This window comes from Thermobia domestica, chromosome 7, assembly GCF_964235325.1.
Source record: "Thermobia domestica chromosome 7, izTheDome1.hap1.1, whole genome shotgun sequence".
Classification (NCBI taxonomy): domain Eukaryota; kingdom Metazoa; phylum Arthropoda; class Insecta; order Zygentoma; family Lepismatidae; genus Thermobia; species Thermobia domestica.
This window is the reverse complement of record NC_137460.1, coordinates 263,213,902-263,285,990: the sequence shown is the minus strand read 5'-3', so window position 1 is coordinate 263,285,990 and position 72,089 is coordinate 263,213,902. Positions and strand designations below refer to the sequence as shown.

Below are 72,089 nucleotides of genomic sequence, written 5' to 3'. Positions count from 1 at the left end.
ACTTGTACATTTGACCCCATTTGTTACGGACTATTTAAATTCTCAAGTGGAAATTACATTTATAAAATCTCTTGGTCGAAAAAACGAACTGGTGGTGCGAAAACTAATGGGTGAAAAATTAGTGATGTTAGAGAAGAAAGGAACACTTCATGCTCCTCGAAACACTGTGTACTTAACTTCAAGTGATTGGCTTTATTTCTTGGAAATATTATCTTGTATTGAACATGCTGTGAAAAACAGTAAAGTTTGTAGTGTTGTGCTACGTGAATATTTTGACCTGTGTACAGATACTATTCGTAATCATGTACAATCGCAGTGTCTTACATGCAGAGGACTTGCCGGAATCCATACCTGTGTAGATGAACAGAGTATTATTAATGGTATGAACATCAGTTTTCCAAGTGTCTCTCTTGATAAGAACAGTGATGTGAACATTGATGGTGAACGATTAAAATTGGAAATGAAAGTATTTTGCAAACAAAAACTCATAGATTCAATTATGGCTGATTTATTTGATAGTGTATCGACACAACCATGGTGGGGGGAAACCGATACTCAACCTACGGAGGGTATCAATGAAGTGAACGACTCTTCATAAAGAAGGAGAAATTGATTTGTTTTTTTCATGTATGCTAAACAACGTAAAATCAAATGTAATAAAAATATATATAGTGAAAAGTGAAATGTTTTATTTGTGTGTGTGTTTTGTGTTCGTTTCATACACCTCAATATGATAGGATTTTAAAGTTTTTTATAAGAAAAAAATCCTAACATATTTTTTCCTCGTATATTATAAGCGATACGTATAATAATAATAATAATAATAATAATAATAATAATAATAATAATAATAATAATAATAATAATAATAATAATAATAATAATGAATTCAAATTCTTGAAATGAATGTTAAAATAAAAATTAGTATTTGAAATTATTATTATTATTATTAATATACAACTTTGTCTTAAGTATGATAGGACTTTTTTATTTTTTTAAAAAAGGAACTAAAATAATTAATATTAAAATTTTAAAAACAAAAGTCCTATCATAATAATAATAATATTGAATTCACATACTTGATTTAATTTACGAAAGAATAACTGATTAAGTATTTGAATTCATTATTATTATGTAGTTATATGATTACATCATTGAATTAAAAATCAGTTTTAGAATCTTTTTTTTAAATCACTATGAAATTCTTTAATTCAATGACTTAAAAATATGTTTTATGATATGTGTATTTAATTACATAACTGATCACAAAACATATTTATTTATTAGGAAACGGAGAAAATAAGAAATAAAACATTTGTTTTCAAAGAGAAAAAATAATACAAAGTGTTTATTGCTGATGAAAACTGTTTACACAATTAAAACGACGGTAAGTATAGTACATTTTAAAAGAACGTTAGATTTTGTTTTCATTGTTCATGTGTTGATAACATCACAACTGCCATATATTGTTCACTGATGATACTACTGCTGTTGATGTTAGTGATGAAACGTAGATAGAATTCAATCTGTACAATGAAGATGATGTCCATACACACGATGACGATCTTTTACTCTCTGAAATGAAAAAAAATGAAAAACAAACTTACAAACACATTATAATAAAGAAGAAGAAGAAGAAGAAGAAATGACTACCTGCAATAATATGAAAAGAAAGTAATCAAAACAAACGAAGAAGAAGAATGAAGACATGATTCCTTGTAAAAGTAAATACAGGAAGCGACGATCATTTTTTTCTGGAGTTGATGAGAAAGTGTAATGAAATTCATTTAAGGACTTTCCTTTAGCTTTGAAGCATAGGAAAAGATATGAATAATGCCCACATAGGGACGATTTCACACTTTGAATTTGTTTATTATTAAATGAATAAGAAGTGGAATTTCTACGTAGAAATTGAATATGTTGAATTATATATGGAGGAAATCCAAATGTATCGAAGTAGTGGGCACGTCCGTCAGTATGAATATATACGGAAATCCAGTGTGTGCCAAGTTTGTTCGAGGGGTCTGTATTTATGATGATAGCTGCAGGTAGTGGAACATGTGCTGGTAATTCATTGGCTGCATATACGCCAACGAAATGACAGTGAAATAAAGAATTTGTTTGCAAAGCATTTAATAAATCTAATGTAGAGGACATCATGTATAAAAATGCAGACATGTACATATATGATATGATATTTAAATAACGTACCTTTAAAAATCCATGATGATGTTCCTCTGATGATCCACTTCTAAGAGAGATGGGAATTCTCCATACACAATGCAGGAGATAGGTGTTGGTAGAGGCTTCGTAAAATGAACTTCCAGACGAACACAGCCATGACGTATAAGATTCCAATGCTGCACAGCGCTGGCTTCTCCATCTTGAGTAATATCGAAAACAAAGATAGTGTATCCTTGAGGAAAGTCAAGGCGAGGAATATTGTTGCCATGATTGGAAAAGTGAATGCCTGATCCACAGAATAAGGTATGATATGAGGAAACATAGAGGTTGTTTTCGAAAATTGGTTGTAATGGTTTTGAAGGTACAGGTTTTCCATCAATGTATAGAGAGAAGAAATTGATGTCAAAATGCTTGAAATGAAATGGATTTGAAGTTATTGTTCCTGTATAGGCATCATTTTGTGTAAACGCCACAATCACTCGAGTTGGTAATACTCCCATAAATAAATTATCAATTGTTTTTGATTGAAGATCCTTTGGAATGACGAATGACTTCATTTGCACTCTTGTGAGAGGATATTTGGCTGTTGTTGATTGTAGAAGCTTGTTATAAGCTAGTTTTATTGTAGGACTAACATTAATCTTTTTAATATGTAAAGCAGCGTCTAAAATATTCACTTTAGCCTCAACAGACGCATCACTAGCGATGAGACAAAAGTTTGGCTTTGCAGGAATTAACTTGAGACGTAATTCTACTTCTTGGATTAAAAATTTAGCTTGATTAAAAATATCACAATGAAGATGTCCAAGCATGTCGAATTTTGCACTTTTTTTTGTTAATTCATAACGTTGTTGAAATCCTCTATTACCACTAGATGTTGCATCCATATGTCCAGCAGTATCTTGAAATCAGAATGCACATTGAAGATGAGTATTTTTTGCAGAATCATCATAATTTAACAGTTTTTCAATGTATGATCGATATGGATGATTATGAGATGGAAATGAAATCAGTTTGTTATTTAAATACACTTCCACTTCACTGAACATAGAATTAAAAAAGTCATTAATAGGAGCCACAGCTTTATCACTTTCACCAAATGCTGATCCATCAGGCTTAACGATTTGAGCTTCGATGTAAAGAAGAGTATGTGGTAGATCTATGTATACATCACTTGTTCCTGGGATGACAAACTCTATAGGAGCATTATCAGCTAGTGAACTGATTGGTTTGTATGTAACAACATGATTATCCAATATACTGGTTTGCGTTGGTTTTGTAGAAAAAATATCTAGTTCACTTTTTACACACTCGCAGGATTGATGATGTAAGAAAGCCATAATGGTGATGATTTAATCAAAGATATCGTGTGATAACTTCCTCTTCTTATAAGACTGATTTTTCTTTGTTTTCTCTGTACGTTTCCTCTTGCCCTTCTTCTTCTTCTTCTTGCGCTTGATGATGTGTAATGCTGAAGGGTTAAAGATGGAATGATGTGTAATTCTTCTTTTCCTTCGTTGATATCCAGATCCTAGCATAGATTTCAGTTTATTTTTTGCTTTATCTTGCAAGACGGATCTCGCTTCACCCATTCGTTGATGAAAGGATTCGTTAATAGGTTGATTATCGATGATGACATCAGTAATAACGTTTGCTCCAGATTTTAATAATTCCTTTCCTACTGTTTTAGCTCCTTGTTTTACTAGTGGCATGACAGAACGAAATAATCCTCCAAGGAAACTTCCAATACCATGTCCAACTTGATAAGGGGAACCAACATAAACGTTTCCAGTTCCAGAAAGAGCTTGTTTTTGATAATATTGTAAATATGGATTATTCATATTTGTCGATGTTGACGCACTGGTCGAAAATGTAGTTTAACGCATACAGTTCCGAAAGTGAATGCCAGTGGAGAGCCTGTACTATCTCTTATATCTATTTTGATGTGTTCAAAATGCATCTTCTCTATAGGCACATAATGTGGAGGATTAAAAATTTCTATAACACTACTTCCAAATGTATGATTCACAGGATTCATATTTATGATACGTAATAATGGTGCTACTGTATCTCCAACAAATACAGATTGAATTATATCACAATATACATACATTGTAGATGGAAGTCCTAAACGTAAATTTGGAATGCTTTGGCCTTGTTGCATATCCTTTAAATCAACGCTTGGATCAAACCCCAACATCGCACTAACACTTGGTGATAATGCAACGTCTACATCTATGTTTTTATGAAGACGTCGTATGAAACAGGTATTACTCTCACGAGTATAAGAAATATGTAAATTTGTGAATCTGTTGTACGTATTTATTATCTTTATCAATTCTGATATGTCAGTGTAATAACGTACAGGAATAGTTATAAATTTCCATTCATCACTTTTTGCAGGTTTGTAAAAAATTTTATTATTTTCGTCATTAATATTTAATATTGAATGAGGATAATGAATTTCAACAATAGCCACTTCCCACTTTTCATGGAATTCCATTCTTTGATGAAGTTTCGTAGTGTATGATGTTAAGGTGTTGTCAGGAAAATATTCCATAGAACTATTACTGGGAAGCGTAACGTAAAAATCTCCATCAGGTTCCATTGTACTTCTCGATCTTCTTTACGGATGATGCAGGTATCCAGGAATCGAAAGAAGAAGGATATCCTTTCCAATGAACAATATATTCTTTTCTGCTGCCTTTTCTTCTTGTACGTATGATTTTATCTATGTAAAATGTCTTTGATAACGTCACAGGTTGTAATTCCTCTCTGTAAAATAATCCATCCAGTGGTTCCTTGTTTAAATCTTCAATTTCATAAACAGGTGGATCTCTTGGTATTATCTTCTTCACTTTAAATATTTCCCAAGTCCAATTTTGCATATATCCTTTATCAAATGTACGTTTAGTTTTACTAATTCGTACTGTATCACCAATCTTAAGATGTTTTGAGAAATTTGGATTCTTCTTCTTCTTCTTTATTTTATTATCATATTGATTATGCCATACTTGTAATAGGTTATTTTGAGAAACATTTGCAGGTGACATCTTTATGCTTGAATGATAACCTTCATTGTATGATTTCACAAGAAGAGGTAATACATTTAAATAATTATACGTTTCATACTTTGTAAAATACTTCCACATTTTTTCTTTTAGAGTTCTGTTAAAACGTTCTACAATACTAGCTTTGATATCAGGATTTTTAGTTGTAATATGTTTTATTTTGTTGTGCACTAAGTACTTCTGTATTGTTTTATTAGTAAACTCACTTCCTTTATCTGTTCGGAATGTAATTGGTTTTCTGTCTTTGAACACAAGTTTCAATGCTTTTAAAACATCATTTGTACTTTTAGATTTTAATGGCACAGCCCATGCATATCGACTGAACACATCTATCACTATAAGAATATAACGATATCCATCATTAAATTTATGAAGAGATTGAAGATCATTAATATCACTTTCCCACTCATCATCAATGTTATTCACTACATAGAAATCTCTTTTAAAACGACGACGTACAGGTTTGTGTAACGTATATGTTGTTTGTTTCAGTAACCATCTTCTTATACAATGTGTAGGAATTTTCTTCTTTGTAGCTATCCACAATTTTTTAACAGTTGAAAACTAGGCAGGATGTGAAGGGTTGTAGTAAATCTTGCTTAACTGTTTGTTTACGGTTTCCACCTTGACCATACTGGACGTTTACAGGGACGTTTCCTTTTCCTTATAGGAGATACTACTTTTTCCTTTTCTTCTTCTTCTTCTGCTTCTTCGTCGTCTTCTGGAAACGATTTCAGAGGTATTTTTTCCCTTGACGATGATGCTGTTGGTGATGCTTTAGTTCGTCGTAAAATATATGACAAACGTTTTGGATTTCCAATAAGTTCTTGAGGTGCGTTATTAGAAGATAAATAATTACAAAATTTCTCCCAACCCAGTGGATTTGTGTGTTTCCGGGGTCGCGACACATCAGAAATTAAATCTACAATGTGAGATCCTTCTAGTTTATCACCTCTGATGTAAACAGTTCCTTTATTATCCCACGTGATATTATCATCATGTTTCATTCTATGTAGTAGTAATTCAGCTCTTTTACGAAACATTTTGGGTATAGATGGTAATTTGTGACAGCTTCACATCATCAAAAGAATGTTTTACTTCCCCTCCCTTCACCCAGGAGTTCGTGCTGGATCCACCACTGGAATCAATAGACACTCTTCCTATTCTTTTTGTCACCCTTGGTTGTGTAGGGGCTCCCTCGTACAAATAAAGAAGCGGTAATATTACAATCAAGGCGCGCTATATATTAGGTATTTTTTTAGTTACCTACCCTTAACCGCACAGGGCCATCTTTCGTAGAACAAAAAATATTACGTGATATACCAATCATGAAAGGGGAGAGGATGCTGTAAATATATTTCTTATTCATTTTGTCTGTCCTGCTTATCAAAAATTACTTTCTGTTGGAAGGGTACTGAAATGAGAAGGGCAAAATAAAAAGTCGTACCCCCTCCTACATGGTTGCTCAAATAAGTACTAAAGAAAGCATTTTAAACTACGATATTTAAGATTTAAACTAGGAAACTAAGATATCCTTACATTATGTAAGGATGGCATATTCAGGATTATTATTTTTATTATTATTATTATTATTATTTTTATTATTATTATTTGAATGTTTTTGGAGCACCGAAATTTTGTGAGCCGAACAATATGTAGAGGTTTAAGATGGGTGGTCATAGAGGAGGAAAAACCAGGATTTTTCTCTGTCTGACTCTCTAACGTAAAGATTATGTGCTGAAGGTAAGAAGCATCATCATTCTACAATAGCTTGCTTTTACGTAGAATACAAATTACTTGAGTTCTCCTCCTTCGGTCTACTTACCTTATGTAGTAAATTCAAAACAATTTCAATTCAATACAAATACATTGTAAAACTTTTCCGTAATTAAACATCTAGGGAAAATTAAACATTTAATAGGGTCATCTGTTATCAAAATATCCAAACACGTAGATAGAAGACTAAGTAGTGAGAAATATTGTGAAACTTTATAAAATTCTCCAAATTAGAATTAACATTTACTGGGAAACATTCGTTATGCGCCAGCGAGCATATAGTGAGCAGTGAGCAAAGGGGAAATAATTACGAAACTGTTTGCAAACAAAATTAGGGACGCTAATGCAAGTGCGACAACGGCATTTTTCTTCTTTTGGTATCGTCATGAGTTTTACACATACCTTACAATTTGATTCTTTCCCACATAAAAAATAAATAAAATAACCGTAGTGTAGTGATAAAAATGACAACGGGACTTCCATGGGATCGAACCCGCTAACTTCAGCATAAAGACTTGTTGCTTTATCTAACTGAGCTATTTGTTTTCTTACGTGAATTGAACCTGTTCCGGTAAAGACGATATTTCATAACGATCGTCCTACAAATTCGTCCTTTTCCATAGATAATTTCCACTATTTGCTCTATCTTTATGTTAATAATTAGCATATATTCATATATTTGGAGTTTGCTGATAATGCATATAATGAGACATACTAGAAATATTCGTTAAAAGTTTAGTTTGTAGATTTAATCCACATTTCTCTCAATGACATAGATGTCGCTGCTACGTGTTGAAATGCAGAATTCCCTCGTGTTCTTGAAAATTTCCCACTTTAGCAGAGTTGGTAATTCTTGAGATTTCTGTCGATTTAATGTTTTTTGCTTCTAATTTCTTTATTTTAAGCTAATATCTAAAAAAATATTAAAAACGGGTTTGTTATTAACCTGTCCTGCTGGGGAAGAAAACGGAGATATTTTCAAAAAACTTCAAAATAAAGAGACGCGTCATTTATTTTGCTCATGGTAGTACATATGTGCATAAAATTATTTACTTTTGCATTTTATATTTCATTTTCTTTAAAATGTCGAAAATGAAATACACTTAGTGTAATATAATGAAAATGTTTATTTTAACATGTAATAACACGATTCAGACACATGCATATATATATATATATATATATATATATATATATATATATATATATATTTGGTCTAGGAATTAATTCGTGCGGGTGGACAAGAGATGACGCAACGAACGGAGCGTCCCACAGTTCCGTGTCTCCACACATGTGTTGCAAACCCCTGTCATCGCGTATCGTTCGTAGTATAGGGCAGTGGATTAAAGCGTCAACAACACCAGTTTGTAGTTAAGTGAACATGGCGCAATTTGTGCCTGATAAAGTGTTTTTGCGGGGTGGCCTGCTGCATTACTTTAACATGCAGAAAAGTGCGACTGAAAGTCATCGTATTTTGGTGGAAGTGTATGGTGACCATGCTCTAGCTGAGCGAACGTGTCAGAAGTGGTTTGCACGGTTTAGAAGTGGTGGTTTCGGCTTGGCAGACCAAGAGCGAGCTGGACAGCCAAAAAAAATTCAAGACGAAGAATTGACAGCATTGCCCGAGCAGGATTCGTGTCAAACGCAGGAACAACTTGCAGCAGCATTAGGCGTTGATCAAACAACAGTCTCCAAACGCTTGAAAGCCATGGAAATGATTCAAAAGATGTCACATTGGGTTCCACATGAATTGAAAGACAGAGACGTTGAAAGACGAAAAGCCATTTGCGAATTGCTGCTTCAACGACAGAGCAGAAAGGGGTTTTTGCATCGAATTATTACGGGTGATGAGAAGTGGATCCATTACGAGAACCCTAAACGAAAAAGGCCTGGGTGAAACCAGGTGAACCAGGTCCATCACAACCAAAACGAGATATTCACTGTGCAAAGGTTATGTTGTGCATATGGTGGGATATGAAAGGTGTGGTGTACTATGAGCTGCTGCAACCGGGTGAAACTATGAATGGAGAACGTTATCGACGACAATTAATGCGTTTGAAGCAAGCTCTGGCCAGAACACGACCAGAATGGGAGAACAGACATGATAAACTTATTGTTCAACATGATAACGCTCGCCCACATGTCGCAAAACTGGTCAAAACCTATTTAGAAAATGTCGGATGGGAAGTTTTACCCCACCCGCCGTATTCACCAGACGTTGCTCCTTCGGACTACTACTTGTTCGATTGCATGAACAACGATTTGATTGGACAGCGGTTTACTTCTTCAGAAGATATCGAAACATGGGTCTCTGACTGGATCGCTTCCAAGGATGAGGACTTCTTTCGCCACGGAATCCGTACATTGCCTGACAGATGGGCGAAAGTGGTGGCTAGCGATGGACAATATTTTTCTTAAGGTATTTATGTATTTTGTGTTTGTACTACAGCTTCAATGTGTGGGTACCAACCGCACGAATTAATTCCTAGACCATATATATATATATATATATATATATATATATATATATATATATATATATATATATATATATATAAAAGTTAAAATTTTATGATTTATGTAATGGTGTACGAGCTATATAGGTCATTTAATATGAATAAATATAGTATGAAAATTGTATATAGGTTATATAAAATGAAAAAATAATATATAATTATTATGTTATTCAATTTGTGTTAAAATATTGTGGTATGAGCGAAGATATTACTTTGTGCAATGGAAAAAAGCCCATTTAAGATGAATGACCCATAAAAACAAATAGCCCATTTAGGTTTGCGTAAAGTGTTAACGAACCATAATATATCAAGAATTAATATGGCAAGAAAGAAGAGGAATAATCATCAGGAGAACATATTTCAGAAGAGAAAAACTTCAAGATTCCAGGATTCTGATAATCTTCGATGAAGATCATAGTCCCTCCCGCGCGCCATTTGTGAGCGTGTCCTCCCTCACTTCCATTCCATTTTAAATTTCTCAGTCAACCCTATCTGAAGTAGAATAAGGATTTCTGCATAATACGTTGACGCAAACCTTATATTATGGTGCTGTCTTTTTCAACGTGTTGGCAATGCTTTGCCGTGGTGACTTGCATTACGTGCTCAGCAAATAAAGAGGTGTGAAGTGGTTATGATGTTATAAAATATGTTAATTGAAACTTATCTTCATCGACGTTCATTTCTATTGTTTTTGGTACTTGGATTCCGTTATTTTAATGACAAACAAGTATAAAACTCATTAGTGTGCATATTACCTATAAAAGAATGTTTTCCAATAATATTTTAATGTTTCTCATTGCCATTAATAGGCGTAGGAAGACAGACGCTTTGTGCTGAAGGCGCAAGGATTAGCATTGGGCGCCACCGTGAAACATATAAGCGAGCGTGTATATTGATTCTGAAAGAAATCCGTAACAAGATTTATAATCCTTCACGCTGTAGTGAAATATATTGTGTAAACAGTTTCTCGAGTTAGTGTAGTTTCATGGAATTAATATTTTAGTGAAAGTCAACATATATATATATATGAAATAATACAATTTAGTTTGAAACCACGAGAACACTTCTTGTGAAAATCAGTTGCAATGCCAGTGTGAAATGAACGAACAAACTTAATTATCGAGTGTGAACAATGTATGTGATTAAACGAAGAATCCACCACGGAGTGGTGAAATTAATAACACAGGCCTACAGAAAAAAATTTTTTCTTGGTGCCTAAAATTTTAGAGCTGATTTTAACTATGTGTGGGGCGCTGAATCCAATAATGTAAGCAGTTTTTTTCTATCAGCTCTACTTTGGTAGATACAGGCTACTGTACCAGTAGTGTTATTTACGTTACAATGTATGTGGAAGAATTATTACAATCCAAAATAAATATGTAAATTATAAATGATGTAACCACTATTTCTGCATGCTTCTTGCAATAGTATACAAAATAAGCAAAAGAAATACAAATATTCTCGTAATAACAAGTTTGAATATGATCTTATAAACTCTGCAACTCAAATAAATCCTACTGTGCTCTATAGAGATTTCTATTTGGAAGAACGGCTCTCTTTTCTCATTAGTGCTGCTATCTGTCGGTACTAAACGGAAACTAGTCATATAGTAGTTCCAGGAACGTCCACTAGATTGCATTGGTATTCTACTTGGCTAGTGGATCGTAGTTGTTGTCTTGCAGGTGGAGTGACATGTTGGAACATGTGAGTTTTGTTCTGAAATCATAACTTGTATCGCGTATACTAAGGCTTTATATTTAACATCCGTGTTAGTGGCCTGAACATAAAATGAGTTCAAGTCGAAGAAGTTGTGTTAACCATCCTGATGTGTTTTGCTACATATGTGGTGAGTACACATTTAAAGACAATAGAAAACATATCAGTGACTTTGTAAACAAAGCATATCATGCATATTTTGGTGTACGCCTAGGGGACCAAGATAAAACGTGGGCTCCACATATTGTGTGTAAAATGTGTACTGAACACTTGCGACAGTGGACAACTGGAAAAAGAAAAAAGTCTTAAGTTTGGTGTTCCAATGGTTTGGAGGGAACCCACAAACCATGTTGATGACTGTTATTTCTGCCTGGTAAATGTTACGGGTATGAATAGAAATAACCGGAACAAGTGGACATATCCTGATCTGCCTTCAGCAAGACGTCCAGTTGTTCATTCCGATGAAATATCAATCCCAACGTTTCACCACTTGCCAGAGCTTTGTGAGACTGAAAACGAACGTAGTGAACATTCTTGTGACATGGATGATGGAAGTGACAGTGATTATGAGGGAATGTCAACAATTCCTCAACAGTTTAATCAAGATGAGCTAAATGATCTAGTTAGGGACCTTAATCTTTCAAAAGAATCGTCTGAATTACTTGCTTCCAGATTGAAGGAGAAAAACGTACTAGAACAAGGAACTAAAATCACATTCTACCGAACAAGGGAAAAGGAGTTTTTACCATTTTTCACTGAAGACACAAATCTCGTATTCTGTCACGATGTTAGAGGTCTCCTAGAACACATGGGTCTTCCAGAGTACAATCCAGATGATTGGCGCCTGTTTATTGATAGCTCCAAGCGAAGTTTAAAATGCGTCCTTCTACACAATGGCAATAAATATGGCTCAATTCCAATCGCTCATTCAACACGACTGAAAGAAGAATATGAAGCAATTGCTTTGGTTATGGAAAAAATTAAATATCAGGACCATCAGTGGGTGATTTGTGTGGATTTAAAGATGGTGAACTTTCTTCTTGGACAGCAAAGTGGCTACACAAAATATCCTTGTTTTCTATGTCTGTGGGATAGCAGAGACAAAGCAAACCATTGGTCAAAAAAAGAGTGGCCGCAGAGAGACGACATGGTTGTTGGTAAGAAAAATATTATTAACATGCCTATTGTTGAGTGTGACAAAATCATTTTGCCACCTCTACATCTCAAGCTCGGTTTGATGAAGCAGTTTGTAAAGGCGCTAAATAAGGACGGGCCGTGCTTTGCTTACATGGGAAACAAGCTACCTCAGATCAGCACAGAAAAATTAAAAGCTGGAATATTTGATGGTCCCCAAATAAGACAACTCATGAAAGATCCGGCTTTCGTGGAGTCCATGAATGAGACTGAACGTAGAGCTTGGACCTCATTTGTAGAAGTTATCAAGAATTTCCTTGGCAATAATAAAGCTGATAACTATGTTGAGCTAGTGAACCAGATGCTTAATGCATTCCAAAAACTTGGATGTAATATGAGTATCAAAATTCATTACCTGCACAGCCATTTGGACCGTTTCCCAGACAACGTAGGCAGTCTGAGTGAAGAACAAGGTGTTAATTTGAATTTATTGTAATTGAAGTAATTTCACATTAAACTCTGCGAAGAGGAAGCGTCAGACAATGTAATCCAGATCGAGGCTAAATTCATCATCGTCGGAATAAGAAGACAAAGTTGCAAGGAATTCTTCTACATGGAATTACTCTAAGTTCCTCTCCCCTTAAATCCCCTGTAATTTATGTGTAGTGCACTGATGTGTTCAGTGATCCAACGTGTGGCAGGTGGTCGTGTATCACCAATCTTAACGTAAGCCGGCAATAATATATCATACCATTTTAAAGTACTCCTTCGTCATTTTTTTTATTATAAATCAAAATGGGCTAGAAGGTTCTGAAAACATATCGAAGCAGATTTATCAATAAAAATATATTAAAGAAAGGTGCACCCCAAGCGGCACACCGACGTCGAAAAGACGTGGTTTTTTTGGTGTAAAACACCGTAAAATACACCGAACATGACGTGATTTACACGTCTTTTCCCACGTGGAAATGTCCGGGAATATGACGTGATTTTTATGACGTCTTTTACACGTCATAGAATATGACGTGATTTCTATGACGTCTTTTACACGTCATAGAAATGACGTGTAAATCACGTCTTTTTTACGTGATTTTCACGTGTAAATCACGTCTTTTTCACACCTTTCATGTGAGTTGGGGGGGGGGCGTTCTCGAAATGAGGCGGCGAGAAGCAAAGGGGTGTAAGTGACATTTGCAATAAAGTATGGATGTCTCAAAAATGGATTCTGCACAGCTAAATATACAAACTGGATGGTGAAGCTCGTCGCAGTCTAATAGAAAGTCTACCCATGAATGCTCTACGCCGAACTTCATTATACAGTTTGTATATTTTGCTGTGCAGAATCCATTTTAGATACATACATACTCTATTGAAAATGTCACTTACACCCCTTTGCTTCTCGCTGCCTCAAATGTCATGGAAGTCTGACAGGATTGTTCAGTTCCAAATGTCAAAACCATTAGAAATTGATGTGCATCCGCAGTTTTGACATTAGGAATTTCAATCCCATGTACTTTCCTCGATTATTCGCCACACTTTTGAGGCTATTTATCAGCCCCTATTCAACCGTTTTGCACCAAAGTTAGAGGTTAGGCTACTAGGGCTACCTAGTTTTGAACCCGTAAATTTTGAAATAGATCGGTTGAATAGTGGTTGAAACAAATAACCCTGAAACTGTGTCGGATAATCGAGATTCTACTATACATAGATTGAGATTCCTAATGTCAACACTGGATACACATCAATTTATGATTATTTGGACATATGGAACTGAATATTATTAATAATAATAATAATAATAATAATAATAATAATAATAATAATAATAATAATAATAATAATAATAATAATATCGACTCTAAAACACACAGCTTACAACACATTTTTAAAAAAAAATGATAAAAAAGAAAATATCATACTTTTTCTTTCTTCTTAACTGCGTTTTTTTTTTTTTTTTTTTGAGAGTTCTGAACTGATCTCTGGCCGCAACACTTTTCTTGGGTTAAATAAATAATAAATAATAACAACTGGACAACGTTTATTATAAGGAAAAACAATAATGAAAATAAATTTAGCCTCGTGGCTGCTGCTTGATTTTTCACCATTGTGTTGTAATTTGCATAATAATTCACAAGCTCCTATACCAGATAAGTAAGACCACGGGGTTATTGTAATAAATAACAGATCAGGATAGACCCTAAAAACCCTAGATCTTGCCACAGCGAAATGCATCACCACCCTCTTTCGGAAGCACACATTGGGGAACGTCAAAGTATTGTGGTCTATTTGATTGGTCTGTACCAAGATTTTGGAAATTTCGCTTCTCCGAAGGTTCCTATTATCTATGGATTGGATATTTCCATATCCAATGGACCACCTCTAGTGTTGTTGATTTCTATTTTTTTAGTATTTGGATACTAGCCTATTGAATAGTACATATTCGCCTCTTAATGTGTGGTATATTTACCTACACATTAAGAAACGAATATACAATAGCTGTCAAGGAATTATTATATACCTAATGCAACAGGAAAGAAACGGCAGCGCTTGCTCCCCGAAAGGATAAATTTAAAGCCATACATTAAAAAGAAAACCGAGAAGCATTGGATCGTCTTGAAAAACATAAAAAAAAAACCTCGAATGTAAGACTCACCCTTGGCGAAAAAAAAGCCCTACATAACTTGAACCACTGATTGGAAAAAGGGAATAAGTACAATTTTTTGCGATTTTAACCTGAGATAGCAGATGTGTTCCTTTAAGATAGTTGCATCGTTGAGTAGAAAATTGGAATGTTTGGGCAACTCTATGTGACCAATGTAGAAGGCAAAATCTCTTGCTGATTAGAAAAAGGGAATAACTACGTTTCTTATTTCCTTCTTACAGTCACTACAGGACACGACCACAACTGTGAGACTGTGTGTAAGTAGACAACCACCGGAGCCCTCTGCTTTCGTTACGATACTTCGCCTTCTTTTTGCATTGCACAATCTATGGAGAACTTTTTGCTCCAATCAGTTACAGATTTACATGTTTTCAGTGATACAAGTGGTGGTCAAAACTGCAATCATTCAATGACATGAATGCTTTTCAGCCTGACCGTATCATAACGGTTCCCACTATACACCAATATTTGCCTGTCAGAGGTCACAGTTTTTACCATGTGACCGAAATTTTGCTGTAATCAAACCAGAACTCAAACGACACAATCGCATTTATTTACCAGCACAGTATAACCACATGATTACGAATGCAACAAATACTGATCCTCCATTTCAGGTTTACGAAGTTGTCAATGAAGAAATCTTAGATTTTAAACATTGGTGGTAACCGCTTTAGAAATCTTCAGGTAGCATTGTGGACAAAACAGTGAAATTCCAAGTAAGTAAATAGAGACACTGTTTACAAAGCAGAATCTCCAGGTTATGTCCAAGCTCATAAGTTTATCAATGGACTAAGAACTGATATTTTTCGATTACTCAAAAGTAATGTCACAAACGTTGCACTGCCAACGTCAAAGGCATACGATTGGTAAGTCTCGATCAATCAGAAAAAGATCAACGATTCTTCACAAATCATCAAATACATACCTGACCAATACAAACAGTTTTATAGGATGATTTGTTCATGGAAAACCACTGATCAAGAAACTGTAGAAGAAGAAGATGCAGACGGATAGGACCCTATGTAAAGCCATTCTATTGTGACAACGTATTTTGTTACGAATTTTGTACAGTTGTCTATTGTATTACTTTTTTTGCTGTACGAATAACATGTGCTGTACAGAAAAACGAACGGTGACAATAAAAGTGTTAGAAGCCTAACATGCGTGATAGTTCGAATACATATATCCAAGATTAGCATACAACATTGCATTCAACATGTACTTTTTCATAGCTTTCTATCAAACTGCATATTACATACCCTACACACAATTACAATTGCACCCAATTTTAATTGATTGGAAAAAGGGAATATTTTTTCCATTTTTAAGCTTTTCTAACCAATTCCAGGGCTGCAATACAAGATTCTTCTTGTTGTCTTAGTGTTTGTTAGTTGTTTTGCTACAAGTAATCAATTATACACTTTTTGCAACAAATACAAACAACGCCTCTAGAAGGTTTTTTAGCGTTATTGAAAACTTAGGTCTGATGCACTTATTCCCTTTTTCCAATCAGTGATTCACTTAAGAATGAGAAAAGACGAATAAACATGGTAAAAACAAAGAATGAAATGGAAAAATAAAGGAACATTGTACTTACAGTCCTAAGAAAATGAAATTTTTGAGTTTTACGCCCCACGATTATACCGGTTAGGCTAAAGGAAACGGTGATAATGAGAAATGAATGAAATGGTGGAATGGAGAAAGTGGGAGAACCCCGAGAAAACCCACGCACACGGTGTTTGTCCACTACAAAGTTCACTTGGAGAAGGCTGGGATCGAACCCGGAACCCCAAGCAAAAGAGGTGAACGCTCTACCACTGAGCCACCGCGGCCCTTAGTACTAAGAAGAATCCACTCATTTCGTCACTGGAATTTATTCATGTGCATTTACTAGTACCTTCTTCTTAATGAATTTACGGTACAACACGTGCTTCCTTAAATTTTATAGCTATCCATTATTACGCAAGTATGCGCACACATACACACAAACACAACCACCCACATCCAACACACACTCACACACACAAGAACAATGGGTTTTATTGACAGTGCAAAATTTAGGACTAAACTTTTATAACTCCAATTTAAGGTGGATCACTACCCGGAAGTCAGTATAAGCATTAGTTCTTTGCCTTAATCAACGCGTAAAGAAATGGGACATATTATAAGTATTACACTATAAAATAGAGTTACGCGTCAGCTACAACATGAGATACTATTTTCTGTGCTTATGTATTCTGTTAGCTAAAAAAGTAACATATAAGAGGAAAACTTGATCAGTTTTAAGATGAGTACGCAAGATGGCGCTTGCTGTTAGATTTTACTACTCCTGTGCTCAGTTTTATTAAATTTTTACTTACAAGCATAAATTATTTTACAAGTAGTTGTCTCATTACGGAATATGGATATTATATTACCATTTTTCGTGTTATGTTTTACATTTTGTAAAAATATTATTCTATATTTACGGAAATAGTTTTAGCGGCTGAATCTCATGCTTACGCAGGACGCCATAATGCTTCGTTGCCAAACTTACATGTGCACTGTTGCAGTCACAGTAGTAGGGCAATTCCTTGTTAGCGTTTGAAGTCCAGATTATTTTGAACGTTAAATATGTAGCCTAATATGTGTTCTTTCTTTTTCTTCTTCTTTCCTTTCTTTTTTTCTTTCTTTATTTTTGCTGAAACTTAATTTGCTTAGGTAAAAATATTATATCTTCTTGAGAATAATCTATATATGTTTTTGAGCTTTCATACATACACGAATAGTTGCCTGAACCCGTTAGTGGAAAATAGTAATTAATTCCACTTACTAGGGAAGGTCGTGGGGTGTTACTCTGACTTCATATTGATACTATGCTCAGTCAACTCCTTTTTACATATGAAACAATTAGGCAACCGGAGAAATCCTCGATCGTAAGCTTGTTCGAATTATAGGCGTTAAAATTTCAAAATTGAACAGATTTTGAAAAAGTTTGAAGAAACCATTTTTTGAGATACACGCTTCATTTTTGGTACTGGAGTGTTCTCTTGGGTACTCGACGGAATGGTGAGGTCAAAACGTACGCATTTTGCAAGATAAGGGAACTTATTGGGGAAGGGTTGAAGGGTATTGGCGTCTTACAACTTGCAAATTGCATCCTATTTGGCACACCGGATAAATAGGCTAATAAAATTTATTTGAAACCAACTGTATTGTCATGCAAAAGACACGTTCTGTCTGACCACCTAAACATTAAACAATGACATTTGGGGACCCGGACAAATCCGCCAAATGACAAATCCGCCAATTACCAAATCTGCCAATTACCAAATGCGCCAAACGCGAAAATGACCAAATGCGCCAATTGTGAAAATGGACAAATCAGCCAATGGACAAATCCGCCAATTACCAAATCTGCCAATTACCAAATCTGCCAATTACCAAATCTGCCAATACCAAATCTGCCAAACGCGAAAATGACTAAATGCGCCAATGACGAGAATGGACAAATCTGCCAATTGACAAATCCGCCAATTACCAAATCTGCCAATGACCAAATCTGCCAAACGAGAAAAAGACCATATGCGCCAATCGTGAAAATGGACAAATCAGCCAATTGACAAATCTGCCAATTACCAAATCTGCCAATGACCAAATCTGCCAATTACCAAATCTGCCAATGACCAAATCTGCCAATTGACAAATCTGCCAAACGGAAAACACCGAACTATGTTTGTATTATCATCAAATAACTGGATAGTCTAGTAAAAAGCATACAGAAAGAAAGTATTTATGAATATCAAGCAACAAACTAAAAGTAATTAATAGAAAGTAATCAAATCATCGCCCAGATATTTGAGGATTTGAACGAGGTAACCATTTAAAATAACTTTAACGTTTACTGAGTATATGTTACAAAAAAAAAGTTGGTTATTTTATGAAGACCGGAGAGACATGATGTAAAAGTTCAATAAATCGTACATGCTCTAACGCAATGAGATAATTTGTTTGTTTTTATATGTTAATTTTGATGAATTTATAACTGTTAAAAATGAATGTTCTTGTTATTTGCTGGAGTGATTGCCCCATTTCTCGCACTGAGGTTATATTTTTCGGGTGCCCGACCTCTTGGACATTACACTATACTTGTTACAGTTGGCAATACTTCTTAAAATAACGTAGTTGCGAGAAAATTTTAAAACGATCGTTGTTTGTTTTCGTACTTTTGACACTTGACCAACAGTTCTTGGGAGTCGTGATTACTACATATTCTCCTAATTTCACGACTTTTAGCAGTATTGCCAACATTAACATTCATTATTACATCTCCTAAACCATGTAAAATATCAAATTGCTATTACGTGTTGTTTGCCATGACTCCATTTTGGTGTTGTTTGCCACGGTATTGTTCTCTCTAGCTTATCTTATACCACAATCGTGAAGACTTATACAAAATCGACTTATAAGCTAAGGGTTGCCAGATGAGCATATTATAATGATCAAATCTATTATATTATAAACAGAATGCATACAATACGAATTGTCCCAAGCACGTTATTGGGTTACTACGCTATCAGCTGTTCACGCCACAGTTAAATTTATTCAAGGTGAGTTCAAGCACTCAATATAGGGGAGAGGGGGGTACATTTGAACAGGGGGTACCTTTGAACATTTAAGATAACAGGCTAGAAATAATGGCATATCTGGTGGTTTCAAAATTTTTAGTTTGGCAAAACTGCGTTGCATGACGGTCAACTGTTATCTGCCATTCTAGTGTAACTGTTGATGAACAGCAGTACTTTGTTACATTTGTGGGTTGGAAAGTTGGAATTTTTCTGAAGTTTTGTAAGATTTTTGCCAGAAGCCTGTGTTTTGATATTATCTGCCATTCATTGCAGAAGCAAGTACATTAATTTACTTATCTAATGTTGCCCTTTGTATTTCACAATAGTTTGTATTATCTGGGTATTACCAAATTCCGCTTGGTCATGCCGGTTGGGGCAGCTTTGAACAAAAATTAGGGGGCACATTTGAACATTGTTCTACCTATACTTTTCTGAAACTTATAAGTACCAGCAACATGTTTGTGGTAGACAAATGTTCAGTGCCAACTGCTGATATTGTGTTTAGACTTTCTAATCTCACAACTTCTGGAGAGACAAAGCGTACTGCAAAAATTCTCACATTTCATGTCGATTTGCAGAATTTTAGGGTAGAATAAATTTCGTGTCCAGTACCCGGTTAGTAGTGAAAAAATGTAATTTCTTAGATCTCTTAGATTGCTAGTAGTAATAGGTTTTCCATTAAGCCTATCAGGCATGACGAGCTAAATTAAAAAGTGAATCATAATCATATTTTCACAGATATGCTTCGATGATATATATATATATATATATATATATATATTAAATTTCCTTCAGATCACACTTACGCCTATAGATATGTTGTCCACATATCCTTTTTATGTGTGTGTGTGCTTAACGTATAACGTACAACATATATGCAGGCCCGTATTTAGGTAACTGCTATTCTGTGCTCGAGCACAGGACGTCACAATTTAGGGGGCGGCAAAATTTTGGATTTTTTAAAAAAAGATTCACAATACAGTTATATTTAACACTACCACACTCAGAGTTCCGCGCAAGAGCGAGAAAGTGTTTAATTCGCTCTAATTACAGTATTTACTAATTAGCTAGCTTATCTGATTATTTTTTAAAAAGTCATCCTCTCCTACTCCCACCCCAAGGGGTGAGGATGAACTTGAACATCATGAAAACTGATACCGTTAAACTCAGCAACCTCGAAAACAATGAATTCAACACTAATATCTGTCGTCTTCGATTACTTTTAAACTCTCGCCCGCCTCACTCGGGAGTTGAGTATGATCTTGAAGTTGAATTGGATTAAAACTGTCACTATTCATATCAGCGACCCCAAAAACTATGAATTCAACTCAATTCAGATGTGTTTCCCAAGGGGGAGGCAAATTATTTAGAGGACAGAGGCGCACAATATACAAATACGGGCCTGCATATATGTTTCAGCAATTATTACTATTATTATTATTTCCTTGTCATACGCGATTGGTTAATTTTTGTGCCTTAAACCGTTAATGCTGCTTTGTTACATTAGCCTTGTTGTTCGTAAACGAATTCATCCTGAAAATAACGATTATGTAGTAAAATAATGGTTTGTTCAAAACTGCCCCACGTATGTTCAAATCTGCCCCATGCTTGTTTCAATCTACCCCCCAAGGGGGTACATTTGAACGACACCCCCTGCGCCCTTGCATATAATGACAAGATCAAACAAAGTACTCTATTTTATTGCAAATATAATGTATATTATATTTAGCTTTTGCTACAGTTCTATAAGGAAATTTACTGAGTGTTTGGAAGCAAAAATGAATATTCGGAAACAGATGTTCAAATGTACCCCCCTTTCCCCTAATAATTTGTTTGCTTAGAAACTCTCCAAGTGCATTTTCAAAATTGATATTGCCTACAATTTGTTTGTGTTCGACTGTGTAGCCAACGTTAAATCTAGGCATATCATCAGGACTAACAATAAGGGAGTATAGGAATCCCGATAAATGGGGACCCAAACCTTCTAGAGGGAGCGCGATACGCGAAATATATATGTATATATTTCATAACCTTTCTAGAGATCAAATTAAAATTAGATTTAAAAATCTGCATTTAGCGATCTTTTAAACACCTTTGGTGAAAGGAGAAAAATTTAGTCTATTGGTAATACAAAAATTTAGTGACTTATGTATAGTTACTGGGGTATTTTCAAGTCCACACAAAGAGCTCCCTAGTGGATGAGCGGTTAGCGTAGGGACCCAGGTTCGATTCTTGGCGGGAGCTTATTTGGTTCGGATTCCACGTTAAATTGTAGGTCCACGTCTCATATAGCCTCGATGATGAACGGGACGCTAAGACTGAAAATCAAATCTGTCCCACAGAGATTATTAAAATACAAGGGTCGGCAATCCCTCCATAGCATTTCTGAAACAAGATGGAATGTACACGAATTGGAGTGGATTTGAGTTAAGCATCCCATACAGCAGAAGACTATGAGCCTTGGGCCTACAACTTAACATAGTTTCCGATACACATGAGTTTCCGCCGGTAATCGAACCCGGGTCTCCCATACCAAAAGCGCGTACGCTATCCACATAGCCACAAGGGAGCCCTGTGTACGATTTAAGACTATAAAACCTATGGCAGAAGAAACGGGTAGGTTACATTTCTCTAAGTTACAACCATTAATTCTTCCGGACATTTGAAGATAAAATCTAGATCATATCAATGTAAGAAATTGAATCCCGCATTTGATACTGAACCACTCTGAGAAGAAATCAGAGAAGAACAATTTAAAATATTGGCTTTTTGATGTAATCGTACACAAGATCGTATCTCAGGTGGATTCTCGGTGTACAGAAATGAGATATATTTACCTGACTTTTCAAGCAATTCTCAGAGTAAACACTTTGGATGACAGTGTCACAATTAAGAAATTAATTACAATCTACTCTGATGACTTCAGTTGTAATTTTGTCAAAGAGAAACAAGTATATAAGTCAGTCTCTGTGCAGCTACTTTCTCGGATCTTCACAATAAAAATTATAAATTGATGTTATATTTGTGTTTCCTGAACTTCAGAATTTCCTCGCGCGAAGTGGATTCTGTGGTGGACAAACACAGTGTGTCTGAGGTTTCTCGGGGTTCTTCTTCCTCCCATTTTCTTCATTACACTATTTTTCATTCATTCTTATCATTACCATATCCTTTAGCTTACACGGCATAAGGGTAGGACCAGTGTTGGGTAAGTTACTTGTAAAAATGTAACGCGTTACAAGTTACTTTACTTTCTCTTAAAATGTAACGCGTTAGTAACGCGTTACTTGCCCCCAAAAAGTAACTGCTACTTTACTTCGAAAGTAACGCGTTACTAACGCGTTACTTTTAGATCCGAAACTTTAAAAATGTTAAAAAAAAATAACTTCAATTTTCCTTATTACTATTACTACCGCTATTATTATTATTATTATTATTATTATTATTATTATTATTATTATTATTATTATTATTATTATTATTATTATTATTATTATTATTATTATTGCACGTTCTGAATCGCTTTATGTAAATGCAAGGACAAATTTTTACTTGATATATGAACATTTATATAATGTAACATTGATAAAATGCCATACTTCGTTACTCGGAGGGATGGACACGAACGAGTTCGAGCGAGTTCGAGCGAGTTTTCTTTGACACGCGATTCGACTACAAACAGACATCTTTGAGCTCGACCCGAGAACTCGACTCGAAAAATTTCCTCCAATTCGACTTGAATTGGGGTCGAGTTTCGAATCGACTAGAGCCAAATTCAGTGTGTAGTTTCGAGTACATTCTTCAAGTATATTACATAGACAGTATAATTATTATCAACGACACTACTACTACAACTTATTATTATTATTATTATTATTATTATTATTATTATTATTATTATTATTATTTATTATTATTATTATTATTATAACAACACTGTATATAAAAAGAAAGATAGGCGGTTTACATTTGAATACTAAAAAACTAGTTGATTGCCAACCTTGGTAATCGTGAAGTCTAGGAGTCAAGGACGTTGCTTACGAGCTTCTGAATTTGGGTTGAGGGTTTAGGTTGAGTATTCGGGCTCGAGCCAAACACTGTTAAAAGTTATAGGACACTGGCCAAATATCTTCAAAACTGCTCGGCCCGGGTTTAGAATTGTCAACGACTTGAGCAGCTCGGCTGACAGCTCATTCACTATTGAACCGAACGGAGAAGTAAGCTGAGACAACAGCTCATCCAACCGACTCTGCTCAGTTGAGCCGAACCGAGCAAATGACTCATCCCTACCAAGCTAACTCGAGCCTATGGTTAACCCCAAGTGAGCCAGCTAGAGCCATCTCTCAGTTGAGCCGAGCCGAACTAAGCTTGTTATAAAAAATCTCTTGTGGTCTCGCTATCAAGACGAGATGCGAGCAGTGTCCCCTCTCGTGAACAACACTAATAGTATTCCATATTACTGTTTAGCTTACATTTCACATGGCTTTCGTTTTCCAGTGTAACCAGGCCTTGATTTCAAGACGACTTAAAACTAACGAGCCATTCATCAAACTCGACTGGACTCGAAACTCGACGCAAAAAACTAAATCGGCTCGGAACTCGACTCGAGGATATTACCCTTGACTTGACTTGAAACTCGACTTGAATTCGAGTCGAGTCTAGTTTTAGCTTGACTCGTGCTCATCCCTATGCGTTAGAAAAAATGGTTGCTTATTATTATTCTGCTAAACTAATTATATAATAATAACAATGTTGTTATGTAAAATTTAAAATAAAGAATATAAAGAAACATTAGACTACTTTATAATCAACGGGACTCTAGGATAAGCATACTCATCTGAAAGTACTCCAATATTACATACCATCAGCAAATATTACATTACATACAACTCCAATATTGCATTCTAGTAATAAAATAGGCCTGCTCATCAGAACACAGTTTATTCATATTAACCCATTACTGTAAATCGTTAGTTATGTCACCCTAGTTGTTGATAAATATTTTCCGCCGGGGCACTTCAGACACTATACTTTTTAATTCTGTCCACCATCATCCTCAGCTCTTAAGAAAAAAGTATTCTTTCAATTTTCGTCCTCCATCTTTATAAAAACAACACCAATCAAAGTAAAATAGACTACCGGTATTATTGCACTCCTAGTTCAATCACTGAATGTATTGATCTGGAGCTGTCAAAATCTACGACAAAATCTTCCAGGTGCTTGCAATCAGTACACGTGATTTCCCTAAGGCTGTCGCTGTCCTCATCTTCAAAAAACAGCAACTGGCACTACGAACTTACCTGTTTCTCTGTGTGTCTGTGACTGTCGGTCACTGACATACGTAGTGCATGCTCGATTGTTTCATTCTGAGAAATTCACGTACAGGAAAGAAACATTTGTTTCCGAAAAAAATATATACATATATTGTAGTTACTCATCCGAAATGTAACGCGAAAAAAGTAACGCAAACTAGGTACGTTACTTAAAAATTTGTAACGCGTTACCGTTACAGTTACTTTGGAAAAAATGTAACGCGTTACTGGGAAACGTTACTTAAAAAGTAACGCGTTACAAGTAACGCGTTACTTGCGTTACGTTACTTCCCAACACTGGGTAGGACGCATGGGCGCAAATCTGTCTTCAACATTGGTTGGGACGAGTAAGACCGTTCTCATATATATATATATATATATATATATATATATATATATATATATATATATATATAAGCGATGTTCAAAATATTTATGAAGTTGAAAAACAATGCTGTGAAGAATCAGAGGAGCAGAATTGTCTTCAGTGGCGTATTTAGGAGGCTATCGGGCTCAAGTCCCCCCCCCCCCGAAATAAATTTGTTAGTTTTTCGCATTCCACGTACAACAATAATCCTTCTTACCATTTCTAAGAATGCAATTGACTTTCCATTTTCTTATGCTCTTTGTTCAGAAATAATACTGTATTTGTCAAATTTCATTCCATGTAAGAACTGCGTTCTTTTGTTCTTTCTTTCGTCCTTTCTACTTTTCTGTTTCTTTTTCTGGACGTTATTTTCTTTCATTTCGCCTATCATACTTTATCGACCGTTGTCAATTGTGATTCAAGTCGGCCGTCATCAGTAACACCAAAACTAAGAGGAGTTGATAAGCGAAACTGGTGTTCCACACCAACATGCGCGGATATCAACATGACAGGACTTTAGTTATTATAATAAAGGAAAAAATATATCGTTTAGTTATTTTTAAAAGAAGGGAATATTTGAATTAAAGAAAATCAAACCGGGGGAATAATTAGTCAAGGAATTTAGGAAGGCCAAGAGGATGCTTCCTTTTTCTTGTATGAATAGAATAAAGGGTTAGATTCACTCATAAGTTTTTGTATCATATCATATATAGGATTTATCGGTCTGCAATTCTTGCCACTATAACTTCAATTTATGCATAAATTAAAATATATTTAATTCTCAAACTCAGATGGGCAATTGCACTCCGACTTCCTTCCTTGTGTTGGGCATAGCTCCCTCGAAACAAAATACTAAGTACGCCTTATTCTAGAGAAGGGAGATGAAACTCATATTACGGTAGATGAATCTGATCAACTGCTGTGGACTATATTATATATTAGGCTATGTAGGTGAAGTAGTTGTACATATCAGTATTACAAATCACTGCCGTGAACACATTCTTAAATATGAATACACGCATATTTATAATTGGTATATTTCTAATTAGGCATCCACAAAGATCAACGTTAAAATTGTTTTATAATAATATAATAATATAAATGACTTCCCCAAAACTATGAAGAAAGAATATCAATTATGTATGACGCAACAATACTGTTTGAGCAAAATGATGATAATCTCAATAACACTACATGAATCGTTACAGAAATCTGACGCATGTCATATACTCTTTAGTTAACAGATGTAACCTTAAGATTATGGAGAAAAATATTCCAGCAATTGAATTCTTTTCTTTGCTTACGAAGCATCCTCTCTCAAAAGTAAAATTGGTACACGGAAATACGTAGGAACAAACCATGGTTCGATCTAGCAGCGAAGAGAAAACAGGCAAAATTATGTTGGCTAAAAAATCCGAATGAAATAACTACACAAAATTTCGTCGATATCAGGCGGGAAAATTCCAAACAAAGAAACGCGATTTTTTGAAAGCTAAAATTTAAGAACTTGAAAATAATAGTAAAATTAAAAACATTCGAGACATGTATAAAGAGATCAATGGATTTAAGGAAGGCTATCAACCTCGTGCTTATACATTAAAGAAAGCTGATGGAACAGTTTTCACTGATACAGATAGCATTTTAAATAGATGGAAAGATTTCTTTGACGATTTGCTTAACACCCAGTCAAAAACAAATGTGCGTGGAGAAAGGGAGATACTCACCGCAGAACCGTATATTCCAGAACCCAACCGAATAGAAGTAGAAATCGCTATAAAGAAATTAAAGAAACACAAATCTCCGGGTGTAAACGATAATCCGGCTGAGTTAATTTTAGCTGGAGGCGAAAAATTGTGGAACAAGATACACAAACTCATTCTCCTTATCTACAACAAGGAAGAATTGCCACAAGAGTGGAAAGAATCAATCATTGTTTCAATCCACAAGAAAGGCGAGAAAACTGACTGTAATAATTATCGAAGCATCTCTCTTCTGTCAACATCCTATAAAATCCTTTCGAACATTCTATTAGCAAGATTGACCCCATACGCAGATGAAATTATTGGAGATTATCAGTGTGGATTTAGAAGAAATCGATCAACTATCGACCAAATATTTACCATTCGCCAAATACTCGAAAAGAAGTGGGAATACAGTAGCCCGGTACATTAACTATTTATTGATTTTAGAAAGGCTTACGACTAGGTTAGGAGAGAAACATTGTACATCGTTCTTACAGAATTTGGAATGCCGGAAAAGCTAATTAGATCAATTAAAGCATGTTTAAATAAATCCCAAAATAAAGTCCGGATAGGAAAATTTTTGGCCACGAGCTTTCACGTCGAGAATGGCCTGAAACAAGGAGATGCGTTGTCGCCATTATTATTCAACTTTGTCCTGGAATACGCTACAAGGAAAATCAAAGATAGCAACCAGGGCCTAGAGCTGAACGGTGTTCACCAGGTTATGCGTACGCTGATGATGTAAATTTAATAGATGATAGGAGAACAATAGAAAGAAATGCAGAGGTGTTATTAAACGCTGGCACGGACAAGGGTTTAGAAGTAAATGCAGAGAAAACTAAATACATGAAAGTGCGTCGGGACCGTAATACGGGAAATTATGAATGCGTTAAAATATTAAATAATACTTTTGATAGAGTGGGTACTTTAAAATATCTAGGATCAATATTAACAGACGAAAATCTTATTCACGAAGAAATTAAATGTCGACTGAAAACAGGAAATTCGTGTTATTATTCAGTTCAAAATCTCTTGTCGTCGCGAATTGTGTTGAGGAATGGTCGCTTATTCTGAGGGAAGAACATAGACGTAAAGTATCTGAGAACAAAATGCTCAGACGAATATTCGGACCCAAGAGGAATGGGAATGGGAAACTTCATAACGAGGAACTACGTATACGTAAAATAGTGGTAAATAAATACGTAAAATAGTGGTAAAATTCAGAGCAATATTTTAATTTACCTTTAATAATTCAAGTAATAAATTACTTTCTGTAGAAAGGAAATAAATATATCTTGAAAAATTATCTTTTTTTGCTTCAGAGATGAAAAGAGTTGAAAATTAAGTATAGGTAAACAGATACTTTAAGCAATAATGAAAGTGATGTTTAATTTTGAATAGGTGAAAATTCTTTGCATCTCCTTAACATGCACAACGATATGTTCAAAGAATATTTCTAACGTTAAATAAACCACCTGTAGACCTTGTAAACAAATTTTATATTTAACTCAATTGTCATGACAAGGTACAGCACTTTTTAGTAAAAACACTGTATAAAATGTAAAGTTTCAATACTATTATAGTATCTTCACCAGACTTAACACACTTATCTAGAATGTTGTTTCTACTCTTTCTACATCTCGTGGTGTAGCTCAAGGTTGTGGTTGCAATGAGGTACCTAAAAGAACACCAAAAGCGATGCAACTAATGGGTCTAGGTCAAAACCCCCACAGCCAAAACCCCCACACTCAAGAAATGTCAAAACGCCAACATGATCGGTCATAACTCCCATACAAATGGACAAATCTCCCAAACGCACGAACGGTCAAAACCCCCACAGCCAAAACTCCCACACTCAAGAAATGTCAAAACGCCCACAAAATCGGTCAAAACTCCCACACAAATGGACAAAACAGCCACACATAGCAACGGTCATAATCCCCACATAAACGGACAAAACCCCCATACAAATGATCAAAACTCCCACATGGAGAAATTGTCACAACTGCCACACAAATGGACAAAACCCCCACACAATCGGACAAATCCCCCACACTCTGAAATGATCGTGATTGCACGTCTTTGTTGCGGCTCTTTATGACGCCCACTTTAGTGTTTCTGTCATTAGAAAACAGTGCAAGAAGAATAGTTGCAACATCAGTTTAAGTGGAATAAAAAATGTTATTAAAAAGTACAAGGGCAAGACATACAACCAGGATCATTTCAGAGTCTGGGAGATTTGTCCGATTGTGTGGGGGTTTTGTCCATTTGTGTGGCAGTTGTGACAATTTCTGAATGTGGGAGTTTTGTCCATTTGTGTGGGGGTTTTGTCCATTTATGTGGGGATTGCGACCGTTGCTATGTGTGGCTGTTTTGTCCATTTGTGTGGGAGTTATGACCGATTACCAGTGTGGGGGTTTTGGCTGTGGGGGTTATGACCGTTCGTGTGTTTGGGAGATTTGTCCATTTGTGTGGGGGTTTGACCGATCGTGTGGGAGTTTTGACATTTCTTGAGTGTGGGGTTTTGGCTGTGAGGGTTATGACCGTTCGTGTATTTGGGAGATTTGTCCATTTGTGTGGGAGTTATGACCGTTTGTGTGGGCGTTTTGACATTTCTTGAGTGTGGGTGTTTTGGCTGTGGGGGTTTTGACCGGTTCCCCAACTTAATGTAATGTCGTATAATGCATTGCCCTTCTTCCTAAGACGCCACTATTGATACATAATGGGTTGTAATAACTTTATCAAAAACGTGATATGTATAAGCTTTAATGTATGACATTTTAACGAACATTTATAAGACATTATAATATTTATATATCATTAAATTGTATCATTGTGACTCTATATTACGTTTGCAATTGTAAAAAAGACACAGTACATTTTTTTAAAAAGAAAGTGACTGAATGAAAAATGGAAGAAGAAAACATGTTGATTTCGAAGTTATGACTACTTACTTTATAAATTTATAGTTTACAACTATTCTCAGGTTATCGAAATGAATAATGAAAAATATATAACTAGTTAGTAAATCAAAGAAATATGAGTCGAAATGTTAAGTTTTGTATGAATAAATTTATAAGTACAGAAAAGGGAACATGTCATACACATCGTTATTTTAGAGAAACTAACCTATTCATTGAAAACCATAAAGTAAAAATTGTATGTAAGAAAATAACACTTACACAAATAATAAGTGAATATATATACTTTATATATGCTGTATTATAAGTAGGCAATTTGTGATACTTTTATTGAAGTTATAGCATTTGTTCCAAAGGATCAAACTATATAAGCCCATGAATATATTATAATGAAAGAAATACAAGAGAATACGAAGATAAATATGTGAGTAATGTGTTGGCTTATCGTATATTATTTATTCTTAAAAAGAATCTAAATGTATATCGAGGAAATGTTATCTTGTAAAGGACAAACTGCGTTTCTTTACTAATATGACCGCAAAGGGGGTAATCGTGGCTAATATTGTGGAAAAACGGGTCTTTGGGGAGCCAGTTTATTTCTTTTCTTTGTTTATTTTGTTTATTCCGTTATGAGAGCTCGTCCGTGGCTAAGCGGTTAGCGTACGCGCCTTTGGCGTGGGAGACCCGGGTTCGATTCCACGTTAATCAGTAGGTCCACGTCTCATATAGCCTCGCTGCTGAAAGGGACGCTAAACTAAAATCAACTCAACTCAATTTATTCCGTTATGAGTATTTCAAGTTTGAAGTTACCGACGAAGTGCCTGTGGTGCATCATCATGTAAGTAGCCCACTTTGTGAGGGATACACTTTACACAAAAGCTCTTTCAATTTTAAAATTTAAAAGTAGTAGAAGAAATAATAAAGAAAAAGGACTTGAACCATATAAATATTGTTACTTGACTATTTCAACAAAAACGAAGTTGCAACAGTGCTGACGACCTTTACGGGGATGGAGATTTCACAAGTTTGGTTGGACCTCGCATAGAATTTTTGTGAAAGATCATGAAATCTACGAGCTATGGCTGACCTAATTCATTAAGCGGATGTCTGCTTCTGTTTTACATTTTCGAAATAAACCAATATATGTATTCCTTATTATAAGTAGAAAAATACAGTCGGTAAAAGTTAATAATAAAAAGTCTTGAACAAGAAGCTATAATCTTTAACAGAAAATGAATAAGGAAAGTAAGAAGAAACGCAGTTATTTTAGCAATAATAACATCGTTAATAAGTAGGCAGTAGTTAGTATAATCATGACTTGTTTGCAAACACGTATCTTGAGATCTTTTTTGAGTACTCTATTTAGATCGTTTAGAATATATAGTTTTTTTATATATATAATTTATTCAGTCAGGTTTGCGGGGTTCTTAGATTGTAGGAACTTTGCCCATATTACAAGTAACTTTTGTTCTCTTGACCTGATTTACAGTCGTGAATTTTAAAATCGAAAGTTATAACAGAAAATATTCTTTTACAACTATAAATTTTGGTATTTATTTTTTTATACGATCATGTACTTGGTGAGAAATTCTAGTTTGTAATTGTGAAAGTTGTGAATATTTGAAAGAATGTGAAGAAATATTTTCATAGCCTTGTAAAATATAAAGTAAATATTTTAAGTAAACACTTTTGTAATTTTCTTTAACCGGATAGAGCCTGAATTTTTTTGTGTGCAGTTTTTTGTTAATTTATAATTGAATATGTTAATTGGGCTTTATACATCACAAAAATACCATTGCATCTGAGAAAATAATCTTTGGTGTCCATATATATAGTGTGTCCATATGGTCACGCTAGGCCTTCGTGATATATAAATGCAATAAATAACACTACAGTACTGTTCATAAACTATATTTTCCTTACCTTTCTTTCATACAAACTTATTCCCATTGTCTTGGGAAAATGACAGCAATAATGTGTTTAATACTTCTTAGTATGGAAATTATAAAAACAAAAGAACGCCAAGGCCAACATCACATTTTACACATGCTGTACGCCCCACTGATGGACAATTTTCTCTTCAGCACATCTTCTTCGTTTGTTGCCAGGAACAGGAATAACTAATGGCCAATACCATGAAATCTTGCTGAATCGGATATTCTGTTTCCAGAGAAACTCAGTCTGGATACAACTGGACGTCCAGCACCTCTTGGAGATGAACCAAATGCAAGTAAATAGTATTGAGCAATTTCTCTTCTAAATTCTAGTTGACTAAAAGTTGAACCTGCATTGAGTGATATCTGCCATGCATTGTGAAATGACGCATCCAACAGCCAAGTGAAGATTGACCACCACCATTTCTTTCCTTTAATACCAATTCTGTAGTATTTTATGTTCATATCCATTCGATCTGTGCCACCCATAAACATATTATATTCTCCGATCAAATGTGGACGAGTTACTGTGATCTCTTTCTTGGCTGACCTGGAATAAATTTTTACATTTCCTAGTGGGAAAACATCATGAACAGTGGATGCGACTGTGACTACTCAATTGTCATGTCATCTTGAAATGACCACACCATCTTCACTGTCACTATGTTCGTAGCTTCTTGAATTCAGATGACATTGAGAAATTGCATTCTTTGGGAACTGTGTTTTCATGTATAGTACCAGTTAGAGCATATCCATTAAGGACTTTAGGTGTAACAGAAGTGGTATGCTTGTGAAAATATTGTCAAAATATAAAATGAATGCTAATTTTTAACGTCACTTAGAAATTCGTCTATCATATATAACAGAGGAGCGTCTGCTTTTCCAAATTTTTGTTCATATTCTGCTATGTATTGCAGATTTTTGCCTTGGTACACATCAAAGTTGATTAGGTATCAATTTGGGCTATTGAGGCACCAAACCTTGTACCCGAAACGCACAGGTTTTCCTTTTATAAACTTTTACAACTATGTCTGCCATAGTATGCTATCATTGCTTCGTCAAAATTTTTTGCCTGCGCTGGAACAAAATGTTTGATGCAATTACTTTTCAATTTATTCATTAGTGAGCGTAGTTTCCAAAGTTTATCTGATTCACTCACCTTGTTGTTCTCCACAAAATACAAAAACCTCATTATCTGAATAAACTTATCCCTTCTAATTGCATTGTGTACCATTAATTAATATCAGTCCCACAATCTCAATAGTATCTCTTGCCTGGAAGTGTATTATATCCTGACACAAACAAAACACCTAAACATAATTTGAAATCTTTAGAAGCATTCGGATCCTGCATGTTTTTAAACTGAGCATATTTCTGGATTTCACATATAGCTAACTCGAATATATCTTCATCAAAGAAAAATTCAAAAAGTTCAAAAGGTTTGAAGTCAGTATATTTTGAATAACCTCCCTCGGGAATACAGGCAGCGAATTGCTGATATCGTTTTGTGTTCACTTTCCCCTGTTCTCACACTGATTCCGCTTCCGTTTCTTTGAAATATTACTTTTCTTCTTCTCTATATTTTCACTCCCTTGTTCCAGACTCTCTCCCTCCTTCTCCCCATCAATTCCTCCCAAACGCATGCCGTTGGAGAATACTACTTTTGCCAAATCATTGAGTTGTCTCCTACTTAGGTTGTCTATCAAACCGCCAACATCTTCATCTGCCGAATCCTCGTCAGATAAAACATTTGATTCTGGAGGCTCAATAAATATACACTCTTATTTCTCCCTTTCTTATTCCATCCGGTTTCTGAAGTTGTTCCAATACTTCATACACTGTTAAGTACCTGGAAATGCGAAGGAACAGTTTTTCTTACGACGGAAAAACTATGATTTGCCAAGCCATATTGCTACTACGAAAGCCTAGCGTGACCATGTGGTAACATGAACGGTACATAGCTCAACACAACGTTCATGTAAGTTTCTTAACACAATACATTATTTACCTCAACGCCGGACTTCTTTCTGAACCAAAACACACAATAATTGGAAATATGTTAACAACAATGTAAAGATAAAATGAATTCTCACCTTTTATTATGTGCCATTGTTGGAACTCTAGAAGTAGCAAGACTTTCAGATGCACGTAACTTCACACTAAACAAGGAAATCTCAGGATTGATACTGAAATCGTGTCAAACACATCATTAGCTAAAAGTTTACAGCGATACATGTGAGTCTATGTGAAACTAACCAGAGGAAAACAATTTGAAGGTCATCGCGCGCAATGTGACCGTATGGTAACGCAAAGATTCTAAAGTGACGGCTTATATTTTGATGTCCCTATTCAAATTACCCGTTCCGAAAACTGGTTCGGATCCATTTTAACCAATTTGAAAATACTTATTACCAAGACTTTTTAATTAACTTGATTGTTATTACCTACGATTACAACTAGCTATCATGTTCGAAAAAGTGTATGTGTCACCGTACGAAAAGACAAGGAAACTGCTAGTTCACTACTGCCAGGACAATGAATGAAAGCTGTCACTGATTATTGGCAACGAAAGATACAGTTGTTAGTGCAGCATATTATATATATATATATATATATATATATATATATATATATATATATATATATATATATATATATATATATATATTATATATATAAACTAAACTTGTATTCGAGCATCTCATTTTATTTGGTTCGATGTGATTTATCGATTTATACATATATAATGTGTTTGACAATGTTACTTTTAAAGGAAGAAAATCAATCAACAGTGTGGACTATTTCTCATTAACTGAGTATGTAGTCTTAGAATTGGTGTAATAAAGATCTTAATGACAGCGACGACGACTTCTGTATAATTTTGGGGAGGCATTGGGATATGTGTATATCCTTGTCACAAATTCGAATAAAGATATCTACATTCAGGGAGGCCAATCTCCAAGATCAGTGTGCATGGTTAATGACGATGTAATTCAATTTCACTTTTATATCAGTAAGTAGCTGTAACAGAGCATCAATGTTCATATCTACGAATACGATATTTTACTACATATTCTAGAAAAGTTTACATGGGTTTTTACACGCATGTATAACATTTTGTTTATCTCAATATTATCAATGGAATGATATATGTCTCGTCATTGGAAGACTGTTAGACCTACGCGCTTCATTCTTGGAAATATGTGTGTCAGTGTTAAGAGGAAATCAAGTAACAAAAGGTACAATCCGATTGTTAACAGTTAATATTTTTCACTTTAGAGATCTGTAATCAGGATCACAAAATTATTACAAAATCACTAAGCATACAAGTTACAAAACAACAGTTACTAATGTGTATTTACTAATAGATGCGAAGTGAACTCAATTATACTAATTTTCATTTTATATGAACTAATCTTGGATCATATTCAATCCACTTTAAACGTATTAACTACATAAATAGAAACTTACTCTGAAAATTAATTGTTGGCTATCGAATAATTACAACAAACATTAGTGTTTTCGGGTTCGATTCCTAGTAAGAGGGCATTAAAATTCAAACGCGTTACTTCACGTCTCATATACAGCAATGGGATACTAAACTCCAACAACCAACATTAGTAAACATTCATTTTGAAACATAATTGCGAATTAATTAAAGTAAAACACATCAAAATTAAAATACCCTTTTCCGCTTTCTTTCATAAATAATTCTTCTTCTTTTTCGTAATATTGTAGGATGATGATTGAAGAATACATCTAAAATAAAATGATAGTTCGGTGACTTATCCTTTGGCAGATTTGTCCATTGGCAGATTTGGTAATTGGCGGATTTGGTAATTGGCAGATTTGTCAATTGGCAGATTTGTCCATTGGCAGATCTGTCCATTCTCACGATTGGCGCATTTGGTCATTTTCGCGATTGGCGCATTTGGTAATTGGCAGATTTGTCAATTGGCTGATTTGTCCATTTTCACAATTGGCGCATTTGGTCATTTTCGCGTTTGGCGCATTTGGTAATTGGCAGATTTGGTAATTGGCAGATTTGTCCTTTTTCACAATTGGCGCATTTGGTCATTTTCGCGTTTGGCGCATTTGGTAATTGGCAGATTTGGTAATTGGCAGATTTGTCCATTGGCGGATTTGTCCATTGGCAGATTTGTCCATTTTCACGATTGGCGCATTTGGTAATTGGCAGATTTGTCCTAGGCCCGACATTTGTCTCCGAAACGCTTTGCCACGGGACTAACTTCAACGCGACTCCCAACCCAACTGGCCTCTGTGCACTGTGGAAAAAATGAAATATTTCAGTTTACCATCCGATGATTATACCCTTTAGGCTAAGGAAGACAATGATTAAGGCAAGTGAATGATGATGGAAGAATTGATGGAATGAGAAGGAGGGAGGAAACTGGAGTACTCCGAGTAAACCCATGGACATGTGTGAAAGACGGTGTTTCAATATTTCATCGCTAGCCATTTTTTAAAATTTTCAACGGATTTTAATGGCGATTGTTTGAAAATAGTGGCCAAACTTCATACAATATTTTACGGTATTTCGCGAGAAATGTGATCAAAAAACAAACAATCGGCTAGAGATGATGTATGCAAACAGCGGTTTTCTCGAGAATAAAAGTCACCTGGTTCACAAATTTGAGCGCACATTCTCGCTAACCATTTTTTCTTCTTTAAATTTTTCGGTCTATTTTCTTGTTGAATATCTTAAAATATTTCCTGGAGTTTGCCCAATATTTCCCCATAATCGACATTGCAATTGTTGAAAACTAAGCACATGGCTAGCGATGATGTATTAGAACACCATATTCTGCGATGCATAAGCATAGGCCGACAGGATTCGGAGTACCGCGGCAGGGCAAGCCTGTCTGGCGCTGCTCGAGCAGTTTGGATTTAGCTACAGAAGAAGAAGAACCAGGCCAGTATCAGTCCAAAATTGCAGGGGAGCGGTAGAAGTTAGGGGGGGCGATCCAACCATATTATAGTTCACCATATTATTGTTCATTTGCAAGCTTATTGTGAAAATTTTAGGGGAGCAGTAAAATTTTAGGGGGAGCCCGGCCCCCTAGACCCCCGGGGATACGGGCCTGGGAAGAACACAACAATATAGATCATCACAAGTTTTAATTATGAATATCTCGTCGTTCTTCATTGAATTTTGCACGCCTGGCAAAGCGTTTCCAAGACAAATGTGATTGTTCAATTTGAAGGTGGCCACACAGGAAAGTGATATTTGAATAACAATATAGTCGAATAGGGGTATCAAATACATTTTATTAGTCTATTGGCCCCAGGGGTAAAAGTGAAGGAGAATACGGGGACGCCGTACCCCCACCTCGAATAAAATTAAGGCATCCTCCCAGTTCCGAAAAAAACTACAGTAGCCTATAATGGGTATAGATAGGCAGGGGAATGGCGTGGCGTCATCCCGCTACCTACCGTTCCCCCACCTTTTCAACTCCACTTTTACCACTGGTTGGCCCAATGGCATGCCAAATGGGAGGCAATTTGCATGGTGTAAGACGCCATTACCCTTCACACAATTCCAAATAATTGCCCTTATCTTGCAAAAAGCATACGTTTTGATCTTACTACTGTATTGGGTATCCAGGAGAACTCCCTGATATCAAAACTGAAGCGTCTATCTCAAGAAATGGTACTTCAAACTTTCTGCAAAATCTGTTCAATTTTGAACTTTTAACGCTCATAATTCGAACACGGTTGTGATCGAGGATTTCTCCGGTTGCCTAATTGTTTCATATGTAAAAAGGCGTCGACTGAGCATAACATCGAAACGAAGTCAGAGTAATATCCCGCAACCTTCTCTAGTTAGTATTTAAAAATTCATAAAACCGTAAAGCTTGAATTTTTTTTCCTATAATGAAAAGAAAGTATTCAGACCCTATAACTTCACTTGAGAAACGCAACCACTCATGTAGAAATGCAAATCCTTTTTCTACTCCAGAGCTGCAGTGACTCCGTGGTAGAGCATTGACATGTTGTATGCGGGGTCACTGGTTCGATCCCAGCTTAGCCAGGTGAGCTTTTTGGAGGACACACACCATGTGTGTGAGTGTGGATTTTCTCAGAGTTTCTCTTTGTGCTCCTACTTTCTGATTCTACCATTTAATTCATTCTTATCATCACCGTCTCTTTTAGCATAACCGAGAGACATCAATGTTTTTTTTTTCTGTAACGTCCTATCATTGTGCTCCGAAGGAAAGATAGAAAGAAGATGATGAAAACGAATGAAATGATTGAATGAAAGAAAGGGAGGGACCCGGAGGAAACTCCATTTATGGTTTGTCCACCACAAAGCTCACTTGGCGCGAGCTGGGATCCAGCCAAAAACCTGACCCACCAGAAGTGAATGATCTATGTCTAGCTCTTATAGAACCAATATTCTGACGAATATTGTCCGTGAATTCCGAATTGTAAGTGATACGTTTACAGCTTGCGGTTTCAACATAAGAATAAAGAGCGGAGATGGAACCCATGCTTGGGACGCTGAATCTATATCAACAAATAATTTCTTGTTATCGCTTACCGTTTTGCTCTATGTAAATTGAAAGTGTGATACGGTGCAATGCAGAGTGACTGGATGAAGTAGCTACAATCATTGGCATAAGTCATTGTTCAATCTGTAACATTATCCACGCTGTGCTCAGATTTTTGGATTTTTGTGCCAGGATGGTATCACGGCAGTTGATAGACGAACTGAAGCAGTGATGTGTTGATGTGTCACGAGATTTTGCCTTGCCGTAAACGAGAAGGTAGTCTTTCAGAAGAGATTCGTTACTGGGTATGAAACATGGGTTCACTATTACATTCCGGAAGTAAGAAAGCGAGCATGCAATGTCAGTATCCATTATCGGACACAATTATCTACAGGGAAGTTAGTACTTTTTTTCTGGGACCAAAAGGGTGACATTTTTTACGTTACAGCATAGGAAACGCATAGTCAATAGTATCTTGTATTCCGATCTCCAAAAAGGTCCTAAAATTACTATACGAAGTAACACGGACTTCTGAAAACAAATTTCCTCTATAACATAACAATGCTCGACTTCATACTACTGCCTGTCCAATGGCTGCAAATCTCGCCTTTCGTACCGAATCTCGCCTCAATGGTGAAAGGCACTAAAGATAAAGAAGTTGCAATGTGATGAAGAGGTACAACGAATGGTGTATGATTAATTGCGTATCCAATCAAAAAGAAAAAAGAAAAAAAAGATCTTTAGAGGCATTGGGACACTTTGTAAGTAATGAGATACTTATATTAAGCGTAGAGTGGATTGTGTAAAAAAATGAAATTCATTTGTTCCTACTCACTCAATATTTTCCATTTTTTTAAGTTTTAAAGGTTTTTTGACACCTCGTAACACTAGAAAATTGTTGTTTCCGTAAGTACCGGATATGGAAGTGGAGATACAATTTTAACAACCGGTTCCAAGATTCTGAGAAATTTTAATAACCGGTTCGGGCGAACTAGGTGAATGACACCATTGAGTAAAACAATAGACCGGTATGCTCTGTCAACGATCAGGCCATAAGCGTCCGCAGCGGAGGTAAGGGGAAAATTGCTTTATCCTGAATTTTCGAAACGCTTTTACCTAGAAACACACATGAAGGAACATCATATTTGGTTACACCTACTAGAATATTTAATATAGACCTATTTAATGCAGTGATGTGCCGTAAACTATAATTTTACGTCTACGCGATTTTCTACTGTAATCTATACGTAATCTACATTACACCTTTTCTCGTGTAGACTATGTAGACAACCACGATCACATGTAGGGAAGAATTTCGTTGCTCGTTTGTTCATATTTCCTCATTCAGTTGTTTTGTTTCGGTGCAGCGAAAGATTAGGGAAACGACTAACATATCAAAAGCAGAGGGAATTATCTAATCTGAAAGTGATACGGGTGACAACGCTGAAGTTGCGCTGTCGATGCTGCTGTAGTGTTTAAGAAAGTTACAAGAATGAATCCTATATCCTTTGTCTGTGCATACCACTCCCTTAGATTTTCCACTTCGAGCACTGCTTTTATAATGAAACGTACAAAACTAATTCTCACCTGTAGGCTTTCAGTCTTGAAGCTGCTGTATTTGCCAATTTTTTCTTGCATATTTTACAAAATGCATAATATTTGTTATTTTCCTTCATGAAGACGAAACTAAGTATTCGAAAGTTACTATTCGCTGGTCTAGGTATTTTATTTTGTACGCAATTTCGCAAGGTAACGACAAAAGAAAGCTCCTTTATTGTCCACGACGCCATACTAAATTACGTGTTGTTGACATATTCTACACAGTCTACGTTGTTTACATTGTCTACGCATTGTTGACACGTAAGCGTAAACTATCGTTTTTTACGCGTAGACGCACATCTCTGATTTAATGTAGTCCACAAATGCCTCAATATGCCTCAATAATAACTGTTTTGCATCATGCGTTATGCGCATCAATGTGTGTCGGGCTTTTGCCCCTTCCCCGACCTTGGGAAAATCCTGCGGGTGTTTCTGGATAAAAGTGTTCTTATTCGGAACTGTTATTATCTTCAGGTGTGCATAGTATCAGGTATGAACCAGTACTAAAAGATGAAATGAAATGAAATCTTTAAGTTTTACGTCCCACGGTTATGCCGGTTAGGCTAAATGAGACGGTGATGATGAGTAATGAATGAAATGGTGGAATGAAGAAAGTGGGAGGAAACGGGAGAACCCCGAGAAAACCCACGCACACGGTGTTTGTCCACTACAAAGTTCACTTGGCGGGGGCTGGGATCGAACCCGGGACCCCAAGCACCAGAGGTGAAGTACTAAAAGATAGTGTGAAATTGTTTTGAATATATGCCACTATAAACAAGAATTAGAGAATTCATACTTGAGCTTATTATTGTTGAAGATCATGTGATATATGAAGTACAGCAATCAAGGTGCAAAAGCAAGTACTTGCAAAACACTTGGAGAAATGAAGTAGGTTAAATATACAAGTAGATTTTAATAAAATTAGCTGTAAATAGCTTGGTAGATAAATCACCTCTGGCGCACGAGATCGCTGGTTCGATCCCACTTTTCGCCAGGAAGACTTTATGTAGGACCCATAGTGTGCGTGGATTTTCTCGGTGTTTTCCCAATTCCTTCAGTCCACCATTTCGATAATCATCATCACTGCTCCTTTTAGATTTGGATTATAATCTTGGAATATTAAACTAGAAAATTTCAAATAGCGCCTTCGGCACCCTAACACCCGTGCTAATCGCGTAGTTTACTCGCTGCAGGAACTTATGCAGAGTCATTCTGACGCGTGATTACTAAAGAGTTCGACTAACGTATCTTTCCTGCAGTAGTCAGGCCTTTAGTATGACTCTAATCATATGTCAAAACGACTCTGCATAAAGCCCTATCTCAGATTCCTCATTCCACCTGGATTGTGGAACAAATCTGTCTATGTAAGTAAGAAACATAGTAAAAGTTGGTGATAGTTTACATTTAACGAAGGCATGTTTGGTCCAGAAAACGCTGGAATTTTAGCCATAATGAGTATCATCCCAGTAGCCACTCCAAAATTGTAGGGTGGCCCTGCTGATGTTAGAGGGAGCTCGATCCAACAATATTATAGTTCATTTGCAAGCCTACCGTGAAAATATTTTTTTTGGGGGGGCAGCCAAAATATAGGGGGTCCCGGCACGCCTAGACCCACCTGGATATTGGCCTGATGATTATGCCATTTAAAGTAAAGTTACACTAAGACATTCATCTTACAAAATATATGCACTGGGGAACACAACTTACAAAATATCTGCACGGGAATACAACTGACAAAATACCACGCTTGAAGGAACTAAGTCTATTTTGTTGAAAAGATCGGATTTGTGTAATGGTTTTGTATTTGTATACTTATTCTTAATTTGCACCTTTGAGACATCTAGTTATAGATAAACGTATAACTTTGTAATTTGTAGAGAAAATTTTACCATAAAAGTAGATTTCGTTACCCCTAAATGCAGTTTGAGTCGAATTTTGCCCAGAAAACGCTGGAATGTTAGCCATGATATTTAAGCCCCTAAAATAAAGCTGCTCCAAGGATTGCAACTTCGCCTATAAAATAACATTTTTGAACCTACTAAGAATCTGTTTTGTCCTATCTACCTAGGTAATGATTTTGTATTCGTACACGTATCCTTAATCTGCACCGTAGAGGCATCTAATTATAAATAAATGTATAACGTTTAACTGCCGTTTTGTAAGAAACTATTACCATAGAAATGATATAATTTTCCCCTAAATGCAAATTGATTTCCCCTATTGACCAGTAAGCAATGGAATTTTAGCCGACATATTAAACCTCTAGAGATAAGTTTTACACCAAGGATTACAACTACGCTTATAAAACACAATTTTTGAGCGTACTGAAAGTCTGTTTTGTCCAAAAGATGAAATTTATATAATGATTTTGTATTAATACAGGCATTCTTAACGTGCACCGTAAAGACATCTAGTTTGAGAGATATGCATAACGTTTCATGAGTTAAAAAATCACTTTTGATCAAAGATTATAATTAATTCATATTTTAAAGCAGGCAGTATTGAGTAAAATGGAAATAAAAGCTCTCATTTCTCTTTGTTGTAAATCATGTATAAAATGCGATCGTGTCTAAACACTTTTCTATCCGTAACTCATGTCGCAACATCGCATGTATCGCAATGTGCTCTGCCATCTAGTGAGAAAGTTTGACCCTAAAGGTGACTAGCGATCCAGCTTAAGACACCTTTATTTTGGAGGTGAGAAATCGAAAAAGAAAGTACCTACATCTTAATTAATCTCTGAGGGATGAAAGCGAAAACACATAACCATTAATTTGAATTCTACATTTATTAGTTATAGTACAATGTGCACGTTTTGTCGTATAAAATAATATTCATACTGTTTGTAATGCAACAAGAAACACTGATTGTCTATATTATTTGTAATACAAACAAGAAATATGTAGACAATGCAAATCTGTTGGTTACAATCTAAAACTTACAGAGATCTTTTAATAATATAAAATAAAAAGAATAAAATTTTCCTATAAATTTCGTATGAAGGAAAACACCTTTCATAGTTATTGAAAGTACAGAAATACAGCATCATACCAAAAAAGCCTCACGTGCTTAAGTAGGTTAAAAATGGGGACTGCGGTAAGTATCCCACTTCTTTATCTATTATACCAGTAGCAGTTTCTTCCATCTTTTAGTTTTCGAAAGAGATGCCTTTACATTGATTTCCAACAAAGCGAGGAGGAACAGGTCAACATGTTTCAAGCATGCCGAATCCTTTTCATCCTCAAACAACAAGGCAGATGGAAGTGAATATCTTTCTACTAACGTTTTGAAGATTTGTGGCAATTGTTCATTTGAAGATCTTTATTTTTACTCACGAATGATAAGTGTCTTTAAGGCTAGTTTGCACAACGTGAACTTTGCTTTTTTTTCCGCGGGAGTTAAATTTCATCGCCAGCTCTTTGGAAACCAAGCATCAGAAAAAGGTCCCTTTTCCTCCCAACGATGACAAATAGGAACACTGAAACAGAAAAAAAATCATGAACAATCATAGTGCAATTTTTCAGGTGCGGAGAAAATTAAAAAAAAAAAAATAATTACAATACGTCATGTGCAACTACAATCAATACGCAATAAAACGATTAGTTACTGCACTCGCTTGCATGAAGTCACTTATTCTCAAAAATCCACTTTTAACGGCCTTCCATACAGCGAAATTAAACTACCATTAATTTTAGTTATTCTGTAATAGCTTAACTTTTGATTTTATTTCAGCTGTTAACTCTGATTGTTCAGGAGGATCAAACAAGTTGGGGGATATAAAACTTTATATATACAGATACATGACAAATAATTCTGAAACACTCATAGAAGAATACATTACGTATGTTCTCATAATATAAAATGCCACTCTAAGACCAACTTTAGGATGTGAGCTTAAAGTGACGATCAAGTATATTGATACGATATTAGAACTGATGAAAAAAAAACTTTGAGTTTTACGTCCTACAGTTATGTCGGCTAGGCTAAAGGAGACGGTGATGATGAAGACTGAATGAAATGGTGGAATGAAGAAAGTGGGAGAACCTCGAGTAAACCCACGCACACTGTGTTTGTCCACCACAAAGTTCACTTTGCGGGGACTGGGATCATAACTGATGCAGACTCATGCAGTAAGAATAGTTTTTATGGTATGAGAAAAAGAACTTTCTAATAAAAAAATATTATAGCTACTCATTTATCAAACACAACTAGACAACGATAGAAATTACATGTATTATCTTTCAGTACTGCTATGTAACCCCCAAAATGAAGTCAAAATTCCGCATTTACATATCGTGACAGAACTGCGCCATCGGATGCAGCAATCTGACAAGCTGTACACAGGTGGAACTAACCAGAAAAGGTATCCTTCTACTTTGATAAGAAATTTTATCCTGATTGGATACGATTTGGTAAGTTAAATTTATGATGCAAGACGAAACATATATTAGCATTTCAAAATATTAAAAAAAATAAAGTGAAAATTACAAACAAAATGGTGTATAACTTATGTATTCCGAAAAATAAAAAATTGTGAGCAAAGGCCCCCTCACTTGTTACTGGAGTATTTTTAAAAAATAAGACTTCTAGAACCAGAATTCTGTCACAAGCAGTAGGGTGAAAATCGTCACATTATTTGTTCTGAGCAGGGTTAGAAGTTGCGGCAGTTATTATTATTATTATTATTATTATTAATAATAATAATAATAATAATAAAATAAAACTTCTCTTTGGTGAAAATTATATTTTACCCCTCTGTTGAGAAAAATATTTTCGGAAGGAGTACTTTTACCCATTGAAAAAAAAAAAGCGCGAACACTATAACATGTGATACATTCCATAGCTTTGCTTATATATAAATAAGTCAAATAAAATAATTGCTGAAGGAATAAAAATTAATAAACAAGGAAATCTTTAAAAATCTAAAATAATAAATAAATAAATAAATAGGGTGTATCTGAAGAAGACGAGGGTAGTTGCTGAAACAGTTACATTTAAATAAAATTGGCGCAGCTGTGGCTCGGTGATAGAGCGTTCATCTCTGGTGCCTGGGACCCCTGGTTCGAGCCCAGCTCACTTCAAGCGGCATTTCTTGGAGTTCTCCAATTTTTTCCCACATTCTTCATTCCACCATTTAATTCACTTCTCATCATCACCGACTCCCTTAGCCTCAGTGCCTTATCGTGGAACGTTAAATTGAATATTTCGTTTACATAAAAGTATTGCTTTGTTCAACAATTATTTTATTTTAGTTAAGTACTAATAACATATTACTACTTTCTTTCTTTTCTTCTTACTCGGCATTTTCTTACATGGGTATTATAAAATAACATGTCAAAACTCACCTGTCGCAATTTTGGTATGTATGTCATCCTCCACAGTGATATTTCTAGAGCAGCTCGACGAGCAGAAAGGGGTCAGAGTTACGGCTTTCAAGTTCAGTTAAGAAAGATTCGTGCTAGGTGGTCTGCTGTTGATCAATTCATCATTTGCAGGAGCATTGGCCACACGCTCTGGAAAGTGGGAGTACATGCAAGGCTTATTTTGGCAAATAACATGTATTTACAGCTAGGCTTATTACAACGACTAAATACATTTAACATGAAATGAAGCAGTTTAATTTCATGTAAACAGTAAAGTGAGTTTTTACTGCATTTTGTATTAAAAAAAAAAACTGAGAGCTTATAGAGGAAAATGAGTTGGCAGGAAAATATCAGCCATAAATTTCACATGCTTTCTGTTCTAGATATTTTCAGCGTAAAGGACGATGTGAAGAAGAGTCTGAAATCGTCTCAACCTCGGTGCAGGAATGGTCACTTCTTAAATGGAAAGATAAGTAAAATAAATATTGACAAACTTGTGGACAGATAGATTTTATGGATTATTGTCTGCCCGTTGTTAACAAGAACCAGGGATCGGAAAATCTTTGAGTTTTACGTCCCACATTATGCCGATTAGGCTAAAGGAGACGGTGATGAGTAATGGATGAAGTGGTGGAATAAAGAAAGTGGTAGGAAACGGGAGAACCCCGAGAAAACCCACGCACACGGTTTGTCCACCACAAAGTTCACTTGGCGGGGCTGGGATCGAACCCGGAACCCCAAGCACCAGAGGTGAACGCTCTACCACTGAGCCACCGCGGCCCCATAAGAAGCAGGGATCGGATTTGGGAACGGAGGGAGAGCGTAAAATATCGCATCTTGAACACAAAGAACACAAATGACTACCTGCGTTTTCGAACGCGGACATTTTTTGACCAAAAACACCAAGACAAGTAATTTCTTGCTATGTATTGCTTCATTTAAATTCTGCAACGTGTAAAAAAAAAATATAAATATATATCTTACATTTATATTACAAGCTTGAAAAAATCAAGAGCTCCAATTCTGGGGTAGGTTTTATTTTTTTAAAAAATAAAAAATATCCTACTCTGGGAGGGGCAGCAGATATATAAGCCCGGAAGCAATGAGGTATGTTTTTTTTTTTTTTACTGATGGGGATGCAGTGCCTGTGGTAGAGCGTTCACTTCTATTGCGTGGGGTCCCTGGTTCGATCCCAGCTCGTGCGAAGTGGGCTTTGTGGTGGACAAACATCATGTGCCTGAGTTTTCTCGATATTCTCCCGTTTTCGCCAACTTTCTTCATACCACCATTTTTCACATTTCATTATCACCATCTTCCTTAGGCTCGGTGCCTTTCCTGGGGCGTGAAACTAAATATTTAATTTCATTTCTTTTTAATGATGAGGAATTGGTGTTCTACCTGAAAGCAGGTTTTTGATCCAAAGAGACTTCCATTGTTAATGCGCAGCCCCCAACCACGGTCCCTTAATAAGACATTTGGTTTCCTTTGAATCGTTTCACGATTAGCAGTGGAAATCATAATAATCATATATAGTCATGTAAGGATACTTAATTGAGCTGGAATATATTTTTTTGAACTTCAGTGGCAACATTGATAAGTATCCATCATCACATGCTGGCACTGGAGTTAGTACTGTAATCTAAAATGCGAGGTAGCTGTCTACTCAATTAATGAACAAAATATTCGAACAGTCAAAAACCCGTTACATTATTATGATTTCCACACCGAATTCTGTAGCACAGTTACGGTAGCCAAGTGTCTTGTGAGGGTGTGTAGGGCGATGCTTGCAGTTTGAGAGTGCTCTCAATTGGAGTAATATCCTCACACTGATTATACACATATACAAGGGGGGCACTACTTTAGCAAACGGGTCTACCAAATATTCATCGATTTTGTGGATTTTTTCACTAAATTTAAGACAGTAGTGCTACAAAAGGCTAAACAAAACATAACTGAGTAAGCGAAGGGGTTAGAACTTCAAAAGGGCTCGTTGTTTCTAACTCTGAAGTCATACACGATTGGCATTGCAACAATTGCCGAGGGTCATTTCCCAAAGGGGTTCACTCGAGCAGTCGGTTCTACCTAACAGGAAATTCATAGGTAACATACGATGTGAAACATACTTTTGTGAAGGAATGAAAGTGTGAATGTAAGTAATTAATGTCAGTACACAGCAAATTGAAATGAATTTTTGGCATTACTCGGGCAGACGGTTCTACCAAATTTTGACATATTTCTTACAGTTTCATATCAGGTTAGAACAATGCATTTCTTTTAGCAGAGCATTAACTAAATCAGAAGCTCCATTAGTGCTTGCAGATTGACTTCAGGCCTCAGTACAAATACAGCGTGGACGTAATGCGTAACAATTTCAGTGAATAAAACATGAACCAATTTATATCAACTCCCCACTAAAAAGCAGGGATAATATATAACCGAGTCAGGGTAGAAGCACAGCAACAGGGTCCGAGCGGCAGCGACGGGATGCGTCCGTAGGGAACAGGCGCGTCAGCGACGGGGATTGTACGTCTAAACGAGAATAGTGGAACACCACACTTACATATACAATACTTTCACTGATCACTTAAAATTCAATTCAATATGCTGTACACTAACAGCAATTACTTATATTCACACTCTCATTCCTTCATGAAAAATGTTTCTTATAATATTTTACCTATAAATTTTCTATTTGGTAGAACCGTCTGCTCGAGTGAAGCCGCATTTTGAGTGATAGTGAAAGCATTGTAAACGTAAGTGTGCTTTTCCACTATTCTTCTTTACGCGCATAGTCCCCGTCGCTGACGTGCCTGTTCCCTAGGAACGCACCCCCTCGTTGCCGCTCGGGCCCTCTTGCTGTGCTCCTGCACTGATTCCAATAGAATGCATTTGTGCTTTTTAGTGGGCACCTAGCAAAAGTTGTTTCGTGTTTTATGCACTGTACTTAATATGCCACGCGTCGGGAAGGTTCTGTACCAAAGTTCTTTTCTGTACCAAAGTTTAACATTTAATTCACGTGTATTGTTGAACGAGCGTCAGCGAGTGAAGGCGGGTTAGAGCCCCGCACGGCACGTTCTTTTCTGCCTTTGTTACAATTAACTGGGAAGGGGGACCTGTGTTCTAGAACCTTGCCCCATGCGTCTACTCTATATTTATACTAACCCCCGTGAAGGCAATCTGCAAGTAGTAATGGAGCTCCTCATTTAGTGCATATTCTGCTATAGGAAATACAATGCTCTGACCTAACCTGAAAATGTAAGAAATGTATCAAAATTTAGTAAAATCGTATGTTCCAGTAATGCCTCCAAAAGCATACATTTACTGTCATCTCGTTGTTTCCTTGTATTTAGCAATCTTTCGCCTTGGCAAATAGTACCACAATGCGTGCAGTTTTTATTATACGGATCCATAGTATAAGTAGTAGTAGTAGGAACGGGTTAGAAGAAGCCCCGCGGAGGTTGGTTGGTCCTGTTCTCGACATGAAATAGGCAAACTTTTCGTACATTTTACAATCTATGGATCTGTATAGTAAAAGTGCACCACAGAATGACATACTTTCCCATGCATACTCACTCCCATATACGGTTTACTGAGAATAATAAAACATACATTATCATTTTACTACCTTCACTATTAATATTTTATATAGTATTCTACCTAAAATATTTAATTTGATACAGGCGTCTGCAAATGTTAACCTAATGGAGGTATCCTCGTTCCTTCTACGGTATTTTAATACACTGTAATAAGAAACCATAGGCAACGCTGTATGAGGAGCTAATCTTCAATTACAATTACAATTACAATACTCAATCTGCTAAATTTTACACAGAATACACCTAGATAGGAATAGGATAGGAATTATACTTACTTGTCTTAAAGCTGACCTTTATCACAGGTGCCTTTAACAAAACACATGTATATTCACTCATAATACCATCAAAACACGATTCTGCAAATGGCTCACGATTTGCTCATTTTATGTCCAGAACAGAACCCAACTTAATCCCAGCGGGGATTCTAACCCGTTCATACTACTACTACTACTACTACTTATACTATGGATACGTAGAGTAAAACTGCATGCTGTTCTCGACATAAAATGGCCAAATGAAAGACTTCTGCATTTTTTCCGTATATTTCACAATATGTGGATCCGTATAGTAAAATTGCACTATTAAGATTACATTAAACTTATAACAAAGAACAAAAATAATCTGGATCTATGTGGACCAGTGATGATTTCAGGAATTGGACGGGGCACTGGAATTGTAAGCAAAGTCTACATATCTGTTGCCACTTGTGAATTAATAGCTGTCTCACACAGGAATGTATGGAAGCCATTCGACCTTCGAAAACAAATCTTTGATGGATGGCCACATGTGATGGAATAATGAGCTAGGTTCGTTCTCTGTAGCCACGTTGTAAGGATGGGTATAGGTAGGCAAAATATGTAGAAAATAAAGGAATACGCTGGTGAAGAAAACGTCATTTCCGCTTCCTGTTCAGCTAGCTGGTTACAAACACACCAGTTTGAGCAGGTTATATGAAGAAGTTTACATGGTACTCGCCTCTGAAAATGATTTGTTTCGTTTCCGGGTATAACCATAAGTTTTAGAGGTACATGCAATTTTTTTTTTTCCAAGAATTAAATTAGAAATATTGTATTATATATAATACATTAAAGAGAAACAATAACAAAGCCGAACTGTACAACAAGCGATATAATGATTAATTATTTATTGGGCGAACAGATATATCGCAATGTTTTTGAAGGACATTTTCTCTCCTGCCAAAAATTAAAATACACATATTTTTAGAAAAAGTTCCCATGCTGTTTTTTCTTTGTTTGTTTGTGATCTCGTTTATATTTTTATATAGTTGTACTAGTTTCAAGACAATTGCTGCAAATTTTGATTAAGATATGTAGAAAAATTCTAAAACTAGTGAGGTGCAAGTCAGAATATAAACTGCTTCGGATTTAAAAACTATTAAAGCATACGAAACACAATGTCTCATTCCGATTACATTTAGGCAGAACCTGGAAATAATGAAAAATATCTTCTAAACGTCACAGGTGATTACTCCATGAATGCAACCGGAATGGTAGATTATGTTTTCTGTTTTAATAATATTAAATCGCAAGCAGTTTTTATTTTGACTTATACCTCGATCACTAGTTTCAGAATTTTGATACATATTTTAGCCTTATACAAAATTTGCAACAAACAATACCTCCTAAATATGCTACAAACATTCCCTTCTAAATTTGCTACAAACATTCCCTTCAAAATTTGCTACAAACATTACCTTCTAAATTTGCTACAAACATTACCTTCTAAATTTGCTACAAACATTACCTTCTAAATTTGCTACAAACATTACCTTCTAAATTTGCACCAAATATTACTTTATAAATTTTCAGCAAACATTACTTGGTACATTTTCAGCAAACATGATCTTGTGATCGTGAAAAGACTTTCTGCAATGTTTCTGCAAACCTTTTAATATTTTCACCAAATTTATGAACTCATTTTCGGAAATGTTGTCAAAGAAAGTTTGCACAAAATATTTGCAGCAAAGTCCTGGCAAACTTTCTTGCTGTGCAGTCGCAAACATTTCGTTTGTATTGGCAGATGTTTTCGTTTTCTGAGACAACTTTGCTGCAAACTCAGCCAGCGTCAACTTCATTATTTGCATTGAACTTTCGGCAAATTTTCTTATTTGAAACGGCAAGTTTTTTGCAAACTTTTTAGTTTGCCTCTGCAAATTTTTAAACATTTTTAAAAACTTTTCTGTGCTATCTGGGTTTACAATAAAATCTAAATGTTATCAAATTTCATATATTAAATAAATAAAAAAGGCATAGTTTAAAAAAATATATCGATAATGTATCATACAACGGAAATTTGTGTTTGTAAAGGCACTGTTGAAAACTGTCGATGTTCAATGTTATATTCTGCATTGCAGATTCCAAAATACCGGTCAAAAGAGGGCTAATAAGAAGTTTGCACCGGTCACTGGTCTTAATCAAAATCACAGCAAATACCGGCCAGTTAGCAACTCTAGTCGTAAATCATAATGCTGAATGCACCAAAATACTTCACCATACATTTTGTAGTTTCTGCAAAATGAGTTTAATGAAGCTGCTCAAACAAAACACGATACTGTGTTATAATTTTACCTCTAACCGCCTACTTTGTCAATTTGTTAAATCTTCCACGTATCAATTTCCTGTACGAGATGAGAATAACGGATTCTGTTCGAGTTTGAAAGAAAAAATGCATTTTTCTCATAAAGATTCAGCTCACGTAAGAAATAATTAATAAGTTTAATAACAAGAGCCGAGGAGTGATAAACTAACTCAACAATAATGATTGTAAGTATAAATATAAATATATAAAAAAAACATTTAATTCCATCATCGTTAGAATAAGATCAACATAGTGAATCACACGATAGTGTGAACATACCAATCAACACAATAGTGTGAACAAAGTCTTCTTAGAAAACTACTCCATAGTATGTGACACATTTTTTAATGTTTCTACCATTTAGACAGTCCTCCACATTGTTTTCGTTTTGGCGATGCCCCTAATTGTGTGCAAACAAACATTTCGCCTGCACATTTCTGCACAAACAAAGTAGAAACGATTGCGAGAATTTGTGATTGAATTGGACATGGTGGGGTGCTTCCATTTAGACAGCCCCCACTTTGTTTTCTTTCTGGCGGCGCCCCTAATTGTGTACAAACGAAAATTTGGCCTGCACATTTCTGTACAAACGCTGCACAAACGATTGCGACAATTTGTGATTGAATTGGGCATCTGGGGGGCTACCACTTAGACAGCCCCCACTTTGTTTTCGTTCTGGTGGCGCCCCTAATTGTGTAAAACGAAAATTTCGCCTTCACATTTCTGTTCAAACGATGTACAAACGATTGCGGCAATTTGTGATTGAATGGGACATGTTGGTGGGGGGCTACCACTCAGCCCCCCACTTTGTTTTCGTTCTGGCGGCGCCTCTAATTGTGCACAAACGAAACTTTGGCTTGCACATTTCTGTACAAACGATGTACAAACGACTGAGATAATTTGTGATTGAATTGGACACGGTGAGGGGCTACCATTTAGGGGTACTCCCTGGAGAGGAATCGCTCTACTTATTTATTGCAAAAAGCAGAACTAAAAAATTCGCATTCGTCCAAAGTTATCGTGAGTAGTAACAGCCGCTCATATGTACGTACTAATATCGATAAGTTCCACTACGCGATCACAATTAATACTTCATATACTCCCGCCACACACACATACACTAGCATATGTACACACGAAATTATACCTGGTAGTATCCACACGTTTACGCCGGAAAATAGAAACACATACACACATACAGAGAGAGAGAGAGAGAGAATCTTTGTACCTTTATACTGAATGCACCATTACTCACAAAATCAATTAAAAAAGAAAAAGGAAGAAAGTTGTAAATGAAACTTTCAAAGATTGGTACCACTGCTGCGTGTAACACATGTAATTGTTCCATAATGATTGATTCATAATATGATGTATATGGGTTTCTTAATGATAGTATAACAAAATGCCTTTAAATTGATTACAAAATAAAAAAGTGAAATTTATTTCTCAATTATTATTTCTCAATTAATATTTATTTTGCAAAATCGATGTCGGTGGGCATTATGGGAACAATCTACAATTACAATATATGCAAATAAATATTAATATACTTCACGTTTTCCAGTGCGTGCAAGAAACCTTCGAATAGTGTTTGATGTCATAATCATTTGCTGATGCATTTTATAAATATATATATATTGTCAACCCCCCTTGTCGTGCCTTTACTAGCGAGTGGATTTCTCGAAGTGACAGGAAGGTTGTCCTCCTGACATTTTCTATAATGTCAGGGAAAAGTCTATTACTAATTTCAATAAAGTAAACACCTGACGAGTTAAGTTTAGAATCATTGTATTTTCAATAATCAGTCGTGATGTTAGAGTGTACTTTGTTGTTTGTAGGATGTACAAACATTACCAGATCACAACCTAAGGAGTCTGACTAATTTCTCTATTTGATGACGGAAAACGAATAGCAAACACATACCTTTAGGATAGCTGTTGATGTTGTCTCTCAGGAAGCAAAGATGCAGCAGAGTAAACTCCAACTACTGGCGACAATAATGCTGCTCAAATGTTCCACTATAGAACGGTTATAGAACTTGTATTATGAACTAGTTGACCATAGCTCATGAATGGTCTTAAAGTAAATCTCATCGAATTATAAAATGACAAAAACTAAACTGAGAGTTTCTTCTTCGTCAAATGACAGTCTGAGACCTCTCTCCGTCGAATCGCCTCGATCTCATCTTCCGAGAGTATTTATGTCAAACTTGTTACTCTCCAAACTGCCACCTTGCTTCACATTTCTCCACGTGTTTGCTACCTCATTGCCGAAATTCACGTTTCTGCAATGATAATCAAATAGACAAAATCTCCAGACGTCTATCTCCGAAATCTGACAATTTTGTCACATTCTAAAATTTGTGTTGGTGTTAACAATTGACAAACGTAAACATTACAACTTATTCTCACAACATTCCTGACACAGCATTACTTCTGTGTTATTCTTCGTAACCAAAACATTGCACATTAACACGTCTGTATTTACAACTGACACAACCAAAACATGGACAACATAATTTTGTAATTTATTTCCTTAACCTAATTCTGCAATTACTTAACTTTTAATTTTGTCTTTTAATTCTCTCACATTCATTTTATCTTTATTCAATCCAATTATAAAAATTTTAGAAATAAAATCTATTTAACTTCAATCCCTCAACAATATATATTAAGAAATTGGTTCGAAAACAGTTACGAAATCGATAAAATTGAAACCGTGAAACTGTGTGGCTGGTTAGAAGGTCCTTGGCTGTACGTTTTGATAGCCTAATCAATTCCTATCCAGACCATCCATAATTCAGTGTTCACGACCGTGCAAAGTCTATGGGAGAGGGACTGAAAGCGTATTATTTACTCACCGGCGTTGTAAGATGAAGGTCGGATTTCATTGCCAGACTATTCTTTTTATATATATATATATATATATAATTGAGTTAGCAATTAACAGCGCGAAAAGAAATTTCTCTAAATCCTCAGTACATAAAATTATACATATAGTGTAAACACTAAACACCTTTCTGCATTTAATATAACTTTGGATTGAAATAATCGATTGAAGATAAAATTCTTGAAAATCACACGGTTTCGAATTTTTAATTTCATGGGGAAGTATTTATTTGGTTCGTGGCAACTTCTTTTTCTAATGAAAGATATAAATAACAATTTCTAAGCAGATCACGATGTTTCTATTTAGATATCGATGTATAACAGTTTCGCTAACTAAATACACCTCTGGGTTCATCAAATTCGTCATAGATAAGGTGTTTGATGAAGTTAGTGATTTAGTTGGCGAAACTGTTATACATGAATAATTTAATAAAAAGATTGTGATCTGTTTGGACACTGTTTTATTTCTGTTGCGAAATATTTATAAATTGGGCCTAAATTCTATATGGATACACTGCCACTATTGGTGACTAATTTACGACTATGGATCCATTGCAAATTTTGGTGAATACTTTAGTTCGATGGCTACACTGCGGGCAAATAGTTACATACTTTTGCCAGTGAGAGTAGATGTCAATGCAAGCGTAGCAAACATAATACGTTTTTTTTTTTCTAAGTCGTTACCAATTTTACCGTTAGGGTATGTTGATCTGTGGGTAAAACCTCTCATTCTGCTCTTATCTGCTGTATGTTTTAAATCCTTTGTTAAGTAATACGCTTATTTATTTATTTATTTTTCGATTTATACGCTTAATAACTACCCAATGGTCTTTGTTTCCTGTAGCATAAAACTGGAGATTAAGACGAAGAACCTATTATTTTGAAAAATCAAATATACAGTCATTTATTAAAATCTGATCGTTTGTTTCATTGGAAGTATAAAATTTCATCTTTGAACGTTCTTGTAATTCATTTCATTAACACTGGCAGCACAAAATATAAGGGAAATACAAGACTAGTGCCAAATTCTTATTAAATTTGAAGTAATAATGGCTGGTGAGGCGTCTGTTAAGTTGGAATTGATGTGCAAAGGAGAAATCGATTATGATTTACGTCAAGAAGATCCACTCGAAGGGACAGGGTGGACATACGAGCTGATGACTAACAACACAGAACTAATATTATCTACACCAGGAGAGCAAAAAATGGACAAGGATAGTGCTAAGTATTCTTTGGATGTGGAAATGAACGTTGATAGGTTGAAATCCAAATTTGCAGTAGATGATGATTCTGCATATAAAATAAATACAGATACACTAAGAAAAATTGTGGTTCAAGACACTTGCACGTCATATTCCAACGACCCCCAACAATTAACAACAAAAGAATTGGATTCAGTTCGGGCAGAAAGGTAAAGTTGAATTTTTCATATAGTAATTGGCTCAGATTGCTAATACGGTTACATGGGTTTGGAAATTTTATAGCTTAAAAGCAATACTTCACGAGAAATATTTAGCTATGGGAGATACCTGGAACGTAAATTAATACCCTACAATTTGGAAACGGTATGGCTTACATATACTAGCTGTAGGCTATACCAATTAATAGTAAGATCGATACTACCCATTGAAATCTTATGTAGTTCGTATATTCATGAAATAATGATTACCTTATTATTGATTACAAATTCCTCATCAATTCCTGTATATATTTACCAAGATGGCGCGGTTATGCACATTTTTCCCCCGCATTGCAATCATAAACTACAAATGGTGGAAATATCGGTTTATGGGTCTCCGAAGTCCCAATACAATTGGCTGTTTAACGACTGGGTGGTTTATAATCCAGGAAAAACTATTTATCCTCATTCTATTGGTGAACTTGTAGGGTTAGTATATCGTTGTACTATAACACAACGGAACATCGTACTTAGATTTGAAAAGACTGGAACCTACCCTTTCAATCGTGCTCCTTTTTGCAGGGGAGGAATACCTGTTTTCTTCAGTGAGAGACCGTCCAAACCCCTCGTTGAACAGAAAAGCATCGTTTCACAAGCGCAATTTATAAACAAACTTACCACGCACATCTCAGGATATGGACCATTGTTCATCAGAGCTTCTTCCTCAAGGCTCCGGTACGTCATCAGCTACCCAAGAATAATCTTCTGTTATATTCTGCAGCAATATCTTCCACTACGTTAGTAATCCCTGGGAAATCCGTCATTATCTGAAGGCTGCCTGCTCCACTTAATAAAGCAACCCGTGAAATAAAGAGTAGTGGTCGAACAAGAATACTAACAGCAACTCAAGGAAAAATGAAACGAAAAGAAAAAGCCTTTGCAAAGCAAAAGCGAAAGAAATGTCGGTATAAAAATTCATTTCCAACAAGTAATGGACAGGTTGATACAAACTTGAGTAGTTAATCGAAGCCATAGTGCTTTCTCTCGAGGACAATGAATTGATATATGCTTTAGTAGTTCTGTTAGTGATGTTGGTCTGCCCATGAACGAAATAGGATGGGAAAACACTGATGTTAATGTTGAAAAGGTGATATTATAATTCGTAAATTTTACATCAAAAAGTGTGTAGTGTATGATGTAGGAATTGTCTAAAATGTATAGAGCGATGGATGCGAAGTGAAATTTATGGGCAAATGTGTCGGATGTCGTAAGTTTGTTTGCTCTGTACAAAAAGATGCTAGTTTTCCTGAGTTGCAAGATATCGTGCTGAAATTACTTTCTTCTCTCATTGGTAAGGGAACAGCACGCATGCTGTCTTCGTATTAGTTTGATCTTAACTTCTCTGTATATAATATGTATTAACCAGTAACCTCTAGAATTGAGGTTGTTCATGTTTTGTAATTCAATTTTATTTTCCATTTTTTATAACATACCTGAAAGTCATGTGTGTACTGGAAGATTCTATGATGAGAAGTCTTCATACATGACATACACGTATTAGTAAAAATGGCTCATGTTACAGAACGGAATGCAAACATATGCCGATTCATATAAAAAGTCTGGAATAAGAAGGCACTTCTCATGTAAACAATCTGAAGTCAAAGTAGAACCTGTCCTCTTTCTCTTTTCCACTCTGAAGATAGAGAACTTACTACTACGTAAGGGCGAAAAGTAAAAATTTGCTTTACTTGAGAATACATCGCATTTTAAGATATATATACTACCATACTTTCTTTATTTATCAATGGCGTTAATAGTGATAACTTCACCGCTTTTTGTTATGAAGCAATTACCTGGGATGTTTATACTCATAAGGCAATCTTCGTTGTTATGCATTTTCACTGATGTAATGACACCACTACAAGAAACAACCTGTCTTTTAACTTTACGAGTACTAGGAGTAGCACACTTTTCCTAACATTACGAGTACTAGGAGTAACACACTTTTCCTCAACTCGTTTTGCTACGTGCTGCAAAGAATTATTGCGTCCACGAATCATAGTTTTAATTGTTTTCATGTAATTTTCAAAAGGAAATGCAGAATAGCTATCTAAAAGTCCGAAATTTTCAACATCTTGAACTACATGCAATGAACTATGAAAATTATATATTGAAAATTCTGGAGTGTAATATTCTGGGATGTACCTAACAAAAGTGTCAAAGAGTTCATGTGCATAAATTCTCCATGTTTCCAGTTTGCTACTATTGTTAGCTAAAGGTACATAACAAAATGAAAAAAAATACGAAATGATCGAACAAATGCTTTGGCAACAAATCTTTCAAAACTACAGGTACAAAACAAATGCTCGAAACTGAGTAGCTTTCCAAAATTTAAACATTTATTTAGATTGTGGTTTTCTTGAAAACTGTTTCGGAACATGAATTGCTACTGAAAGAAGTCTATCAGAAATATTTTCTATGTCCACAGACTTCAATTTACATTTTAGGGCCCTTTTGTACCCATACATATATAAATATTTGACAACACCATGACATACTAAATGCATCCATTCAACTGGAATTTGTGAAACTAAACCTATATTTAATTTACCAACAATACTGAGAGATCGCTGGTGATCCTCGTACTGCATGCTATTGAAGCATAAATCAGTTATTCAAGCATAAATCATTTCTTAGAGCTGAAGTATTTTCATATTGCCAGGTCCTTCCCAAATATGTACTTTCCTGTATGTATTTTTCGCAACCGAATAAAGAATTGTGAGAAACATTACATTTTAAGAAAGAACTAGCTGGAGCATACGCAATAATGCAACTTATTGAAAACCTATACAATTTACCTTCAACTACAATACCATTTTGTTCTAATTCAATACATTCATCAACAAACTGTTTTAAGAAGTCATTTGAACTATTTGGTTTTGTTTCCCCGAAGTAAAATGCAATGATGAAATGAGTCCTGTCAATAGCCTGATCTAAAATTCCTAATATAGGCCAAAAAGATTTCGTTGAACTTTTGTGTATTGGGAGGCCATCCATATTCACTTTCAAAGTGAAAATATCCCTTGTATTTTCAACTGAAAGCCTCTTTTCTACTATTGGATAAAGTTTGGATATAATGCCTGACAACGACATTCTAATTATGTTTTCCTTGACACCAAAATAAACAAAAGATCCACCCGAACATGATTTGATTTCGATTGTCCTTGGTGTTTGAAGAAGTGTCCTTGAATCTAGAGGCAGTCCGGGTATGTGAGGTGTCAAAATATGAAGAAGATCTGTTGGAGCATTATTGGGAACGTTATGCTTTTTTGCCCATGATATTAAACTATTTGTTATAGAATGGGAGACTTCGTCTTCTGCACTACTGCTACTATTAATAATGGAATAATAACTACAACTGGATGATCTGCTGTAACTGTGCAAGAAAATTTGACCACGAGTTTGGGAAACGGAACTTGATCTAACAAACATTACAAACATTTGTACACAAAAGAGTTTGTCCTTTGTTAAATTCGGTAACAATGTCATTAGCGGTTGTCGCAATAATACGACGTTCATGGCGCAACGACAGATCATCACTTCGTATCATTTATGGACTTGCTTGTTTATCTCTATTTGCACATATTCTTTTTCTGCGTGCAATTCTGCCATATTGCTGTGATCATTTTACAGGATACTAATTTTAAGGACAGCTATATATCTGTATATATATATATATATATATATATATATATATATATATATATATATATATATCTTCTAACAGATTTCGTAAAACGAAATTGAATGTTATAACATGTATATTGACTTACAATTGTAACACCCTGAAACGAGTTCTTAACACACTGAAAAATTTGGTTACTTTTGGCACCATGTTATTTCTCTTACTCAATAGCAACGCGTACCGTTTCAGGGTGTTGTGGCTCGTCTCGACCACGATCAGTTTTCTCTCTACGCGCTTCACTTCCACCATCCCTCTCTTTCACGTGGCGAAATCAGTTCTGTATTACAGAAAGCACTTTACATTCAGAACCATTCAATGCGTATCAGCTTCTCCGAACTGCACCTGAAAACAATTACAAAGAAATTAGTGTTGCGATTCTGTTAACATATCCTAAAATATATTACATGTAAAATACAATGTGAAGAAATTGATACACTCTTCAGGAAATCTGTGGAGCACTGACTTTTTAATTTGATTTGACATACTACAATCAGGAATTAAATTCTATGCTGCTGGCATTTTTTTTTCCTACCTCACATACTTTTTTTACTACCCGACATACTACTACCTCTATCTACTATCTCAAATACTTTTCGGGAGATTGGGACAAATGCATCGGATTCACTGCACTAACCTCGTTGAAACGTTTACGCCGTCTACTCTGGGAGGGTTATTTATGTAACTATAGTTGTCCATTCACGAGTGGGCTTTGGTCTAGTTATTCTTAAATAACACTACCTTATTATAGGAAATTGTTGACTAATATAAACCAACGTGTTCTCACGTGACGTTATCAATCACCGGTATTTAATTATGTTTTGACTCAAGATTAATTTGACACGACTCAATTAATTTTTAATTACCGAGATTTGGATTGGCCGGGATAGTAACAAGGTGACAAGAACGCCCTATTATTACGGTAAGATCGGGATATATGCTTGGTGCTGCTCAGGAAAACCCTGGAAAGTCTCGGCTAAGATAATCTTATCCTCTTAATGCTTATTTCTGTCTTGCAGGTATGTCGAATTTATGTAAAATGATGTTCCGAGAGACGCCAGTTGCATTAATAACAGTAAGAGGTATATTGAATTTTTAATTTTTAAAGGGTTTTAAGTAGCTTTGACTCACACTTTGACACACGGCGGTTCTTCACCACAAAATCTGCATGGCAGGGGCAGAAATCAAACGAAGGACTCTATGCACCAGAGGCGAGCACTCTATTAATGAGCCAACGCGGCTCTAGTAAATGTACTTGTAAGAATGCTACCATAAAAACAACTACAGCCTCTAGGGTACAGACGGTAAAGGGAATATATTTGTCACAAACGTATTTAGGAACAAGCACAAGGAACAATAAATCAATACATAACATTCATCCTGACAAGTAACATTCCAAAATGAAGTAAAACGTATAGAGAAAAAGACTTCTAAAATGCTTTACCCGAAAATAGACGTTAATGTTGTAAGAAAATTACTTTATTATCCTATTCCACCTAAACAACAGTAAAACGAAAAAATGTATGTTCAGCAATTTACAGTTCCAGTAAAATCATAAAAATCTGATGACGCTAATTAAACGCAACCAGTCAATCAAACAACTTAAATTATGCAAACTAATTCAATTGGATCCAGTCATAACATACAATCAACTGGATACAGTCATAAAAGTAACTACTCGCATGCATAGTTTACTGACAAATCGTAGCGTCCACACCCGCGACAGATGCTTTTGTTGCATGCATGCATGCGGAGTTCAGTAGTACAAGTTGGAGAGCGGTCACTCTTCAATGGTTGGAGGGCGCGACTAACTGGGGACCTGATAGTCAAAATATTCTTTTCTTTTCTTTCGTTACAGTACGCAGAAAACACATTGGTATTATTAATGTTACCTATTAATCTACAGTCCAAGCATTAAAGCTGAATGAATTTCCTTGTACCTAACCATGGGGAATATACGGAACAAAAAATGGATTTAAATCGCACGAGAAAAAATGCACCTTGACAGGAATAGAACAGGGACTGTCCAAATTATCTGAACACCGAGATTTAACCGTCGAGACTTTGAATATATTTTAAGGTCTTTCTGCAACTTTGGTTCAGACCGGATGGATGGAAGGTGATTGATGGAATGGAAGATGGAGGGAAGGAAACGGGAGAATTTCTAGAAATGCAAGGCACATAGTGTTGTCCACAATCCCATATGACACCAGCTGGGACCAATCCGGGGTCTCCACGCCCCAGAGGTGAGACATTTGAAGTATGTATCCTACAGCTTTAAAAATGTTAAAATTTCATGATACTTATAGTGGAACCCTGATTTCAAAATCGCTGCACACAGACAAACCACCAGTGAGGCCTTCGTTACAGAGTATTAGAAGCCTACAACTGCAACCATCCTGAATACTCAGCTAATAGAATATCCGTGAATTTAACGTTCCTGAGAGGGTTCTTGTGCTTGCTTGTCCAGTTAAATTCAAGTACCAAATTATTGCAGAATAGTTTCTCCAGTGTTCTTCGTACGATGTGTTGTACCTTTCTTCCTCCTACAAGGCTCAGTTGTAGCTCCTGCAATAAAAACACGTAGACATTTAGAGCGAAATTTGACGCAGATCACATGTAGAAGCATATCATTTGACATATATATATATATATGAAAAACCGGAGAAAAATTGCGTAATATTCGCTGCCAGGAACAATTTAAATCCTACATATTAATTGTCTATATACAAGGACACAATCAAGAGAGGAAGGCACACTCATTTTCGAACAAAGATGCCCTCGGATGACATGAACATATATATGTTCGTTCTCTTGAACTTCAGCAGGTAATACAGGTACAAGATGCTTAAATTCTTTTTAATGCTTTGCAAAACGCAACTTCATAACCTACTTTTACACACTTAACTGACTGCATAACCTACTTACGCATTTAATGCATGTATTTAATGTATGTTCCAATGCGCTGCTCGAAAGTTTCCTCAAGGACATACTTACATTTCCGAAGAACCAACTATCACTTGCATGTCACATGCAAAAAATTCTCAAGAGGAAAACATCATCAGTGAATTTCTGAGAAAACTTTACATGAAATTGGTATGTCTCCAGTACCTATTGCACTTTGGAGAAATAAAGTGAAATCCAATATGAGAGAAGTTATGTCTAATATGCTTTACAGAAGTACTACTTGAGCCCATGCAGGGTGTCTACTAAAATTCCAAAATGAAGTATCATGACTCTTCGTGACCTTTTCTTTAAAAAAACGTAACATTTCGTAACATTCTCAAGAGCGTATTTGGGTGCCAATTAGGCCGAATTTTCATGCATGCGACAGAAGAGCGTTTTCTTGAGATTTGTTAGTGTCTTAAGCCGACCATATACATTTTTGGTGGTGAATTGGGACATTTTATAGAACAAAATTTTTAATGTGTACTTATATTTGTAGTTAAAAAAAAAACGTGACCCAAAAGCTAAATTTCGCGACTGTCATAACCATTTTCTGATCTCGTGACCGATATACACCCTGTCATGTATATAGTTCATATGGACGCATTCATGGTCACGCTTGTGTAAAGAAATTAAGTGGATGGGTCCGAGCTTTCCAGTAATTGTGTAGATGTAAAAGCTGTAGACCATAGCTATGCATAGTATTGTAAAGCCATTTTCAAATTTTCAATATACTTTAGTATGTACTATTTCGAACTTAATTTAAGATCTCTCAAAAACTTTGGTTTAAACCGACGAATGTTGATGGGATGATTGGTGGAATGAAACGAGGGAACCTGAGAAAACCCACGCGCACGGTGTCTGTCCATCAAACTCAACATGAGACGACCTACAATTGAGCCGGGGTTTGACGCAGCAGAAGTGAATGGCCATACATTAATCAGTACCACAGATATTTTCTTCCCAATTATTAGAGACATGTTTTGAGGTATTCAAGGTGTAAATGATAACTTTTCCTCAAACATGAGAGTGTTCCATATCTTTGAAAGCTCGCAAGATTTCATGTACAGTAAACTTCATTTCAGCTTAATATAGACCAACAAAGAACACTGTTAACCCCGTAACTATTTATGGTTTATATATACTCCATAATGGATGCTACTTTACAGTGTGCAATTTTCTTCTGAAAGTCGGTTCCACACTGCTTAGTTTTTTGCAGTCGTTTAGTCCAAAAAGAAATGGCTCTGGTGTTTATACTGAGATGTATCGTTCTTCTTCTTCTTGTTATACTAGTACTACAACTACTGCTATTACTAATACTCCTACTCCTGCTATTACTACTAATAACAATGATGGTAGTATTATTAGTAATAGTATTAGTAGTTGTTATAATAGTGAAGTGGAGTAAAGTTTACGACTTTGCTTGCTGCGGTCGTTATGTAATGCTGTTACTAGTACTACTACTAATAGCTAATCTGAGATGTTTGCAAAGAAAGAATAAGGATTACGTAAAACTGATTGTATTTAAAATTATGTGATGTTTTCTGTATGAAAAAAAAAACTGTAAACTTATCAGAATTTGTTCATTGTCCGGTGAAAATAGTAACCACTCTTGCACTGTATTAATAAATTCCAGTTTTACAAGGTAGTTTTATGTATTCAGGGAAAGATCTAGTAGCCTCTGGTTTGGGAGCAAAATTTTCTATAATAGTTTTCTGCTGCTCGCGCACTTGTTCCAGCTTTCGTTCATTTTTTGCAAGGTGACGAGAAATCACTGCCAAATAGTTTTCGTCCAATTCGAAATGCCTTTCATTTGAGCTATGATCAACAGTTAATGAACTTCATCCACCTAAAATTAAATTGGGATAAAAATAATGATCGGAATACAATTGAAAAATACAGACTAACTTACAAGATGAGAGCACACTAGGAAGTTTGTTGTCGAATCAGTCTTCCAGTAGTGGTACTTCAGTGTTAGTGTTCTATTAGAGCCCTGGCGCGCACTGCCAAGGCAAAATAGCAAAAATCTTCCCAAACTTAGCCACACATATTACCAATTCTTACACGAGATATTATCTCGACCATTGTTTGAATTGGAAAAAAGCAGAGACAGTATATTTTATTTCGATTTTGACTTGACATACCGGCTATCTAAATGTTGAAATACAGGGAGGGTACGTTTCCTAAAAGATTGAATGACTAAAATCCAATAGAAAATATCTTCGTAGTTACGGAAGGGAGGGACATGGGGAGACTTTGATCCCCTACGAACAACTTTCTGAAAAAATAAAAATATTCCCTTATGTTTCATTATAGAGAATAACAGGTTTTACATACTTTTTTGAAGAATGAATTTCCTGACTCTTTCAGATTTTCCCCGAGTGTTCACAAACAATTCTAAGAAACCCATGGCTTATCACGCATTTCTATAAACACTTCATCCTCTTTAATCTGTATTAATTTACTGTTTGGTAATTTTCTATTTCCACATATGCATCGCCAAGATGTAACGAAAACCTTATTGTTAGCATATTAGGAAAGATGTAGGTTCATCATAAGAACACACACATATATGTATAGGATGGATGGAAACTTTAAAAAACAAGAATAATGTTCTCGAAAAAGTTCGAAAGTTTTGCAGCTAGACCTGTGCAAAGCTGTAGTGGCATCGTCCCAAATGCCGTAATATCTCCACAAATAATGGCGCAAGCCGTACCAATTTAGCAAATCACAGTGAAAGTTCTAACCACTGGCTCTAGAATAGCAAACTTTATGGTTGGATAATGCTGCTTAGATTCCTACACATGCCTTATTAAACCATACTGATTTCGTGACAAATGAATTTGTACGTAGGGAAAAATATGTATGCAGCACTTCTTTAATCAAAAAGTTTGCTGAAATAGATGGATTGGGTACACCTTAGAGTGTGATTCCCTAAAGTAGAAGGTCTTCCCTTAAGTAGATGTTTTATTAAAATGAAATCATTTGGTACCGTAATTTATCCATTTTTGTAAACATTGTTGTGTTATTCTAGTGGTAGCTATGCTATCGAATCTCGAAGCAAGAAAAATTAATGCGTATATTTTATTGAATTTATAACCAATTCTTAGTGATAAATCTATCAGTTGGCAACCATGTGAGTGCTTTTACAGTACATGTCATCTCTTCGACGCCAAAAACTGACTTTTCTTGTGCATGTGTGTGTGTGGAGAACAATAGCCTTTTGTTTCGAAGGCACGGGAATTCCTTTCTGCGTAGTTGCATGGAACATTCTAGAAGTTGCTATGCCATGCCACGTATCCAACCACTTCTAAGTTTAATCATGATTGGACAACTTTTCAATTGTTAACCAATAGGGAATAGTGTTATTTCCAGTACTTGCTTACTCATCACGTGCCTTGTGGTGACCAAAAAGTGTGCCAAGCAATCGGGCATGGACAACTAGAGAGGAAACCACGCACTTCAAGTGTGAAGAATTGCGTCATTGTAAAATCATGGTTTGATCACAACTACACTTTTAGCAGAAATTAGAAGAATTCTCCACGTTTATTCCTAGGCCCGATACCTGTTAAGATTAGTGGTAAAAGGCTTTCTTACTAGTGATATTACATTGATTCCATCTACACTCAGTAGTCGTAGGACGATACCAAAGGGAAGATCCCGCTTTTGAAGAGACATTTTGTAAGTAATTTTAAATATATGTTTGATGCAGCTACAAGGAGTTAACGCTAGGAACGTTCCTAAGGAATTTATTAATAGGAGCACGCCATTGGGACAAACTAAAGTGATTTTTCTTTAATCAGTGCGCCAGTTCTACCGTCACAGTAATAATAACAATAAAAGAACAGAAAAGCAACGAAAATTAGCCACTACTAATAATATCGTGCACGAAAGGTTACTTTATGTAGACACTTATCTATTTATATATATACGTTTAGCCAGTCTTGGGAAGTAACGTAACGCAAGTAACGCGTTACTTGTAACGCGTTACTTTTTAAGTAACGTTTCCTAGTAACGCGTTACATTTTTTCCAAAGTAACTGTAACGGTAACGCGTTACAAAATTTTAAGTAACGTACCTAGTTTGCGTTACTTTTTTCGCGTTACATTTCCGATGAGTAACTACAATATATGTATATTTTTTTTTTCGGAAACAAATGTTTCTTTCCTGTAAGTGACTTTCTCAGAATGGAACAATGGAGCATGAACGATGTCAGTGACCGACAATTCCTGCACTGTTCGCCTTTTCCCGTTTCGCCTTATGACCTTTAGCAATGAAATTTGCAGTTAAAACCTTTTTCATCTTAATGCAAGGCGGAACGGGAAATCTCGATGTGCATTTTCCCGTTTCCTCTTACGAACTTTACGTTGGTAGGCTTTCATAGATACAATCTCATTTGTTTATTTACATAAAATATAGTGCCACTTGCTGTTTTTGGAAGATGAGGACAGCCTCAGGGAAATCACGTGTACTGATTGCAAGCACCTGGAAGATTTTGTCTTAGATTTTGGCGGCTCCAAATCAATACATTCAGTGAGTGAACTACGAGTGCAATGGTACTGGTAGTCTATTTTGCTTTGAAAGGTGTTGTTTTTATAAAGATGGAGAACGAAAATATTTTATCGTTCGAACATTTGAAAGAATACTTTCTCTTAAAAGCTGAAGATGATGGTGAACAGAAGTGGCGTATTTAGGGGTGGGGCTTCCGCGCTTAAGCCCCCTCCGAAATCTTACTTACAATAGTAAAGTATATAAAATATCTTGCAGAATTTTCACATTTTCAGGCAAAGCCCCCCTTCCCAAAAGTTAGGAATATTGATGGTATGTAATATTAAGGTTCTTTTAGACCAGTTTGCATATCCTAAAGTCCCGTTGATTATTGAGTTTGGAACAACTAGCTTTAAAAAGCATGTATCAATTTTAGAGTTACTGGCAAGTTTTGATTCACCCCCAGTTCATTTGTTCTCATTTTGTCAGTTGTAGTGTAATGTTTCTCTATACTCTGTATTTTAAATTTTACATAGCAACATTGTTATTATTATATAATTAGTTTAGCAGAATAATAATAAGCAACCATTTTTTCCTAACGCATAGGGATGGGCCCGAGTCAAGCTAAAACTCGACTAGAATCCAATTCGAGTTTCGAGTCGAGTCAAGAGTAATATTCTCGAGTCGAGTTTGATAAATGGCTCACTCGTTTTAACTCGTTTTGAAATCATGGCCTGATTACACTGGGAAGCGAAAGTCATAAGAAATGTAAGCTAAGCAGTAATATGGAATACTTTTAGCGTTGCTCACGAGAGGGGACACTGCTCGCATCTCGTCTCGTATCGATAGCGAGACTACAAGAGATTTTTTATAACAAGCTTAGCTCGGCTCGGCTTAACTAAGCCAATGGCTCGAGCCGGCTCGCTTGGGGTGAACCATCGGTCGAGCTTGCTTGGTTGGGATAAGCCATCTGCTCGGTTCGACTCAACTGAGCGAAGGGCTCTAGCCGACTCGGTTGGGTGAGTTGTTGGCTCAGCTCACTTCTCGGTTTGAGTCGATAGTGAATGAGCTGTGAGCCGATCTGCTCGAGTCGTTTAAAATTCTAAACCCTGGGCGAGCAGTTTTGAAGATATTTGGCCAGTGCCCTATAACTTTTAACAACGTTTGGCTCGAGCCCGAATACTCAACATAGACCCTCAACCAAAATTCAGAATCTCGTGAACAATGACCTTGACTCCTAAATTTCACGACTACTGAGGTTGGCAATCAACTACTTTTTTAGTACTCATATGTAAACCGCCTATCTTTCATGTTTATACACAGTATTGTTATAATAATAATAATAATAATAATAATAATAATAATAATAATAATAATAATAATAATAATAACAATAATAAGTTGTAGTAGTAGTAGTACCATTTATAATAATTATATTGTCTGTGTAGGATACTTGAAGAGAGTACTCGAAACTATACACCAGATTTGGCTCGACTCGACTCGAAACTCGACCTGAATTCGAGTCGAGTTGGAGGAAATTTTTCAAGCCGAGTTCTCGGGTCGAGCTCAAATATGTCTGTTTCTAGTCGAATCGAGTTTCAAAGAAAACTTGCTCGAATTCACTCGTGCCCATCCCTACGAGTAGCGCAGTATGGCATTTTAGTCAATGATACATGACATTAAAATGTTCATATAGTTGTCAAGTAAAAATTTGTCCTTGTATTTACATAAATCGATTCAGAACGTGTAATAATAATAATAATAATAATAATAATAATAATAATAATAATAATAATAATAATTATTATTATTATTATTATTATTATTATTATTATTATTATTATTATTATTATTATTATTATTATAGCGGTAGTAATAGAAGTACGGAAAAGTGAAGTAATAAGATTTTTTCACATATTCAAAGTTTCTGACCTAAAAGTAACGCGTTAGTAACGCGTTACTTTCGAAGTAAAGTAACAGTTACTTTTTTGAGGCAAGTAACGCGTTACTAACGCGTTACATTTTAAGACAAAGTAAAGTAACTTGTAACGCGTTACATTTTTACAAGTAACTTACCCAACACTGCGTTTAGCTAGATAGGGAAATTATTGAGGAAAAAGTAATTTGTATTTTATATATGTGATTTTTTTTAAAATTGTATATTTGATAGTAATAGTACAAGCTTCATTTTCATGGTGTTCATGGTTAATATTAGTTCATGTTTAGTTCATATGCAGATATCAAATTTATTGTGATATTTCTTTCATGTAAGACAGATTATTTTCATAGTTAAATATGAGTATTTGAAGCGAACTTCCATTGCTTGAGTTATTATTTGATTCTCTTTGAGTGTAAAGCCTAATTTTAACGCAAGAGTTAGGTTGCGGTATGTACTTCATTTTAATTTGAAAGTAGTGAACTATCCCTCGCGGTATACAGTAATAAGCACGGAAAGAAGGTAAAATTTAGTATTCAATTTCTTTTTTTTTATCTTCAATTAGGATAGTTCATACGCAGCCGACCAAGTTGCGACCAATCTTGTCATTCAAGTTCTCCCAAACTTGAATGAATATTGGCAAAGCATGTTTATGCATCCTTACGAAGGAGATGATTGGGAAAGTTTTACATTATGATTAACGTAGACTGTAAGTACAAGGCAAATTCACACGACCTCCTTCATCAAACGATAGCATAATTAATTGGTGCCGAAACCCGGGATCCCTTTACAATAACGCGAAAAAGTTCTTTAAGTTACCGGTATTAAAAAATAAATAAATAAAATATTGATGATAAGTTTATGCATTATTAGTGTGAAGTGTATGTTTTCTTTAGTGGTTATGTATGTGTATTAGTTGCATTATTGTCATTCTATAGAGAAATTTAGTTACATTTAGAGAAATTATTAGCTTCTTTTAGAGAAATTATTAGTTCACTTAGTGTCAATTAACATAATCATTTACAATGGCAGATACTGAGCAGTTGAAGAAAATGCACTTTGCTCAAAAAACAGTCAGAACAATTAAGTATAAAGTTGGAAGAAAATAATGCTAGTTTAAGGGAAGATCTGGATAATAAATTTAAAGAATTTGATGTTAAGTTAGAAAGAACGAGTAAAGATATAGTGCAGACTAAGAATGCTGTTGCTAACATTACCGCACATATTCAGGCCATGGAGGAGAAAATCGAGGAATATAGGGACGAATGTAGGAGAAACTTGGAGTCCAAGTAGGTGCAGATTGAAAGTTGTCGGGCCGAAGTCGCAAAGGATCGTGAATCGAACCAAGAAAAATTTAAAGAAATAAAGGACAGGCACGCCTTGTTAGAGGTTAACGTCAACAAACATCATACTCAAGTAAATAATCAGATTTTAGAATTCGAAACAACGATAGGCGCCGGAAATACGTATATTCGAGAAACTATGATAGGGTTACGGGAACAACGTTGCCAGGTAAGCCGAATGCAGGATGACATCGCGGAAGTTAAGAAGGCAGCTTTAGAAAACAGATAATACCAGGCAGCAATAATGCGAGTAGATAGATTGGAAACCCACACAAGACAGTCCATCCAGAATGTTATTCAACAGGTGCAAAATATCCCCGCTCGATTAGCTCTTAAATCAGAAATAGATCAGGAAGTTAAGAATAGAGTTTCTAAATTGGAGCGAGAAATGGGCAATTTACGAAAGAATATTAATCAAACGAGTGATAAGATGTTCAACCGCGACTCAGATATTTTTACGTAGGAAGCTGACGATAGTAGTGAGCACGAGGATAGCAGTGAAGGTTATGTATCCGACCATTCGGAGACCAAGTTAAAGGGTAATACATCTTTTCGTGAAACGCGCAAACCTTACCGTCGTATCACCATTCAAGAAATTCGTGATTTACTAGACGTACAGTGGAATGCCAGATAAAGAGACAGCCCGTTCGTATTTGCGTAACCTCCAACACAAATTAGATCTTTTGAATGTACATGAAGATGTGGTGTTGCCAGTATTACCGAGTTTGTTGCAAAACCCGTGTTTAGAGTGGTTTCGAACACGCGAGCATTTGTTTACGAATTTTAAAGAATTTAGTCATGCTTTAGTTTATGCGTTTGAATCTGAAGACATTGTAGTGAGCAGATTGACCGCTTTGCCAAATACCTCGTTTGATCCGAGAGTACATGGTTCAGTTTTAGAATTTGCAACCACCCAATATCGTGCATTAAGTGATCAAAATCCAGAAAGCACACCAGCAACAATACTAGCCAGCATCGTGCCTACATTGCCATATAAGTATAGAGAAATGTTTGCGTTCTACCCGTGCACAGATTTCGCGCAATTTATTGCTAGTGTGAAACGTCTTGAGTCTTTACGACAGCCTAATGAAAAAGGTTACAGGCGGGAAGGTAACGATTATGAGAATCGAAACAAACCGTATCAGTCGGTCAGGGTACAATATAGTAGGTCAATTAGAGATAGGCCCAATGACGACAATAATAATAATGCTCAAAGAAGTGGAAATTCAGACCAAACCAACTTCGGAAGAAACCATCGGGAAAATAGGCGTGGACAGCATTTTACGGGATATACTCATACAGATAATGAACGGTCGAACAGTGGCCCCAGACAACAACGTAATGATAGTAATAACCGTAATGTAGGGAATCTTAACAATTGGCGCAGGGGAAAGAAACCGCAAACACAATAACAGCAGACGTAATTTCAATTATCATTCGAGTAATGAACGGCAGAATTGGCGAGAGCGCACGCCCGAGCGAGACGGTGGGCACACGTCAGATCACAGTTAGCAGGGAAATTAAGATCCGATGGGCACGAAAGGGTCGCGTAAATCGAGGGTAGGTCATTAAATAATTCCCCGAATTTTATACGAGTCAGGAACTATACTTTCGCTACAGATGATGTGCTAGATAGTGATGGAAGGAGCGATATAGAGAAAAATAGTGAAGAAAAGAGAACTTGTTACAGCCTATGACGGGGATTACTCCGCGTATATAGAAACCAAAATTACTGATATC

The 72,089-nt window shown here is 35.7% G+C and overlaps 1 long non-coding RNA gene across 1 annotated transcript; it reads right to left on the bottom strand.

Annotated features, from left to right (window-relative positions):
- Positions 1-42,831: 42,831 nt before the first annotated feature.
- LOC145689058 (uncharacterized) lies at positions 42,832-49,869 on the bottom strand. The gene is made up of 3 exons (XR_014132076.1): positions 49,285-49,869; positions 45,396-45,563; positions 42,832-43,528 (listed from the first exon to the last, which is right to left on the bottom strand). It is a non-coding gene; the product is annotated as an uncharacterized LOC145689058 (long non-coding RNA).
- Between the last annotated feature and the right edge of the window lie 22,220 nt (positions 49,870-72,089).